This window comes from Cryptomeria japonica, chromosome 7 (genome assembly GCF_030272615.1).
Source record: "Cryptomeria japonica chromosome 7, Sugi_1.0, whole genome shotgun sequence".
Classification (NCBI taxonomy): domain Eukaryota; kingdom Viridiplantae; phylum Streptophyta; class Pinopsida; order Cupressales; family Cupressaceae; genus Cryptomeria; species Cryptomeria japonica.
Genome location: NC_081411.1, coordinates 172,948,448 through 173,020,536, shown reverse-complemented (window position 1 = coordinate 173,020,536; position 72,089 = coordinate 172,948,448).

The window sequence follows — 72,089 nt, the reverse complement described above, 5'->3', positions numbered from 1 at the left end:
TCAATTACACATTAGTAATTTCAAATAACCTCATATAATATAAAACACATGAATAAGAATACACATCAAACACTCTGCATACAATACACATTTAAACAAATCAATATATCTTGCATCCAAATAATCCACATAAGCAGTTATCATAATCCCCATAATTAATCCATACATAAAACATGCATCCTATTTCTATCATCATAGTAAAGTCCTGCAAATCCAATAATGACATATATCATCTCAAAGTAATCCTATTCTAGAATCATGCATAGAAATGAAGCATCAATATATATCAATGTTATCCAAATCATGAAATCATATAAGTTCCAAATCCATAATGCATAACATAAAGCATTCATAATAGTCTCAACATGAAAATCAAAGAAATGCTAGGATGAGTCCGGGTAGGGCCTCACACTACCCCTCTAAAAATGCCCATTTATTATTCTATGAACCATCCTAAGGTTAAATTATCAATTTTCTCTATTTCACAAGATTTATTCATTGAGGTGTTAAGTATTTCACGAAACAACGATAGAATAAACATTATCTCTATTTCATAGGGTCATATCTCTATTATACTAAGCATCCAAAGAAACAATGAAAAAAGAATAAGGAGAATTGAATTTATCTATTTCGCAAGGCTAATGCCATGATATACTAAACACTCAGCAAAACAGTGAAAAGGGGGCATAAGAAACATCAAGTATTTTGCGAAATAGTAAAAAGGGAAGTAAGGTGTATGCAAATTTTGCTATTTTGCAAGCCTCATGGCACATCATATTAAGATATATGCAAAGCAATGGTTTAAGGTGAACGATGTATTAAAACATCACCATTTTGTGGGTTCCACAACCTCTCATATTTGGCAAGTAGCAAAATGGCGATAAAAAGGGGCAAGCTCATGCCATGTTATCGCTATTTTTCCAGCAAAGAACATTGATGATTTTAGAAGGTTGTGATTTAGTGATAGCTTAATAAAACATTGCTATATCGTGGGGAGGACATGAAAAAAAAAAGTATATTGTGTGGTAGCGATAATGATACAAAGTGATTTTGTCATATCGCAAGGAGCCGAAATAAGGGGAGAGGAAGTATAACGATATAGCGATAGGTGTTGTCACTGTTTGGTAGAAATAAAATAGGGATGTCACACTTGTGTTGCGAAATGGTGAAAACAATAAGCTGAAGCAAGTTGGAGATGACATCATCATTATTTTGAAAAAAGGTGGTGAAGTGCTAAATTGCACAAAGGAATTAAATGTAGAAAAGACCCCAAAGGTCACCATTAAGAATAAGTTTTAGCTCATAATTTTCATTCCAAGCTTGAGAATTGTGTTGGTTGAGCCTTGCAGTGAGGAGGAATGAGCCAAGACATGAGCGATAACTATAAGTAAGTGTTAGCAATTGACACTCAATTGGTTGGTTTCACTATGTTGTCATTGATGGCAACATGGTATCTTGTTCTAGCTTCATATTTTGGTTCAATTGTGTATCGACAGACACTCCACCGGTACTAGCACTGGCAGGATAGGAGGATTTCTCAGGTTACCGACAATACAGGTCAACATGGTTTAGGTATTGGAGGCTAACATCTCTTGGATCCGACATCGGTAATTGTTTTTGATATTCATGTATTTATGTTATCTAACCAACATGTATATTCATATTGTAAATATCTTTGTAAGCCAACATAAGGCATGATAAGTTGTATAGGGTATATAGGTCAGTTGGATTTGATCATTTTGATATGGGAATGGGAATGGGAATGGATATGTGAATGTGATATCATGTGAATATATATTAGGAAGGAGATGTGAAATATATCAGAGAGATTATGTATGTGAGGATATTTTGTAAAGGGTTATTCCGGTAAAGGGTTTAGAGTTTAAGATCGGAACAGACAGAGCTTAACTGGAACTGTTGTAGATGTAGATGTATGAAAAGAAGGTCTAGTCTTCAGAGCTCCAAAAGGTCCAAATTATTCAAGCTAAAGAGTAGATAGTTTCCCAACCAAAGTATCTATGTTAATAAATGTATTAGTCATTGTTGTAACAACCACCATAATTCATCCAACAAAATTGAGTATATTTTTTTTTTTCTTTATTATGTTTTATTCAATTGCATACTCTGGGCATCCATCCAAATAGGATTGGGCATTCATCCATTCGGGATGAGCTCCTAACCATACGGGTTGGCAATTGTCCATACGGGACGTAAATTTCATCTATCCAATACGGGATAGGCATCTACCCATACGGGGTAGGCATCCATCCAAACGGGATAGGAGGTGCTCTGGCCAGAGACTTAGACTCATCGGGACCATTCGGGTCCTGAGCCACTCACTAAGTACTACATTCTTCTAACAAGAATGCACCGAGGTCGCCGTCCTTAGGAGTAATAAGAAAATAAGACAAGCTTGAATTCCGCCTCGGAATTTGGCTTAAAGCCTCGGGAAGTCAAGCGAATCCATACGGGATTCCTTCCGAGTATGCATTGAATTGAGTTTGATTATCTTATCTTTCGATTAGGATTCTTACTCAACCAAGCCTAGACCCCACCCACGAACGCCTGAGTATGAGGGACAACTCCGTCCCAAGACTGCCTACATACCCGCTTCGGCACGGGATCAAGGCGTAAAGTATGTAGTTCTGTTTTCTAATCTATGGTTTGATGTAAACTGATTTTGTGGGTACGCAACCCTTTCTAGGGTCAGTGTCCCAGACAGTTTCTCTGCGGTTGCTACCCACGAAGGTAGCATTTAAGCGAAGGCTCAAGATGGCCTATTGCTTGTGGCCTAACAAAATAACTTGAACCTAATTCTTATCACGAGCGTCACCCAATTTCAATCACCAATATCCCTTCGAGGTGAATAAATAAATAAATAAATAAAGTAATTTTCATGAGAGCTCTTAACTTGACCATCCCTAAGAGGGGTTTACTAAGGTTTATCTCAACAGATGTGAAATTCATTTAAAAGTTATCTTATTAAATTATCGATCCAAGAGGGATTACCCGCCCCTTGGATTTTTAACTTCCAAATGTCCCTTATTACTCCCCGACGATTTATAGGGACGATGCCACAGACGTCGTTAATGCAGCTTTATTAGGCGTTAAGTGCAGTAGTTCAACACGACGGCATTACCCGTAAGCGTGACCCAGAGGCACCATATATACCGAACGCTGCTAGTTTTGGTTTTCCAACTTCCTTTATTTAGTTTTCTAACTACGAATAACAAAATGAAAGCGTAAATAATTGAAGTAACTACTTGAAGTGTAATTTGCATAACAATGAAACTGGCATAATAATAATTTCATGAAGATATAAATATTCTAAAAAAAATTCGCATGCTATGGGTCCAAAATAACGATTACATTTAAGCATTTGTTTTAAAGATCAATCAAGTGTCTCAACGATTCTTAATGGGTTGAGTAACTTAAAAATAGTCTACAATTTTTTTTTTAAAAAAAAAAAAAAAGCTTGCTAAGGCAATTTAAATTATGAGCTTGCTACATATTAGCCCAATTTTTCTAAGTCGAAATACAATGTCTTAAGGTTAACCAAAATAATAAAAAAAAAACATCATCTCCTAAATGCCATTACTATCTACTAAAAAAAATTTAACTAAATATCTTAGTAAATGACTTAAGTATTAATTCCTAAATGTCATTATCAACTAAAATTTAATAACTTAGCAATTAACATAAAGTATTAATCTATTTATGAAACAAAACCCCAAGAGAAAAATTTCGATTAAAATTTAGAGGAAAGAAGAAACAACGCATGTTATTTTTAATATGGCATAGGGTGCGGGGTGGGGACCACGGGTCCCATCACCCCTGCGGCCCTGCATGCGCAGGTCCGCAGAGATGAGGGGACCCGCGGGTTCCCCCCCGTACATACTGCGACGGTTACATTGTAACCGCTGCATGCTGGCCGACGTAAAACGCCGTGCGTTACGGAGCCCGAGGGGAGATATGGAGTTCGAATTGTTTTTTCTTTGCTATTCTTTTTTTTTTTGGTTATTTATTTATATGCATATATATATATATATATATGTATATATATATATATATATATATATATATATATATGTATATAGATATATATATATATGTTACAGTATTATCATTATCATTTTATACAGGAGTATTATATCTGTAAAAAAAAAAAATATTTGAAGATTACTCAGAGCAGGGTAATAATAAGTAATTAACAATGTTTGTAGATTAATTTCAGGGATAGAATGAAGCAGTAACCAGAGGGATTTCCATTTCTTTGTTTTCTACAGGGAGATGCATTCACAGATAAAGAGAGTTTATTTCTTTTCCTCATTTCTTTTGTTTCCTACACAGGGAAAACTTATTCACAGAGAAAGGAATTCATTCCTTTACACAGGAAGAAAAAATTTCATTCACAGAGAGAGTTATCCATTTTTATTTTTATTTTTCACAGGGAAAATTCATTCACAGAGGAAGGAGATTTATTTATACACACAGGGAGATCTAATTTTTATCAAAATAAACTGAAGATAATAATCTAATTTCCATTTACTCTAAAACTAATTTCTTATCAGAATTAAAACAATGAATCTTATTTTCAAGAAAGAATGGATTTCATTCTACAAATCTGAGACAAAATAATGAATTTTATTCTCTAAAATCTGAAACTAATGTATCTTATTTTCAAAAGAAATGAATTTCATTCTACAAAATCTAAGACAAAACAATGAATTTTATTCTCTAAAATCTGAAACTAAAAATTTAACAATGAATCTTATTTTACAATAAATCTCATTCTTTACAAAATCTAAAAACTAAATTCATATCAAGAAATTTAACAATGAATCTTATTAAAACCAGGATTCTCATTTTCTACAAAATCTAAACTAATTCTTTAACAAAATACAATTAAAATTTCATACTCATAATTAATCCAATCAAATCTAATCTTCCATAAAAATGAGATGCATGAACTAAGTTGGAGGAACCTGGATGCTTGAAGATGGTGTGGAGTCTTCCTTGATCCTCCAATTTGAAGAAAAATCCTCCAACAAAATCCTAGCTGCCAATGAAGTGGACTACCAAAGAGAATTCAACTTGCAGAAATTTCTTATCAAGATTAGCTAGCTTCTCCTTTGAAACTTGTTCCCATTTTATAAAAGAAATCACCATTTCCCACTACCTATTTTTTTAATTTAAAAAAGAGATTCTTCTCCCAATTTGGCCTCCATGCAAATTAATTAGGCTTAGTGGGAGGAGTTACATGCAAGGAGGTGGAGAAGCCTCTAGAAGCTTCTTATTCCTCCTACAACATGTGCCTTAATTTGGGTGAGGGAAATTAAATATCAATTTTAAAATATATATGCATTTTCCATGTGTGTGTGGTTTATTAATTTATTCCCTTACAATATTCATTCAATAATTCATCCAAAGAGTATAAATAAAGTTTTGTATTTAAATCAAAAAAAAGTGATAAAGGAGGGTTGTGACAATTGTTCTCAACTCATTAATATCAGTAGCCTTCATTTTGTAAGCTGGTGGTAGGGCTCTCAAAACTTTAGAAATAATTTCATCTTCACTAAGAGTTCCACCAAAACATTGAATTCCCATAACAATCTCATTTACCCTTTCCATGAATGCAGTAATCCTTTCATCTTCTTCCATCTTCATGTTTTCATATCTCACCCAGTAACCATCAAGTTTTGGAATCTTCACTGTAGGGTCACCTTCATTAAGAGTCTCCAACTTATCTCATATAGCCTTTCCAGATGATTTTTAGTTAATCCAATTATTTGCTGATCAGAAAGTGCACACAAGAGGGCTTCTCTTTCTCTACAATCATTCTCAAGCTCCTTATCTAGGTTTTCTGGAGGAGGATTGCCAGATGTCGGATTATGAGGTGTGACACCATTCTCCTTTCCAAGACATCTCAGATGAGTATCCATCTGAATCTTCCATACTGTGTAATTTGTTCCATCAAACCTAGGAATGTCTCTCTGAAAGATAGCTCTTGATGAACTGGATGAACTTGAACTGTTAGATGCCATAGGATATTCCTCAAGCGGTTAAGCTTCTGCAGAGAAGACCAAAGCTCAGATACCAATTGTTAAACAATTCAAATAACTGAAAGATAACTAAGAGGGAGGTGAATCAGTTGTCACAAATTACCAAAACCATTAGCAATTAAAACTTTAATACCAGAACCCAAAATATTAATACTGGAATAGCAGTTAAACCAATTAAGCATAAACAATAATCACAGAATGAATACCATCCACATGACACCAATATTTATATGTGGAAAACTCGATAAAGGGAAAAACCACTGTGGGAAGCCTACCCACAATCAAATAATACTTCTACAATAAGTACATGTGAATTACAATTGAGGGGCCTGCACTTGTAGGAAGGCCAACAACCTAGAGCGCACTGCTCATCACAAAAGGAATCTCACTGATTGCATAGAAATTGAGACTACAATTGGGAGAAGTGTAAGATAGCATCTCCTATGCCTGAGTACAGTTTTGATTAAGCTCAATACCAGAGGACTAAATCCTCTTACATAAACCCAATTCGATCTCCAATGATCGACCAAATCCTCTTCCTGAATGATATTACATTATTCGCACATTATATTCCTTTCCTATTCCTATGATATACAATAACCATGATGATCTAAAATGAGATCTTACATCTATATATACAAACCCTCAACCATAAACAATTAGGTCAGCCACCAGATAATAAACCAATTACATAATTACAAACCACGTCGGCCTTAGACCAAACAAATTATAACCAGCACATAAGATATCCTAGAAATGCATTGAGAGGCCCACTCCACACATTACATCACCCGGTCTATAACCTAGATCAACTGAGACCCAATATAGGTCCACATGCTACAACAATGATCTCCATCTGCCAAGTCTCAAACATGATCAACAACAACATCTTGAAACTCCACCAAAAGCTGCACCAACACCACTTATGCAATTCATCAAAGATATTCATCAAAAGATCTATCAATGAAACCCTCGTCAAAACTAGAAACCAAGCTCCTAAGCAAATAGGATAGCATCTGATCACTAGACAAAAACTAACTGACTGAATATGATTATGAGTATCATGAATAAGCCAATTCCATGACCAAATCATACCGAAGCCTACCAGATCATGTAGGATCCAAACCAACCAAAAACTGCTCAACCTACTGGGACCAGAAGGGTGCCGGTAAAGGATCCAAACAGCTAGTGTTGGCATCAACGAAAAAACATCAATGCAAAACATAATCAATTCCTCCAAATGGCCAACATAAGTCTATGGTATCTACAATCCCTTTATACTCTATGTCTTGTTTAAGAATTCCAGAAACAATTATAAGGAAATCAAGAAAGGGATGAGGAAATTCTTCTGGAATGACAATGAGGAGAAAGACAAGATACCAATGTTGTCATGGGATAAAATTTGTAAATAGAGAGACATAGATGGGGTAGGGATAAGAAAGTGGAACTTAGTGAATGAGGTAATGGGGGCAAATCTTATTTGGATTACGTACAAGAATCCAAATAAAAAATGGGTTCGTATACTAGTGAAGAAATATCTAGATGGATAGGGAAGAGAAAGAATTATGACAATAAGAAACCCACCTAAAGGGCAATTTGGAATTTATTGATTGACTATAGGAGGTAATCACGAATCATTTGACATGGAAGATTGGAATGGAGGAAAGCCAAATTTTGGGAGGACTCATGGGAGTCCAGAACTTGAATTCAAATGAAACATGGAAAGACATCTGAAGTGTTACCGATAATAGGTGGGGTGAATATGTGGCGTATTTCATTACCCAAGTAGAATGTTTTGGGGTTATTATTTGGAAATGGAAGGACCATGGGGAATTGAGTCTGCCAAGAGATACAAAGCTCAAAATTAAAGAGATGCTATAGACCTGAGTGGTCAAATTCTCAGATGAGGAAGATCAAATTTTCTAGTGTGGAGCAAAAAGTGGTAATTATGTAGTAAAGATTGGGTACAAAATTTTGGATCGAGATCAAATGGATAATGAATGGCTGCAACATCTTCTTTGGAGTAAATATTGTCGTAAAAAACTTGGATCCTTTGCATGGCTTTCCATAAGGAATAGAATTCTCATAGGGGATTGGTTAAGTATATTGGGGTTTTTCAGTCCTTTCAAATGTGTAATGTGCAAAAAGAAAGCAGAGAGGTCAACACACATACTCCTACATTTTCTGGTGGTGTAGCACTACTAGATGAGACTGTTGTAGAAGCTCAAATGGATCACTCCTCTTTCGAGAAGTTTACTAAGCTGGTTCCAAGCCTGGGGGTGTTGGAGTGATAAGTCACTATACTTAAGAATTTGGAAAGTTTCCCCTTCAGCTTTAATATGGGAGGTGTGGAAAGAGAGGAATTAGAGGATCTTCCAAGACAAGGAGGAGCAAGAAGAATGACTATGGAGCATAATTGAAAGATCTATTTCAGAGCTAGTAAGATCTGCGACCTCAATAAAAAATTTGATTAAATAGTCCTATAGTTGGCATGAAAGTAAAATTCAAGCCCAATGACCCCTAATCAAGTTCAAGCTTGTTAATGGGCTCCCTAAGGTTGATCCTAAAGAAAATCAGAGAATTAACATTAAATGGAAATCCCCAAACAAGGGTTGGATTAAGGTGAACTTTGATGGAGTAACTAGGGTAACCCAAGTAAATCAGGTGCGAGATGTGTGGCAAGAAATCATGATGGCATTATCCTGGAAAAGTGTGGATAGGGACTATGAATAACAAGTAATAACTTAGCAGAAGCTAATGCCGCCCTAATGGCAGTTCAGATGGAAAAAAGTCTTGGGGTGAGGAATTTGCAATTGGAAGGTGATTAAAAAATGATCACACAGATAAATTTCGAAAGGGGAGGCTACCCACTAGAAAATTGACAAGATTATTCAAATAATTACCAAGATCTTAAGAGAATTTCCAAAATTTAAAATATCCCATACGTTGAGAGAAGGAAATCAAGATGTTGATACCCAAGCTAATGAAGTAGTGGACTATCGTCAAGGAGAGTTTAGGTAGGATGAGATAGGGATGATGGCAACAAATCAATGCTAAGCCAAGGGGAAACCATAGGGAAAACACCAAATCATTAAGGATAGCAAGGCAAGGTATGAAAGAATGATTTGTGCTTAGCAAGGGAGCCTAAAGAAAGTACATAGAATTAGAGGATGAGTGAGGTCAAAGTATGTGGAATGATGAGATTTGTACCAACAACAAAGATGAATGGTGGCCAATAGCAGTGGATGATTCTACCAGATTTGAGAAGCGATCAAGATAGCTCACAAACCTAAAAAAATTCTATTTAGGAGAGAATTCGTAAGTTTTAGTATGTTGCCAATATTTATGAGGCTTTGTCAAGCTAGACTAGGAATTTAAGATGCAAGGCAAATGAAGATGAATTATAAACTAGAAGACACAACCTAGAATGTCCATTTCTTAGTGTGTCAGTGAAGCCAAAGGTAGAGTGAGTGAGCAGAGTTGGAGAAATGGAAGCAAACTTTTCGTTGTATACTAGAAAACAACAGGTGGTGTTTTGGGGGCACATCACCGATTACAGACTGGCCAACATTTTCACCTTTGAGGAGAGAACATTCATCAAAAGAGTGAAGATTATGCTCAAGGATTACTTGAGGGGAGAATTTAGGTATCACACCAATGCGGACATTGTTTCAATGTTCATGGCATGGTGCCTAGAATTGGAGACTAGAAACTCGATGATGGAGATAATACATAGAAGTGTGAGGAAGGAATGGCTAGAAGGAATGGATGGTTTGTTATCTATGGTGCATGACAAGGAAGGGTGTGTATGCCCTAGAGGGGAATGTTTACATGTGAGTAAATTTTCTCCCCCTCTCAGGCCATTCCTCTTATGGAGTGTGAACTACGACAAGGAGGTAAGGAGAGCATCAATCCAAACTGAGATGTAGGGAGTGAAACAATACATTGCCTTGGTGATGGCTTGGGAGAATCATCTAGAGAAAGACAAGTGGGGGACCTATGAAAATTACCAAACGTTGAAGGTCACAAAAGCTCCTCCAAGGTGAAAACATAGGCGACTTGTAGGTGTATGTCAAAAATGTGGTATCAACCTGCAAGAGGAGAAAACAATTCAAACACACACATGAAACATTGCATTAGAGGTTAGAAATCCAAACAAAGCAAGTTAAAAAGAATCTAAACTCTTTAATATCATTCCATGCTCCTCTATCTCCAAGGATCTTCAAGATTCAAGGTGGCTCTTAGCTTGGAAGAGTACTTGATTCTTTAAGATGACAACCTAAAGAACGAGATTAAAATGATTCTAAGATCTAAATGGAATGCAACCAAGATCCTAGTGATGATAGGATGCAAGATATTGATATGAAGCTTGAACTAGTATGAAAATGATACTAAGATGAAGCTAACATGATATATCTAAGATTGGAATGCTATCAAAATGATCTAACATGCTATTCTATCAAAGAGAGATAATATGCTTAATATTATGAGACTATAAGTTTGATGCACAAAGACTTGATTTTTTTGAAGAAGGAATGGGCTCTATTTATAGGGAAAACAGGGCAATGAATGGTCAAGATTGGATAATCTTAACAAGGGCCAAGATTGAAAGTTGGGAATCCATGTTTGCATTTGGCACCAATGAAATGGTGACAAATGTCAACATAAGATTGGTTGAGAAAAGGGGTTGGAGACATTAAATACCTGAGAAGACCTCATGGTTATCTAGAGGGTAAGGGTCAAGCTTAAGTTAAGATTACCCATTGAATTAAGAGTTAATCCAAGGATAAACTCTTGTGCAAATGATTAAGAGATATTCATGGTCAAAGCATTAAAGGCTTGATGAGACCCTTGGGTTGAATGAAGGTTAAGTTAGGCAAAAAGTCTCTAACTGTGTAAGAGGGTTGAATTAACCATTAATGGTTTGGGAGACTTTGGAAAATTAAGTGGTTGAAGACTTGAAGCCTTTAATGGTTATCAAAGACTTTAAGGGTTTGAGAAGTGACTTCCCTTTGTTTAGGGATGTGACAAAGTTTAGAAGATGGGTTAGGTTAATTTAGAAGTGATTAGAAGGGTCTAGAAGAAATTAGGAATAGGATTTATGATGCAAGTGGGAGATGTAGGAAAATGCAAGTGGGTGAGGGAAAATAGAATTAATTAAAATAAATTGCTTTATTTTAATTTGGTTGCAACTTGCATTTGTAGGATTTTGCAAGTGGGGGCATTTATAAATAAATTTAGATTTATTTAAATGCAAATGAGATTTTAATTAAATGTAGATTTAATTAAAATGGGAAAGGGGATAAATTGATATCTTTAATTAAATGTAAATTTAATTAAAATGGCTAGAGGGAGGGTATTTAGTTAAATGGCTTAGATAGGAAAAGGGTATATTAATTAAATCTTAATTTAATTAATAGGAAGAATTAAGAATAATTAAATGAGTAAAATTCACTTAATTCATTGTGCAACTTTTAGGTGTCTACAGTAGGAAAGAAGAGGCTAAGGACAGTTCTGGTTCTATTGCAGGGGAGTTGTCTGGTGGAAGTGTTCATCCCAACATCATGAACCAGAGCGCAGTAATGATGGTGGTGAAGAATGAAAAAGGAAAGACAGTGGTGGAGGAAGGATAGGAGGTGGAAAAACCTACTACAAACTTTTTGAGCTTTTTTTCATGTCAAGATGTAAAAGATGTAATTGGGGAAGGGGAACGTATATCTTTTTTACTTTTGTATGTAAGGGGTTAATATGAAATGGCCTGGTTTAAGCATAGATGAGGGCATAATACATACAATGTAAATATTTTTAGATATAATATAATACAAGAATTATCGATCAAAAAAAAATTATATCCTATGTTATCCCCCTCCACACATTGATTTGAAGTGTAATTTTTTTTAAATTATAATTTAAGCTATTAAATAAAATGAAAACTCCTAATTCATTTTAACACATAAAGACCAAACTCCATCTAGCTCACACTTACTACTCATTTCATCATTCAAGGACTATATATGATTATTTACAACCACATCAATTTTGCATACTTTATAATAAATAATTATATTCCATGATTGCTTGTTATCTTTGCTATTTATTTGTAAGCTAGTGAATCAACACAATTAGAGTATTAGAAATGTCATTTTGATATTTGTAAGTTTGGCCACTTTGATTAGAGTATCCTTGCCTAGTTTTGGAGGATGAACAACTCCTTAAGCCTACCACTGAGAAACATAAGTCCACTGGCCTTAAACCTAGGGGTTCCAAAATCAAGAAGATATATAAACCTTCTAAAGCCAAAAATGTTACTACCGACCTTGATGATTTGGATATGGAGTCTATTGTTGAAGAGGCTCACAAACATGACATTGCTAAATAGGACATTGCTCAAGGGGGTTGAATATCAACCAGACTTAAGGAAAAGGATATAAAAATAAAATAAAAACCTAAGAATGAAGAGAGACAGAGACCCCTTCTGAAGAAGAATTTATTCTAGAGAATGATGAAAATAGTGAGGAGTCAGAGTATAGTGATTATGAAATAGATAAGGAGGAATTTAGGGAATACATTGTTATTCAGGAGGATGAAGATAAAACTAAGGAAGACTTTGTGATGCATGATATGGGAACTCCCAAGGAACAAAGAAAAAGATGTGAATAATCGAGCTCTAGATAATATTCCTACTGCTAATGATGATATGTTGGCTAAACTCAAAGTTCAAGTTGTTGACATGCAGGTTAAATTGAAGGACCTTGAAACCAAAGCGAAGGGCTTCAGTGCTAACAAATAGTACTTGGCGCATGCGGTGAAGTCCCTTACTTTAATCACTAACATGATAATGTAGAAGGCTATGATGGAGGTGGTCCCGAGCTAGAGTAAAATGAAGAAGCAACTGAAGAAGATTGCAGGCTCTAGTGCTCAGAAACAAGAGGATCCTAAAGGTTGTGTCCTCGATGCTAAAGATTGGAAGAAGAACCTCTAGACCTTGAAAAAGAATTGGGGTCTCATTAAAGACCAAAAGAAATAGTTTATTGGCTCTATTTATATTCATTTTTTTAGGAGGGTATAGATATAGGTTTAGATATTTGTTATTATTTTAGTAAGACTTTTTATTCTAATCTTTAATGGCTTGTGTGTCTGTTCCATGCTTGGTTGGTTAGCTAATATTTCTAGTAGTCTTAGTTTGGCCACTGATACTCTAAAGGACATTTCGATATTACGTTTTTTATTATGTAAGTTTGATGGTTTGTTTGTTGCAGGCTCCTAGTTGTTCTTTGCTAGTGGCTACTCTCTGATGGTTTTGTTGTGTTTCTGATTGTATGGGATCAAGGCCCTTCCTTACTTAATCAAAAACACACTTAGAGTTTGACCAAGGGAGAAAACATATTTCTTATGAATCTCCTCAAATGTGTTTGCAAACATAGCTACTCTATCTTTAGATATCGAAAGACAAAATGAAACAATTGTTAGATCACCAAACCTAGTAGCTAGATCTCACACGTTGAGATTGCTTTTATATTGCATTACTAACTCAAATTGAAATTTCATTATATTTTTGTCCCATATTAAAGCAAAGTCTAATTTGTTACTTACCAAAAAAGTTAACACTAAAATTGATATTAATTTTATTTTTTAATTCACTAAACAATAATTTGTATTTCAACACCAATTAACTACATCTAAAATTAAATAACACTAATTCACCACTGTTGTTTAAGAAAAAAATATTTATCTATTTATAATTTACTATCTCATCTCCATAGATCCTAAATCATATTTATCTATCTTTATCAATTAATTAATCTTCACTTTAGATGTTTGAAAAGAATGCTTTATTTTTCTTTTAACCTCATAAAAATTAATATTTTTTTTCTTCAAAATTTTGAAAGTGTGCAGAAACAACCCATGATTTTGGTGATAAAGTTTCCAACTAATGATATGCTTCAAATCTGAATATTCCTATGAAAAATAGAATAATAAATAAATAAACAAATCTCTTTCATAATCAATAGTCCCACAACCACCTTCCTCTTATTGATCTTAAATTCAGCAAAAGGAATTAAGAAGCATGAAAACTTATTTAATTTCTTTCTTTTTTCATAACGTAATTAACAAATGCCTTTAGTTATATTCCATATTCCAAAACCATTTTAAGCTATTTTGTAAAAGATCTAATGACTTAATCCAATCCATAAATTTTGGGGAAAAACATAAAGATCGTTTTAATCATTATGCTTTTATTGTACTCAAGACATATGGACCACATGGTTTTAATAAGGAAAAATTTAGAATGCTTATTCTCAAATTTTAGTGTAATCAAATGCTCTAAATTATATGCTAGCAAGTGCAAGAATGTGAATAGAAAGACCACTTTAATTAAATTTGTCATAAAAGGAGTTATCGATATGTTAACAAATTGAAAAATGTGAATATACATTTTATGTGTTGTTTATTTGAACGAGCTTGATTTTTAATGTTCTTATAGATTTGTTATTTGAACTTTTTTTTTTATCAATTATATTCTATTTTGATCTAGTCTCATTTTTTAAATAATTTGTTGTTTTATAATATTGTATTTATTTGTTCCTCTTCAGCAAATACCTCTCTCTAATGAAGATGCTTCTAATGATGTCGTTCTGTCTAACAATGATGGTGCTCCTCCTAATGCTGGTCCGATTGATTGGCTCCTAAGACCTTTTTTATTCCACTATGCATTTGTGCTTATGTAGCATTTGTCATGTTATATGATGGCTCTTTATGACATCTTTTTATAATTGAGTACTTGGGCATTTTTGCTCGTTGGTTTTGAAACAATATATACTTGGCTCTATTGATTTTTCTTTCAGGATTGAGGTTTTTGGACTCTTTTGTAATATTTTTGCTTATATTAATATAATATATTAGGTGGCTTTGCCACTTTTATCGAAAAAAAAAAAAAAAAATATTGTATTTATCTTATTTTTTAATAAATAATGACATGAATATAACAAGATAGTATTATGATATAGCAATATCTGATGTAGGAACATTTAAGGTGTAAGAGCAATATTGCATCACCTAAAAAAAATATTCTTTTTCAATAAGGACTAAAAACGGTAGGGTTATTATTTGTAGTAAGTTGGCATTTATGCATAAATGGACACAAAAACATACATAGACCTTTAGAATGGTGAAATGTAGCCAATGGTGAAGAAATCACTTCAATATCATTTTTCATTTATGAGATATTAATATTTTCATTTTTTAAAATCTTTTTTAAAAAAATTTAGAGTCAAATTTGAGGCACTTAGAGGCTCCAAATGGCCCCCAAAAAGTTGTCAAAAATCAAAATTTCCTTACTAACCACACTTTGTGGCAATATCTTTTCAAGACCTTTCCAATGATATATTATTGTTGAAAATCCAATAGTTAGATAAAAAATTATGACACCAAGAAGTTGTACTACCAAAATCCACAAAAATGCGAAATATCTTCTTGAGCAAGAAAATGGAAAGTTGGATTTATGGTGCCCATATGAGAGTTGCACTTTCTAAAATATTCTAGAGTAGTTAAACAATTTGGATTAAGAAGGTAATTGGGGGGGTTTCAAGGGAAATTAAATCTTAGTAGTGCAGATTGTAGCTCTGCCTGTAGATTATTGTAATGAGAAAGCTAATGTTTTTGTATCGTGTCATTTTTTGAATGTTGTAATTTCATTTCATTGAATAATAGTAAACAAGTGTTTCTTGCATTTTTCTATCTATTTATCTACTTTTGTCATGTGTTTGGGTTGGTAAGGGGAGTACCCTTCATCAAGTAGTATTAGAGCAGAAGATCTTGAGTGTGTGAATAGATCACTGAACATAAGGTAGTTTACACAAGATTGTAGTTGTGGATCTATGAGAAAGTGGGAGAAAATGCTTGGAAGAAATGTTAGTGAAAGAAATGTCGTGCCAGAAGAGGATTTTAGAGTCTTGAAAGACAAGTACTTGCATTGCAAGAAGAGTGTCACGGGAGAGTAGATCTAAGAAGACACGATGTAAGTGATGATGAGTTAGAAGAAGAATGACAACAATTTGAAGGAGAGAAAGAAGTAAGAAATCCTAAAGAGGATAGGTTTCCGAGGGCCATTTCCTAGATAGAAAAAGGGCCAAAGATTGAGGTATCTACATTTTCTAGTAATCTAAATCCAGAGGAATTTATTGATTGGATAAATGATCTAGATGAGTATTTTGAGAATGAAGTAGAAGATATTGAGAGGGTCAAATTTGCTAAGACCAAACTAAAGGGTCATGTAAGTATTTGGTGAAAAGAAGTGCAATTGAAGAGAAACAAAAGAAGAAAAGAGAAAATAACAAGATGGGACTATATGGTAGATAAGTTGAAGAGACGATTCATTCCTATGGACTATGATCTTGATCTACTAAAAACGATGCAAGGGTTGAGGAAATCTTGAAAATCAATCGATGAGTATATAGAGGCTTTTTATTGATTTCTGATTAGAACAATCTATTCTAAGGACAACAAGGAGAAGGTTACCCGTTACATAGATGGGTTGAAGCTTAGTATCTTAGTATCCAAGAGGAGAAGTTTGATGAGAATGTCTACTATTGAAGATTATTACTTGTTTTCCTTGAAGGTGGAAAAGAAGTTGAACAAAATATTTGAGAGAAAGAAAAGAGGAAGGGGTCATCTAAGTTCAATGTGAGTTTAGAAGAAATGCTCTCTAGGGGAGCGTTGGTCCTTGTTGATTAAGTAACCATCTCTCCTATGAGAGGTGTACTTGATCCCATTTAATCAATAGCATAAGATATTGTGATGACACTCTATACTCCCTCTCTATGAGCTCATGATTGTGGCCATTTCGATTGTACCCATCAAGAATACATATAGTTATTAATCATGTGATATTGGTTCGGTGAATCTTTTATGTTATGTATACTTCATTTTTAGTATATGTGTGTAAACCTTACTCCTATGTGTTTTGTGTGAGTTTTCTTGTGGTCTATGTGATTATCTCCTAGCATGGTATAGAGGACCAGAGGGTACCACATGGTTGTGTGGTGTGGAACAACCATTAGGGACTAGAGGATTTGAGAAAGAGATATGAGATTGTGGAAAAATCTAGAAAAGACTTCCCAATTGTTTACATTGTTCCATTTGTTGGCATTGTGTTGTCATTGATGTCAACTAGTATAGGAGGACAACCGGTATGGGAATATAGTTGATGTGCAGTCATTCATGTCAACTAGTCTAGCAAGTTACCAATATAGTCTATCACCGATAATAAGAGGATGTCAACTGGTAAGTGATGTGTTGATAGTGAGTGGTTGCCAACCGGAAAGCTTATGACTAGTGTACAATCAGGGTACGAAAGTTGTTGGGTTGTTTATTGTGATGAAGAGGCGGAATGTTATCAAGAATCACATCAACACTGGAGGAAAAGTATGTACAGGTCATTGGTATGTTGTGTGGATGTCAATCAACAGGACTCCCACGAGATAAGGATGCAATCACCATATAAAGAGATGACTGACAATAAATGTGCCCCAACCGGATCACATGTGCCTATTTGAAGATATGCTGCTCAAACAAGGAAGCCACATTGGTGCATGGTAGTATGCAGATGACAAGGATCCACTCCCACCAATAAGTGGATCCTATATCCTATTATGCATGGAATGCATCATAGTCCTCCAAGATAAGAGAGAAGAATAGAAGGAAGGTGATTGAAGGCTCACACCAGATCTACTAGTGAGTCAAAAGGATGCCTCATGTGCATGAAATAAGAGATGTGCACTGGATCAGAAAGAGTTGGCATGTTGTGCCACCGAGATAGAAAAGGAAGAGTAAAGAAGTGATGGGTTTTTCACCTTGACAAACCGGTTGAGAGATGGTTTGGGCTGATGATGAAGAAGGCAAGGCTGAGCATCTGTAGATAGAGAGTGTAATTGGCATGAAGATGCCTAAGATGGAAATAGTTGAAGGTTGATGACATGGTGTCATGAAGGGTGCCTACCAGTATGTAGATGAACCGGTAAGAGAGAAAAGAGGCTAAGTGATGGACTCCCATCTTATGAGGATGTGAATAAGGTAGGTTAGCAAGAATGCTAACCGGTTGAGTGTTACACCAAAAGCGAAGCCAAGTGCAAGGTGATGGCAGACCGGTTAGGGTATAACCGACACGGTTTGTGAACCAATAGATGAATCTGGTATTGTGTGTTGGTAGGTGACTGACATAGATGACCTAGAAAAGGTGGATGCTGACATACTGGCCATGTGGAGGTGAAGTGGAAATCATGCATAGGTCGGTGTGATGTGTTGGTGAGGTAGTTGGCGACAGGTCGACATTTATGTCGACTGCGTGATTCATGAGATGCGTAGCAGGGGTTTGCAGCTCAAGTTCAGATAGACAACAAAGATCTAGAACAAACTATTTTGAGTAGATCGAGGTAGGTAAAGGAAAACTCAAAACCATTCTTGGTGATCGACCAAGAGATCTGTCGATAGGTTAACTGCAGGTTGCTAAAAATAGAAGGCATGATCAGGAAGGCACAACAATGGCAGGATTGATTGATGAGTTGTAGTTCATCAATCAAGGTGATTAGATCGGATGAGATCTGAATGGATTTGGTTTGCCTCGAGGTTGATGAGGAAACCCTAACCGCCTGAAATTTGAATTAGCTTTTGGCGGGAAAACCTGTTTATAAATATGCAAGCCGAAATCAATGAAGGTTGCCGCTAGATGAGAGGGTATTGCTGCTGAAGAAGTGAAATCATTCAAGTGCTCACCAAGAAGAAGTAGAAGAGATTGAGTGTGAGGAAGAACAAGGTTGAAGTGTTCAACCGGAAACAAAGAGAGAACCAGCAGTCAGCCATTGAGTCTGACAGAGGAGTAAATCGATAGTGACCAAACCGATAGAGAAGAGTTGCAGAAGATAGCAGAGAAGGCAAGCAAAGAACCAACACAGATTAGTAACGGTGGATAGCAACAGTGTAGCAAAGAGGAGAGAACTAGCAAAGAGAAGAACCAACAAAGAGAAGAACCGAAAAAGAAGTAGAGGAGGCTGAACCGGTAAGGTTGCAGCAAAAGATAAGGTTGTAGCAGTGTGAGGGTGATCAAAGAACTGACAGTGAACTGGATAGAAGATCCAGTAGTGGGATTTGCAGAAGAGTTAAAAAATTCATTCGTAACAAGACTATTACTCTTGTAATTGAATATACTCATAGTAGACCACTAAGTTGGAGCTCGATGCAGGGGTTGTAGCTCCTTGGGTTGGTGCCCTAAACATTGTAATCAGAGATTCATTGTGAGGCTAGATTGGAGGAGTAGTCTCCAACAACATTTCTCACAGAGGTTTTTCCCATCTTGGGTTTTTCTCATACATGCTAGTGTTATGACATGTCCCCTTTATGTGTGAGTGCACTTGTGATAGTCTCCCATCTAACCAGTAAGTCTGCTTTCTATTAGGTCTGATAACTGATATACACACATAAGATAGATAAAGGGAAAAGTTTGCAAACTACTGATTCACCCCCCTCTTAGTGGTACATTGTGTCTAACACCATTATATTAAAAAGTATGTATATTGAAGGACATTTGAGTCCTCTTCTCAAGTTATAACATGTTATTGGAAATTCCTAAATGGAGTGATATTAAACTTGTCACATAAGTGGTATTGATCTTAAACATTCTTTTATTTGATTCAGCATCAGAGTAAAAAACACACACCATATTGTATGATCTATTAACGTATTAAAATGTTGGATACAATGGATTTAGGTCACACTTCAATGTGAGTTTAAAATAAGTTCAAAGTTAGAATATATGCAAATGGAAGATTCACAAGACTAGTCTCCTCTCATGTCCCTAGGTATGTTTAGTTGTGAGGACCCATTTCATGGAGAGATCATTTTTAGGGTCTTTGTGTGGTTTTGATATAAATGATATTCATCCTTATGTTATTTATCCTATGTTAGTGCCCTTAGAACTCACCAAACCTTGGAAGTTAACTCCCCCTTTGTAGGATATGTGATGTGAGATCATATTTTTAGGATCACTCTAGTTTCAGGTAATCATTTTTGTTGATTCACAATCTATTTTGTTTCATATTTTTTCCTTGTGGTTCTTGAGCATTATCCTAGGTCTAGAGGTCTAAATAAAAACCTTGATTAGATCATTGGCTAAGACACTACTGCAAGATAAAGGACTACAACATATTCCTAGGACCCTGACACCAAAATAGGACTCTAGTGCTAAACTTGGATACATGCATAGTTGTAGGACATTGGTGGACTCATGCTAGTTTTCCAACTAGGTTCTACTTCCCTCCAAGTGCATTGTAGCACTTTAGCATGTTTTACTCCCTTCATTCATTGGGTAGTGATAACTTATGGGCTTTTGTAAAAAAATGTGAAAAAAACTTATTCCCCATAGTCAATATGTGTGATACATTAGGAAGTTACACCAACTTTTGTATTAGGAAACATTTCCTTGCATGAAATCAATCCTTTGTAGTTTCTTTTGTTAAGGATCTTGTACCTCCTAGGGAAACATGGTCTTGTAGGGGTTTGATCCTAGTGTTAGAGGGCCTCTTCTGTGTTATATCCCTCTTAGGTTATTGGTTAGTGTTGTAAATCTTTCTCTTGTACCACATTTTTAAAGCAATTATGATGTCATGTTTAATGTGTCATTGTGCAATGTGATACCATTATACCATATGTACTATATCATTATTTTAAAAAAGTGTGTTTTTCAAGCTAATTCTCTATGGGGGGCATTACATTTCCTATTTGATTATTGCTTTTGTCACTTAATATTATTAGTCCATTTACGGTTAGTTTGTATGTATCTTATTTTTTATTAAGGGAATAATAGGTTTTGAGGGTGTTGGAATTAAGGATCCAAGGAACACTGAGAGGGGGGAGGGGGTGGGGGGGTGAATTAGTATTCTGCAATTTCAACCCAATTATCCAGATCTATAAACCACTTAATGGAGATTAAGAAAAGTAAAATATAGAAACACAAAGCAGGGAACAACAACACCATAACACCAAGATTTTTACGTGGAAAACCGATTAAGTAAAAAACTATGGTGGGATTCAAACCTACAATATTAGTATACTCTATTAGAAGTATAAAAATATTACATGGGGGAATGCACGTGCATTAAAGCACACTGCCTTGAGCTCATTGCTCAGATTACAAATAAGGGCTACAACTCCAGAAGGATCACTGCCTTACAAATGTTTGTAAAATATTACAATGAAGTTTAAACTATGAAGTAGCATCAGAAAATGCCTGGATATAGTTACGGTTAAGGACAAAACATATTCTTACTCAATTTTGTAACATTGCTCTGTTCTGATATTCTGCTTCAATCCAGAGCACAATTCTAAGACCTATGCACGTGAAATTGAGCACAATCTCTCATACACACTTCACACACTTCAATCACATACATAAATACCCATTACAATCGATCTTATTATCCACGTCACAAATTAAGAAACATTTCATGTTGGCTTCAATAACACGTCACAAAAGATGAAACGTGTAAATGAGTTGGCTCAAATCCATCTTTAAAGCATATGTAGAGAAAAACAAAATGTCCACACACTTCCCACATGATAGATCTTTAACCTCAAATATACAAACAATTGCTAGAATCAATCCGCAAGATCCACAAAAATGAATCACTACACGCTATGATTCTTATACACTGTTCATAATGAAAACATGATTACCAGATCTTCTAACTTGCATGAAACTTATTACCAGAGGCCACAATACAATAATTAGGTATATTACATGACCACAAGCCTTCTCCAAAATTTGCATAGCAAAATACACAACGAAAATAATTCACTAACCAAAATTACTCACTATCGGATATCCTGCTCTGCTAACCAGACCTCACCGAACTCTAGCAATCTTCACTCAACATACTAGAATAATGAGGAAACAAAGTGTGAATACCAAGATTGATATGAGTTGCCATCATTTACAACATCTAAACATACCTATAGTGTCTCTCGCCAACAATCTCCCCCTTTGACATTGATGGCAACACTTAGTGAAAAATGACTAAGTGTCAGACCAAGACCAAAATATACATACTGCAACCAAAATATTCTCTGTCGGATTCCAAAAAGCAAAAAATCCCCCTAAGATCAACATTTTTCACTTATCTACTCTTCCCCTTTGACGTCAATGGCAAAGGTAGAGTGCCTGAAAACCAAAAATACTATGTACACACAATCCTTTTATACTCACAAAAATTTGAAGATGTCAGCATACGAATTATGTGAGGAATTTAGGTGACTATCCCAACTTTTCTTGAGACTCCATAGAAATTATGAGCCCACTGAGTAAGTATTCAAGTGCCTCTACTGATCTGAGATCACATGGCTCAGAGGAGTTCATGGTAGCTTGAGAATCTTCCAATCCACTAAGCATAATATCCATCTTAGGAGTAATAAGGCTCCTAAGTTCACAAACTTTATCAACTTTCTTCTCCTTTTCATTATTCAGACTCCTAATTTGTTCAAGAAAAGATACTACTTGTGCTCTGTGACCGCTCAGGGAGACTAATAGGGGATCAAATGACTGAGATAATTGATCAAGTTGATCCTTGTGTTCTTTAATATTTCTCTCAATATCATGAGTAAACTTGAATAGCTTCAAACATGACCTATAAATATTTCCTCCCTCAAACAATGCTTCCTAAATGCTTTTTATGCCATCATCCAAAGTGATTCTATCACCAGTGACCATGTTTTTCAGAGTCTAAAACCTTCTGGCATGGAATTTATTGCGGACTTTCTCTTCAATAGATTTTTCAAATGATTTGAAGTGATTGTCCACATAATTGATTAAGCTTTTTATATTACTGGATGGAGTGTCTGATAAGTCCTTCTGAAATGAAGGCATGAGTTTCTCTAATACACCAAATGCCAAAATGACCAATTCACTATTCTCTGTGCAAGATTTTTCTCCATCTTCACTAGATTTGGCTTGGGAAACACAACTAATTTGAGCATCTGAATAGGGGACAAAGAAGCTAGGTTGATGGGGCCTTGAGAAAATTTTGGATCCTCTACATAGATGTTCTTTCATTTTACCGGATCCTCAATGTCTCTTGCCTCAGTAGCAACCTTAACTTTTGACTCCTTATTTACATTGCCGACATCAACATTAGTCTTATCTCCCTTATCTTCAGCTTCTTCTGGAACAATTTTATCTTGACCTTCTGGAATAGAAGGTTCATCAGATTTTGACTCACCTTCTAGGGATGGCATACCTAGGACTTCTGAAACAAACTTTTCAATATTTTCTTGTGATTTATCTAGAACCATCTCATGCTAATTATTTGACAAAATTGCTCTTAAAATTTGTTCAATTTCTCTTCTAACCTCTTCACTTCTGCCAATCATTATCTTATTCACTCTCTTCTTGCTTCTTAATTTTTCCTTGTTTTCTTCAAGAATCCTCAATTTCTCCTTTCTTCTACTCTTTCACTTCAAATGCAAAGTGGGAAATGAAAAGTTTATTCGCTATTTATCCACTCCTTACCTAACTTTTAGGTACAATAAATGCACTTAACCCTAATTCTCCTGGTTACTCTGCATACCAACAGATCTTCAGGAAATCTTATGCAGATCATCAAACTCTTTCAAAAAATCATCAAAAAAGCATTTGCAACCTACCAGAACTAGGTACAGATCTCCAACAGGGGGTTTGAAAACTTTTTCATCAAAATCTCCCCCTAAGGCCTGGTGCCTTACCTTAGTTATCGGATGTAGTTCTAGCATCGAAATCAGGTGCGAACCCACTTCCTGCATCATCACTACTCTTCTTTTCCCAAGTCTTCTTCATTTTATCTCCGATATCTTCAAATTTTTCTTTACACTTCTCATATGGCTTCACATTCTTGTTCTTGTCTTCCGAGCCTCTCCTATTCACATTTTAACTTCTACAATACTTTGCAATGTGATCAGATTTGTTGCAAGCATAGAAAATAATATTTCTTTTCATAGGTCTAAAATTCATTTGATTTCTTCTTGTTTTGCATTGATTAACATTTCCAAACATACCACATGCATAGCATCTGACATTTCTTCTATTTTGAAAATTATTCATCATAGTTCTACATACATTTGCCTTGTGACCGTATTTATTACATTTGAAACATTGACCAAATAAAATTAATTTTTTTTCCACCCAAAGCGCTTCCTGCACAACCCCCAAAATATCCTCCTATCTAGAATGCGAGAATCTGCCAAAATAATTTCATTAATGACATTTTCATAACTACCGACATGCATGTTGACAAATAATAGCCCAAAAGAAATGTGTTTCTTTTTAAATTATAAAAATTACATTAATAAGAGAGTGGGGGTAAAATTTATTTATTTACTTTATTTTTTTAATAATATAAGAATTATTAAATGAGAGTCAACAAAACAATTACATTATATAAATATTTTTTAAAACCTTAATTTTTTGAATACAATTACCAAGTTAATTAATTTAATTTAAAACATGCACTATAAACATTAAATAATAATCAAAGATATAAAGGGTTATTTAATATAGAATTAATTCTTTGAGGAACTAATTTATTTAATTTACTCTTGGGCTATTTTCATTTTATTAACTTAAGTGAATAATCAAAAGTATTAAAATGCCATTTAATTGCAAGATTACTTTTACACTAACTGACACAGAGAGAACAACTATGGTCTACAACACAACACAAGGGTAAAATTGACAACACAAGGCTAACCACAACCTCTAGTTTACTTGACAAAAGGGGGTGATGTCTAGGGTCTGACTGATATCTCTAGTTCCATTGTAAATAAGAGCTATGTACACCAACAATATCATGATGATTTTTTTTTCCAATCTAGAGGGTTGCTCAAGTATTATTCTAGAAGGCTCCTAGATTTTGGAAAAGAATGACCTTTGTCTTAAAAAGTGGTCTTTGGGTCTCAACCCAATGAATGATATAATCTTCAAGTTTCGTATTTGGGTTTTCCTATCGGGGTTGTCATTGGAGTATGTAGATGAAATATTTGTAAGGTCATTGCTAATTCTTTTGAACAATGTTGTGCTACCAACTCTATCACCAAATTCATGAAGCATTTGTTGTTTGCTAGATTTTGTATTTTTGTGGAGAACAAGATGCTTTCTACTCAGATTAACTTTTTTTTCCCAATATGTCATTATGTGTAGCAAATTGAATTTGAAAGATCTCCTATTATTTGCAATACTTGTGTTAAAGTGGGCTATGTTACTACTAATTGTTTAACCAACAATAAACGCCATTTCATTTGGATGAAAAATGAACAAATACCTACTACTATTGAGGAATCTTTTACTTCATTCAAGGAGGCACAAAAGTCGATTAATAGGGGGAAATCTCCTTTTTATTGTGACACCTCTCCTAAAGCCATGGTGTTGCATGAGGGATCTATTGGTGTTTCTATGAATTATCCTTGTCACAAGAAAATGAGTTTAGGGGAAACTTGGACCATGGTACTAAGGCAAATAAAAAATCCTTAGAACAATTTTTCAAACCACCCTAACTTCAAGTTTGGACTTTGTAAGGTTTTGTAATACTTTCTCGTGTTTAGTCTCAATATTGCTCCTTTTGGTTATTCTTTGGTGTCTTGTTGTATTTCCTACTACATCCTTCTAATTGTATAAGACTCTATGCCCTTTCAAAACCTTGCTTTCCATAATCAAAAACAATATCATGATGGAAAATTTATATAATAATTATAAAAAACTATACGTATTATCTTTAACATATTGATGAATATATTTTACATTAGAGATATTAGTTTTCCACAATCCATCATACTTGTTGTTGTTGTTTCTGGTTTAGAATGTGTGTGTTTTTTACATCAACACTTCAGATCAAGCTCTGATCCATCATCAAGTTGAAAGATAGTTCATGGAGAAGGAAAATAAAATGACCAGCGTTTCTTCTAGATTTGTCTTGTCACGCTACTCTCAACTTTGGCCTCTATGAGGTTTGTACTATGGGCAGGTCCTATTTTCCCCTTTGGATCTTTGGGGGGTCCCTTCTGATAGCCCCAAATTCTCTTTTCATTGTATCTGAGCAAGGACATAGGATTTTCTTCCTGATTCTTTCCCTATTGAGCTCTTGAATCAGTTATCTTATTAATATATATTTATCAGTGTCTTGCCACTTTTGCCAAAAAACAAACAAAAATGACCAACATTCATATAAAAAACATACAATCTAAACCAGAAATAACAAGAAGATATGTTTTACATATTATTATGTCCTACTCTATGCCTTATTCCTTATAACCTTTTACAACTACATATTTCATTATAATCCACACTTTTCTCTTCTGCATTAATCAAATCAATTGAACACTAATCAAATTACAACTCCCTCATCATTATCACCATGATAAGTGCTATCAGTAATAGAGAATGGGATGTTCTACCTTTTGATCAACTAAGTAGCAACTCACAACCATAACACTATATCTAGTATTATGCATCAATACAAGTTGGGGCGGCCCACATTTAATCAATTTAATGTTATTAAACTTTATTTTCATTATGATGATATTATCATGATAAAGTGGGGCATGCTTCATTAAGATATTGTCATTCAATGCCTAAAAGGACTCAATATATTTATTTAAGTTATAATAATAAGCATGTCATCACAAAATGCTTATAATAATATGGATGTGCATGTGCTCAAATAATGTATATTCTCTTAATAATGTGATTCGTAAGTAAATATATTTTCTACTTAAAAAATCTAAAAAAATTCTCAACTTCAATTTTTTAAGGCTTGTTTTTATATAATTTTTAATGATTTAAGACTTATATTTAAAGAGTTTTATATAATAAACATTCAAAATATTATAAAATATAAAAGGTCCTTAGTCAATTTTGTTAAAAGGATATTCAAGTTCGAGCTCACTTTATCATAATCATTATAGCCATTGTAATTTGTTTTTTACTATGAAGAAAAGTGTTATTTCTCTTTATTTTAATCATTTTAATGTTTTGTGACTTAATCATATGCATCTATCATTTATCTCCATGTTTGTCGTTTTTTATAATCAAAATAATAATTATAGTTTATCTTGAATTCTCTTGGAGCCTAAGTTATACTAGAGAATCAATATGAGTAAGATATTTTTGACTTATTTTAAGCCACTTTTGATTAGTTTTGGGTATTTAATTGAGATCATGAAAGATTCAAGAGATAGATTAATGTTAGTTTAGTTATGATAATATGGATCAAGACATAATAATGTCATAAAACCAATTTCAATATAAAAAAAATTAATAGAAATTTTATTAAATATGAATTTTAAAAATAAATAAATTATATAAATAATTGTAATGAAAAAAATTGTATATATGTGTTCTTTTTTCTTAATTGCATTCGTTTTAAGTAGAATATTTTAATATATTTATATATAAATAGTATAACTTTATGTAAAATTAGATTTTGTATTTTACCTATTTATCTATTACAAATATTACTGTACATCTATTCTATATTCCACATAGTTACATATTTCAATATATTAATGATATCCATATATTGTAAAAAAAATTATGCACATATTTACATATAATCATTAAGAACTTTGATTTGGTCCCTTTGTATGTCTTGAGTCATTTTTATTGTAGTGGACTTGGTTGCTCGATGCACCTATAAGATCTATGAGCATTTGGATAACATTTGTATTGTTGAATATAGAAAAACCGATTTTTTTTCTCTTCTTAATTTTGTCTACATCTTAGTAATCTATATAATTGGAAGCCTTTAGAGTTTTTTCAACCCTAACTCCTCTAAGAGATCACATCACCTCATCACTTGATATAAAACTCTTGAATATTTATCCAATACATCCAGAAAGCTCAATTTCTTGGAGCTGGCTTCATTAGTTTAGGATACAAAAATTAAATTTTTATTAATTTAATTTTAATTTTATGGTTAACTTATCCTCATTTGACTATTTTTATCAAATTCCAAGGAAAACACAAGTGGTGATTATTTTGTTTTTTATGAGAACAATAGTTATGATATGAGTAAGTTGTCTAGTTGTTTTATAAAATGAATAGATGTGTTTACATAGTGTCTATATAACAAAGTTGAAGGCATGCATTTTTTCATAAATTTATCCATTTCTTTTATAAGCTTCCTTAATTACAAATAAAATATATTTCTTATCTTTAGCAAGTATTTTTGTTTTGGAGTGCTTCTTCGGCAATTGTTAGATACAATACACCAGTCCTTCACAAATGTACTATCCCCCTAATAAAATTTGAATCATTCTTTCAAATTCAAATTTTTAATTTTTCTCTTTGATCAACTCTCACCAACTATTAACCTCCAAGAACCAAATAAACACAAATTTCTACAACTTATTGTTATGTCCTTCTATTTTAAAGCATTCAATGCACTCATATCATTAAGAACCTATTCTTCCTCTCTCATCCTAATCTGATAAAAATTTGGATAAATGTTGCATTCAAGTGAATATAGATCTACATGATCATATGAGGAGAAAATGAATAACTAACAAGTGTGTCTTCAATGATTCGCTCAATTTTTTTTTTGGTTTGATCTAGGATGTCCTCTTGTGACACTAATGAAAATATTCTTAAGGAATTGTTAAATATTATCAACATGTAGATTTACAAAATAATTAAAAATAGTGGCAATGGGGTTGTGCTTAAATGGTGAGGCCACAAGGTTCTCAAGATGTAGATCCATGTTCAAATCCCCAAAGTGACATCTTAAGTTATAATTTCAAGTGGTGGCTCTTGTATTTCCATTGTGTCTTCTTAGTTGAATAAAGTTGAAGGGGAAGATTTACACTTTGTGACTATCATTGGTGTATAGCTAGTCTAAATAATATCTCCCAATTGATGAAAAAAATATAAAAAATTGTAGGCATGACTCTAGTGAGGCAGAAGATTGAAATAAAGGATGGCGTGCGTGCGGGGGAGCTCGAGCGGCCGAGCTAGGGTTTTGTGTGTAGCGGGTGAGGGTTGTGCAGGGTGTTGGGGGAGTGTAGTGGCTGTGGGGGTAGTGCTAGGCTCAGTTGTGGGTGTGGGGGGAGCTGTGAGGGTTTGGGGGGCTGGGCTTTAGGTACACAAGGGTGGGGTTGTGGCTACGCAAGGGTAGGGTTGAGGCTGCACAAGGGTGGGGCTCTGGATTATTGCAGCCAGTGGTTTTCCCATGGGCCTGGGGGTGTCGGTTGGCCCTTTCTTTTGGTGGTGTTGGAGTGGGGTGGTGCCTTGGGTGTCAATCCTCCTTGTGTGGCCCTTTTGGGGTGTGGGTTCTTGGCCCTCATGTTTTATTTTTTTGGTGCTCTGATGTCGATTTTTGGTGGTAACGACTCATAGGTTGCATCAGCCATGGATTTCTGTGTTACGGTGGGCTCAAAACCCCCACTTCAGAGTATGAAGACTTTTAACAATAATCTTTTCTCATCTGATTTTAGGCTTGGGAGTGCTGGCAGCTCTTGCATTATGAAGATTAATGGTTGTCTAGAGAGATGCAGCAAGAGGCTGAAGTTTGTTATTCCTCCTGAGATGATAGTCGAAGACATTGAATATTTTTCAAAACACTCCCTATAGTGCAAGTTTTTGGGAATGAGGGTGTCCTTGCAGTTTTTGGAAAATTGGGCGCAGAGGACTTGGGCACCAAAAGGGGAAATGGAGATTATGTTGTTGGAAAATAACTATTTCATGGTTACTTTCAATTGCGTGGAGGACTGCAATAGGTTCTTTGAAGGCAGCCTGCATTTTTACAACCAAGTGGGTTTGCCATCAAACCTTGTTATGTGGGGTTTAATCCTTCTAAGGAGCTCCCAAATAGGGTTCCAGTGTGGGTTCGCCTACCACATTTTCCTGTGGAATGTTGTCGGGAGGATGTGCTACGGATGCTTGCTGCTTTGCTTGGGAGGCTAGTGGGATCTTCAATGCAAACCTTGGGGAGAAAGGTAATGACCTTTGTGCATATCTGTGTTGAAATTGATCTTTGTAAACCATTGCCAGATGCTATAGATATGTGTGTAGGCTCTTCTTCTTGGGTTCAACGGTTAGATTATGAGACTTTACCATTTCGATGTTGTCTATGTCATGAGTATGGTCATTTACAGTATAAGTGCCCTAGATATAAATTGATGATGCACCAATCTCAGCAGTCAGACCTGAGCCTAGATAGGGTTGAGAAAGGGAAAGATGCCATGTCGGTAGAGGTTGAGGGTGCTGATGTTTTTGTCTCAATTAAGACAAAGAATAGGAACCGAGGACAAAAGAGGCCCTTACAGGAGAGACAGGGGGAGGATTCCTTCAATAGATTTGAGGTCTTGGATGATCTTAGCCACCAGGAAGTAAATCCGGGGTTAACCCCTCTGGATCAAGGTGCATTGGGGGGGCTCCAAAAAGTGTAATTGATGACTCTACCCAGGCCCTGCTAGTGGTTGGAAGCCAACAGATGGAAATGGATCAGCCAGTAGGGGTCCAGTTGGGACTCACTCCTAATTTGGAGGGGAATTTGGTTGAGGGGGAGGGTTCTCTGATAGCTTTGAAATTGGAACCGGCTAGGGTGAAAAGTAATAAGTCCTCCGCTCTCCTGGGTCTGCATCAAAAAGATATTAAGAAAAGTGCTTCAGAGAAGAGCTCAAAGGTTGGCAGAAAGAAGGATCTGGATAAGATCAAATTGATGGGGGAGAAATTGGTTGAGTCAGGGTCAATAAAGACTTTGGATTCTCACTTTTCCAATCCCCCAAATTTCATGGAATGTGAGGGGCTTGAACAGTGGCCCTAGATAAAATGTTGTTTGGGATTTGATTAGGAATCATTCACCTAATGTCCTATTCTTGCAAAAAACTAAACTTTCAGTGGAAAGTACGATGGGTCTAGTGCCAAAGCTGTTGGGGAGAAGTGAGTGTCAGTGTGTTGGGGCAGCTGGTTCCTCTGGAGGGGTGGCATGTCTTTGGAGGCCTTTAAGATTTTGCCTTGTCTGGTGGGTTGCCTCCAGCTCTTCTTTATCTGGGCTTATTTCTAGTCTTGAGTCTAGGGAGTTCATCTTGTTTTCTAACATCTAGATTTTCAGGGTAAACAAAACTTATGGTCTCATATTTCTTGTATGCAAAGGCTAGCCCCTTTTCATCCCTAGATTATGGTAGGAGACTTCAATTCCATCCTTGAGTTGAGTGAAAAGAAGGAGGGTGTCATGCAATTGGAACCTTCTTCTATCCTTTTTCAGGATAATATATCCTTGTTGTAGCTTGTTGACATTAAGCCTAGCAATGGTTTTTTCACTTGGAACAATAGGAGGATGAGAGAGTATTGGATTGCAGAGAGTTGGATCATTTTCTGGTCTCTAGTTTTTGGATTGGTGGGGTGTAGTCCACAAGTACTAAGATTCTCAACTGGAGAGGGTCAGATCACTGGCCCATCAAGCTAGTTTCTTCTTCGGCTCGGGTTGCTCGCTCTCCTTCTTTCAAATTCCAACTTATGTGGTTTCGGGATCCTACTTTGTAGGTTCTTGTAGCAGAGTGGTGGAGGAATGGGAAGCCTCCCTTTGGCACTTACATGTACTCTTTTGCCAAGCAGTTACAATTTGTTAAGTTTTAGCTTAAATAGTGGAACTGCCAAGGTTTCGGGAATATTTTTCATGCTAAGAAAGCTGCTCAACTTGTGTTGAATGGGATCACTAGTGAAATCAAAGAGCATAGCCTATCTGAGGAATTGCTTAGGGAGGAGGATAGGGCTGTCAAGGTGGTTGAGGAATGGGAGCTTAGGGAAGAAATATACTAGAAGCAGAGAGCTAGTATTGATTGGTTGAAGGAGTGGGACAAGAACACTTCTTTCTTCTTCAACTTAGTGAAAGGAAGAAGACATGGAAATTCCATTCCTATTCTGGTTAACGATTGAGGTGAGCAGTGCTTATCCTTGTAGGAGATCTCTAGGGAGTCATTACAGTTTTTTCAGGCTCTCTTCAGGGAGGACCCTCGAGGGATTCGGTGGTGGAGAATCAGGTTCTTGCTTGCATTCCTTCTCTGGTCACAGGGGATATGAATGAGAAGATTTTGTGTCCTATTCTGTTGGATGAGCTTGAGAGGATTGTCTTTCACATGAGGAAAGGAAAAGATCCTGGACTGGATGGGTTCCTAGTAGAATTCTTTCAAGAGTTATGGGAGATTTTCAAATTGGATTTGTTGGATGTAGTCTAGGAGTCCTAGAGGAATAAGTAGATGCTTCAGGCATTGAATATGACTTTCATTTCTCTAATCGCCAAGTGTGATGGGGCCAACCAACTAGGCTAGTTCTGCCCTATCTCTCTCTGTAATGTGATTTATAAGATCATCTCTAAGCTGATAGCGGATAGATTGAAGAAGTGCTTGGGGAATGTTATCTCTGAGGAGCAAAGTGGATTTGTGGAAGGTCACAAAAATTTGGATGGTGTGGTTATTGCTATAGAGACCATTCATTCTATGGCTTCATCCAAGGAAAAAACTATGTTTATCAAGCTGGATATGGCTAAGGCATACGATAGAGTTCGGTGGTCCTTCCTTCAGAAGATCCTCAGGGCCTTTGGTTTTGCTGATGAGTGGGTCCAATGGGTTATGAGTTGTACGTCTACTTCTTTCTCAGTGCTTATCAATGGAGACCATACGGAGCTATTTGGTGCTTCTAGGGGTCTTTGCTAGGGGGACCCTCTCTCACATTATTTATTCATTCTTCCGGCTGAGAGTTTGGGGAGGTTGATTAAGCATTATGTGGGTCTGGGTATTATTCAGGGTTGGAGATGGGGTAATGACCTGCACCCACAGTCTCATTTGCAATTTGTGGATGACATGACCCTTATGGGGATGGCTCAAGTCAGAGAAGCTACTAATCTGCATAAGGTCTTAGATGTTTATCTTGTAGCCTTGGGCTAGTTGATCAATGAGGATAAATCTTCTATCCTCTTTTTCAACACTCCTAAAAATATTCAAAGGAGGATTTCTCTTATATTGAGATTCCAAGTTGGCTCCCTACCCTTGATTTATTTGGGTATTCCTATTTCTCCTAGAAACCCTCCTAGTGAGTCTTGGCAAAGTATTTTGGATAAATTTCACATGAAGGTTGAGCACTGGACTCATAGATGGCTATCCTTTGTTGGGAGGGTTCAACAAATTCAGTCAGTGGTTCAGGCTCTTCCGATCTATTGATGTATGCTTCATGTGGCCCCTAAGTGGTTCTTGAAGGGTTTGGAAACTCTGGCTAGGAAATTCTTATGGGCAGGCAATCTTTCCTCTTCCAAATGGAGTCTGGTCAATTGGGACTTGGTGTGTAGCCTGAAGCAGTCAATGGGGGGCTTGGTTTAAGGTAGTCTATTATTTTTGGGGAAGCGTTGGCTGCTAAATTATACTGGAGGTGGTGTGTGGAGCGGGATCGAGGTTGGTCTAGGATTTTGGCCAACAAATATATGCAGAGGATCTCGATGGAGGAAATCCTTAGATATCCACTTGAGGGAAAGGGCTCATCGATCTAGTATACTCTCAAGAGGGGGACTTCCCTCATTAAGGCTGGGCTTTTTTGGATTTGCAGAAGGGGGGAAGAGGTCCTTTTCTGGAATGATTCTTGGGATGGATATCCTCCCATCCTTGATCTTCCTCACCTTGGGAATCTGTGGCAAAGGTTTTTGGAGGCGGGATGGTCAAGGGTGAGTGACTTTAAGGCTGTTTATAGGTGTGGTCGACTGGATTTGGAGTGGTGGAAGGCTCTCCTAATGAGTGCTCGGCTGCTAGGATGGAGGAAGAGTGTGTTGAGTTGCATGGCCTTTTGGCAAGTAGACACTATAGCTTCCTCAAGGGAAGGGATGGGCTTGCTTGGTATCCAAATCCTAAGGGAGTTTTTATTGTGGCTAGTGGATACCAAGAATTTTAAACTGAAGACTAGAGGGAGGAGAGGTGAACTAGTGGAAACAAGTGTTGAATAATGTTTCTTGGCTGAAGTGTAACTTCTTTGCTTGGACTTTGGCTTTGAATAGATGTCTAACTTGGGATAATATCCGCAAGTGGGGATTCTTGGGGCCTTCTATTTCTATTTTGTGTGGTAATGGGGAGGAAGATCCCTCGTACCTATTCTTCAGATGTCCCTTCTTTATGCTTATTTGGCATTATTGGTGGGGGGTGTGGAAGCATCCTTGTTTCCACACGGACTCTTTGGTTGAGTTCAAGAGCAGTTTGGGCAGACCTCCTATCTTGTCCTCCTTCCTCCAAACTGTCTGGTATATTGGGCCCATCTTCATTCTATGGCAGATCTGGCTCAAGGGGAACAGGAGGATCTTTCGTGAGGTCAGATTGTTTGTTCAACAAGTTGAGCAACTGATTGTTTGGCAAAGTGGGCCTCAGAACATGGTAGTGATTGAAAAGTTGAAGGTTGTGAGCATCTCTCCGAGGATCACTCTCAGGACTTGCAGAATATTTTTACTGAGGACATGGATGGTTATGTAGCTGGATGAAGTGGGGCTGGTTTTATGTTTCTTTTCTAGGGCCTCGGGGCTCTGGCTCTCTTTGTAATTTTTGTGATTGAGTTTCAATAAAGTTTTTACCCCTTTTATTTCCAATCTAGTGAGACATAAATGATTCATAGAATAATAGACCAAGTTTAAATGTTAAAAATATTTATGTAATTGTAAATTCATCCTTGGTCCATGGACTTAACATGCATAGGGAAGACAAAATAATCTAATCCCAAACAAATTTATATACTATCATGATTCAATTTTCATTTTGAAGCATTCAAATGCTAGTGGCATTCTATAAATTACATTTACCCTTTAGTTATATTTATTTTATATTTACTTCCCTTATTTAATTTTTAAAAATATTAAAATATATGTCTATAGAATAGTCATTCATTAATCTAGCTTTACTTGTGCTAATTTATTTCCCTTTATATCTCTAATTTAGCCAATCCATTCTAGACAACCTGATTTATTTCTAGAGTTTATTTTCATTAACATCAGTATTTTTAAAAATGGTATAACTCTAATTTAGCTTCTATTTCTTGTCTTTTCTAGACTTTTTATTTTTATCTAGTTCTATATTTTCTTGGGGATTGGGTATATATTATGATTCATATTATATCCCCATGTCAAATAATTCTATCATTATGTAACCTTGAAGAGGCTTTCTTTGTCTAATATATATTCACTTATCCACTCATTATAACACTAAGAAAGAACGTATCATGTGATTTACCTATGCATGACATTAATGTACCTAATGGATGCTATATTTCTAACATGTAATAATCCTATCTTGATAGATTCATGTGATTTGAATGAATTATCTTTTATATGATAATGACTATCTTTCCACATGTCATGCTAAATATATGGATACTTTTCTTTCATATCATTTTTTCTTATATGATGATAACTTATGTCTTGATGACTATTCATTATCTTCTCATTTAAACTTCATTAATCATTAATTTTCTTGTTCTTGATTACATGATCTCACATTATAATCCTTAGCAATGAACTTTTACATCATTATTTTGATGGTTATACTAATGCATTCTTATGTATGTGAAGTCATTATTAGTTGGTAATTATACATACAAATATGATGATATTCTATTAGTTAGCAATTTTAGATCATACCCATCTAGTAGCTAATAATGATTTGATTCACTTGCTTGAACTACTCTTCCTATATGAATTGGGGCAATAATTTCATTACATACTTTTCTATAGACCTAATACACATGATGATAACATGCACTTATATATACCCTCTCATTATTCACCTTTCTATTCAAATACATATGTATTAATATGGATTATGTGTCTCCCAAGCCTTATATCCATGCCACCATGAATACAAACGATTATAATCATGAGGCACAATACCAAATATTAAGAAAAAGATAAGATTTTAATTTCTCATTAACTATACAACCAACTAATAAATTTATTTTAATTCCTATGCCTAAATTCAGATCTACAATAGAGAATATTATTTAAAAAATTCAAAGTACTGAATGCAAAAAAAATTGAATGTAAACTATTGAAAAGATTAACTAAGCAATTAACAAACACATATTTCAACCACACTCAAGATTGGGACGTTGAGAATAAAGAAAACTAGATAAACAAAATAAAACTAATTAAAGTGCAAACTCTATCTTCCTCCTTCGATTTAATTGTCCCCTAATTTGATGTGTGCTTGATATATGGTAGATACTTGATTGAGCTCCATGATAGTCAATGCAAAATGAATTAAGCTACAAATGAGGTTCAAAGATAGTTGCTAAATGGATGTTAAATGAGTGAGCATTTTTGCATTATGAGGGTATGAAAATGAAAGTGAATGGATTGTGAAGGAAAATGAGGGGTTTAAATAGGCTTGAATGAGGGATGGAGAGGCATGAGAATGAGACACATGTCCCTGAGAAGGGCAAGCATCATGGATGAGAATGGCATGTGTCCCTAAAGACATATGTCCATTTGGGAGTAAGAAACCCAAATTGAAAGGTTCTATTCCAAAAGAGATTACAAAACAATGATATTCCCATGTTTGAGGAAATTTGGGATATTTTCCCAAATTTTAAAATTTTGCCCCAAATTCAAGGACGTCTCCCAAATTTTAGGAAATTTGAGATATTTTGGGAATATGCACACATATAGTGAGCGCTAGGGATAACGTTGACTAAAATCCATGGTTAGCTAAGAAGGTTAGGCTAGAAGAAGGGTTAGATGCGGGTTAAAGTTAGGAGACATGTGAGGAAAACATAATTAATTAATTAATTTAATTGATTCTATGAGAAGAATTTGAGAGGAAAAAGTCAACATGATTTAAATAATCAAATTGCAAAATTTGATATATTTAATGAAAAAGGGTCAAAATTAATTAATTAATTATTTTTTAATTACAAATTAATTAGTTAAGAGCATAATATAGCATAATTAATCAAATTAATTAGCTAGGAGTAAAAATTACCAATTAATTAAATAATATATAATTATTTAATTAAAGATGCTCGGATAATTAAATTCAATTAATTAAATTAATCAAATTTAGATGTCTACAAGTACTACACCTTAAGAATATTTATATAATTATGTTCCTAAATCAACATTTAATAGATACATAATACAAAAATGATGGAGTAATTAGGATATTTCTAATTACTTTATTCACTTAAGCTAAAATTAGATGCTTTTATTCCTTGAATCTATGTCATCCTCCCACACCTTTTGGGAGTGTCTTTTGATCAACTGAGTGATCTTATTCAAAATTGGGCAAGCTTCGTCATCAAATTTGTCCATTTTTTTTAATTTCTGCATTTTGAATCCAAAACGACATTCTTGGGTACCAAAACGCTAATCTTAAGACCCAAAACACTAAAGGATGTTCTAAGAGTACTAATCTGGCTCATGAGAGCGATGGATTACTCCAAGGGTGCAAGATTTGATAGTTTTTGGTGCAGTCACCATTTAGGAGGGACCTCAAAGAGACCACTCTGGACCGGTCAGCAAGAGTAAACACAACAAAAACACAAGGATATTATGGAGGTAGTTCAGAACTGAATGAATTAAATCATAAAAACATATTACAAGAAACCAGTAACATCTGAGGTACAAGATTAGGGTCACTGGCCTGCTACAAATATGCTCAATTATAGAACAAGTCACAACCGGGACCTCAAACTTTTGATCTAGCTTATATGCTCTATATTTCCTCTAATATACATTTTAATGCTCAATTACAATGATTTATACGATCTAAGGGGATCCGGTTGACCTAAAAAGAATCAAATGCTGAAGAACAAGACCAAACGTGTAAAACCAACAAGGTCGGCCTCTGCCAAAGAGATTCCTCCAGAAAGTCCAAAGGATGAAGTGTGGATCAAAGGGAAGGTCAGCCACACACCAAGGAACATCAGAATCAATGCTCAGGGCTCCACAAGCTATGGAAGGGATCCAGTAGATTCCCCAAAGCAAATAGGTCCAACCGGTTCCAATGCCAAAAAATTGTCTCAGAAATCGGAATCGATAACTTGCTGAAAAATGATCCAAATGCTGTGTGGTTTAGTAACAAGGAAGATGATCAAGTCGTCAATAAAAATCCAACTCCTCAAGATCCGGTGAGCCAATGCCAAAAAATGCATAATGAAATGTTGAAACTACAAAATAGAAAGCAAAACAAAAAGGAAATATTTTTGGTTGATGCAAGATTGCCAAGAACCAAGGATGCTCCTGCATCAGACATCCGAGGTTGTTGAAGAAGTGAATCTCTCACTTTGCTAGGGTCAAAGGAAAAGTCTACATCTTCCTAAGAAATTCAAGATGAGTCTTCAACTAGTCTGCCCTTCCACTTCACCAGATACTCCTTATACTGGCTGCTCTAAGTACTACACCCAATCCTACTGTCCAAAATATCTTCAATTTGATCTCGTTTCTCTCGGGGCAACTCTATCTCCAAGTCTACAATACTATCCTCACTGAATTATGGTTCATGATACCAATGTATATTTGCAATGCTGAATATAGGTGAAATACTCAAACTATATGGTAACTCCACTTCATATACATTTTTGGAATTGAACTTTCTCTAAATCTTGCAAGGTCCAAACTTCCTCATCTGCAGTTTGTTATACGTTCCAACAGGGAATCTTTCTTTTCTTAGATACATCATCACTTCATCGCCAACTTCAAATTCCTTATGTTTTCTTTTCTCATCTTCTTTCTCCTTATACTTGTTGTTCATGTCCTCCAAATGTTGCTTAACTTGAATATGCAAGGTTGTCATGTGGTCTGTAAAGTCTTCTTATTCTGCACTTCTCTTATTTTTATTGCCAATATCTCTCAATTTTGATATACCTCTTGGGTGTGCTTCAGTAACAATCTCAAAAGGTGTCCTTCCGGTACTCTTGTTTACTGAATTATTTTAGGCAAACTCTACTTGTGCAAGAATCAAATCCCAAATTCTTGTTTTGTCTCCAACTAAGCATCTTAAAAAATTTCCCAATCTCTGGTTAACTACCTCTCTCTATCCATCAGTCTGTGGGTGAAAAGTAGAATTGAACTTCAAATTTGTCTTCATCTTCTTCCAAATCATTTTCCAAAAATAACCAACAAAATTAATATATCTATCTAAAACTATGCTCTTAGGTAATCAATGCAATCTTACCACTTCCTTGAAAAATAGGTTAGCTATATGCACTGCATCTGATGTTTTCTTGCAAGGTATGAAATGAGTCATCTTTGAGAATCTAACCACTACCACAAATATAGAATCATTTCCTCTCCATGTTTTAGGAAATGTAAGTACGAAATCAATACTTATATCCTCCCAAGGTCTTTCTGGTATTGTCAAAGGCTTATACAATCCCACATTCTGACTACCATTTGCAACTTGACAAGCTCTACAACTCTGCACAAATTTCCTAACATCCTTATGAATTTGGGGCCAAAAGTAATGCTCACTCACCAATGCTATTGTTTTATCAACACCAAATTGTCTGACTAATCCTCCGCTGTGTTTCTCCTTTATCAAATTCTCCCTCATATAACTCTTTGGTATACACAGAACTCCTCTGAATAACATCCTATCCTGAATGAAGTAATCCAACCACTTGCTTCTATCTACCATAACTGATTCTCTACATGCTCTCCAAGGTTCTACAAAATTTGGGTCATCATCATATAAGATCTTAACCTCCTCAAATCCTAATACTATCACTCTCATCTCTGTCAGAAAATTCCTCCTTCTACTCAATGCATCAATAACTTTGTTTGACTTCCCACTCCTATGCTTCAACACAAAGGTGTAACTCTACAAAAATTATACCCATCTCATATGTCTTTGATTTAACTTACTCGGCCTGTAGAAATACTACAAGGCTTGATGAACAGTATACAACACAAACTCCTTAGGCAACAGGTAATGTCTCCACTTCTTCAAGGCTTGAACTATGGTATAAATTATTTATCATACACTAAATATCTCCTTCGGGCATCATTCAACTTCTCACTGAAATAAGCTACCACTCTCCCTTCCTGACTCAAGACTACTCCAATTGTTGTTCCACTTGCATCATAATCTACTTGAAATACTTTGTTGAAATCCGGTAAAGCTAACATAGGCTATGTTGGCATTATAATAGACAAGAGAAGATTGTTGGCATTTCAATAAGGATATTGAGAAGGTTGTTGATGATTATGGATATAACTGATTAAGGATGTTTACTATCTTAACAATATTATTTTGTCATTGATGTCAAGAAATTGATTTTCTGATTTAGTATGATGTTGCCATATCTTAAGAAGTATGTTTTGAAGAGAATTAAGATGTCGATAAAAGACACCGAAAGAATATGATAATAAGGGGAGGAATAAGTTATTCAATGGGCAACTATTATTGAGTTAGACAATGATGAGATCATGATGTTTAGATTGTTTTGATATACTACATATGCTATTGTTTGTAAGGTTAAATACTATACTATGTTACCAAGCAAGGAACCTAGTCAGTAAACCCTAAGGCTATCGCTATCAGTTAATGAAGGCGGAATATCTACCGAGTGAAGTTTAGTATTTACCTAGTTGCAACTAAGTAATAACAAAATGCATTGGATGAATACATGCATTATTTAATGATGGAAGCTGATGAGATGGATATGATTAAATCATTGATACAACGTATATGAAGTTTGTTAAGGATCTATGGCAATGGAAGATCAGCAGGAAGATCTATAGCTTAGATTGAACCACAATACCCTAGCACAAGTTCCAAGAAATATATGCAAGCTCCAAGGTGAGGTAAAACATTTTCAAATCGAAGGATACATTGAACCTAGTCAAGATTGAAGATCTGATGGCTATGATTGATCATGGGAAATGTGATCAAGAAGATTAAGCGTTTAGAAAAAAAATTATAAATAAGGAACTATTAATAAATAATGTATGCGGGCAAGTGTAAGCACAAGGATGCTACATAGTGATTACCAAGCACAGAAGCTTGAAGACCTATTTGAATAACAAAGTAAGGAGCCCAATAGAGGGACAAGATAAGTTCTATGACTAGATTGTTTTGAGCAAATAAGAACCTGCTTTAGCATTTTAGATGTGAAGTTGCAGATAGATTTTATTACTGTTATTTATTTGTAAGTGACAGAAAATATCTTAACCGAGTGGACTTAACAGTCTTATTTGAAAATCCTCTAGCAAGGTGACATTCTGATTAAGTGTTTGAAACCCTTTAACAAGGTCACTTCTAACAAGATGAAGATCCTAACAGAAATCCCACAGTGGTTTTTCCCTATTTGGGTTTCCACGTTAAATCTGGTGTTATATGTTTTGTGGTGTTATCTATTAATGAGTTTACATGTTTTATAGTTTTGGTTACATATATATGTTAAAGCTACCGAGGTTGAATCTATTGAATATATTGAAGATTAAGTCTGTATGATTCACCCCCCCCCCCTCTCATCTTATTAACAATTGGTATCAGAGCTTTGGACTCTGGAAGAAAACTTTAAAGGTACTTGAGGTAAAGATCCAAAGATGTATAAGAGGGATGCACCAAAGCTAAACAAGTCAAGTTTCTCTACATGGCAGAAAAGTATGAAGCTACACCTATCAAGAATTGGAGAATATGTTGTATATTATCTAGAGAATGATTTCATTACACCTAGCACCTATCCATTGACAATGGAAGAGATAAAGGCAAAGCAAGAACATATTCAAGCAATGATTGAAATAACATCTGCATTGACCGACTCAAAGTTTAATGATCTAGAGGGCTGCAATGATGCCAAGGCAATGCGGGACAAGCTCATATCTGTGTATGGTGGTGATGAACATGTTCAAAGAGCAAAAGTGGACAGTCTAAGAGGACAACTTGAATCTATGAGAATAAATGAAGGTGAGAACATAACCCAGTATAGTACAAGGTTAAAGGAGATTGTCAATCAAATCAAAGGAGTAGGAGGAACCATTGAAGACAAGGATGTCACAAGTAAGTTATTAAGAACCCTTCTACCTGCTTATGCAATTCGAGTCTCTGCAATCAATGAATTGAGGTCTGTATCCAATATGCTAGTTTCTTTAGATGCTACTATTGGTAAGATACATGCATTTGAGTTAAGTAACTTTGATAATAGTGGGTCTTCGGTAACTAAAGTTGAGTCTGCATTTAGTTCTCTTCATATTGATGAATCTGATGATTACAATGATAGAAAGTATAAGTATTCTGAAGGGAATCACAGTGGAGCAGGTGAAAGATTTCACAAAAGCATGGAGGAGGTACACAAACTTTATGAAGAGATCAGAAAGCAAGAAGAGTTTGAAGCACTATTAGCCAAAAGGCTACCGAGAGAGAAAAGGTAAGTACAAAGGAAAGTTGCCTTTGAAATGTTTTAACTTTGATAGAATAGGACATATGGCTTCTAATTATCCTGACAAAGAATCCAGTGAAAAAAGAGATTACCGAGATGACAGACAGAAAGATAATCATTACAGAGGACATCGAGACTTCAGAAGAAGAGGTAAAAAGACATGTCTAATAGCTAATGAGGAATCTAATGATGATAAATCAGATGAAACCGATACAGAGGAAGTTGTTTATGTGGCTATCAAAGATGGATCAGATGAAGAAAGGTATGAAGAAAAATCTTTAATTTCTCACATAAATACTAATGATTATTGGATCATAGATAGTGGATGCTCACATCACATGACAGGTGATAAACACAAGTTTGTTATATTAGAAGATTATGATGGAGGTTATGTAAGATTTGGTAATGATGCACCATGTCCAGTAAGAGGTAAAGGATATATAACACTTCTTGACAATGATAAATGTAATGATGTTTATTGGGTTGAAGGTTTAAAATACAATATGTTGAGTGTAGCATAGCTAAACAATACAGGATACCGAATCGAGTTTCAGAAAGGAATTGTCAAAGTTCATGACAAGCATGGAAAGTTAGCAGCTACCGGGACACAAACAAAAGGTAATACATTTCATCTTGACTCAACTTGGAACAAGTGTCTTTATGCAAAGATAGATGATACCTGGTTATGGCATAAAAGGTTTTGTCATGTAAATTTTGATAATCTGATCAAAATAAGCAAGAAGCACCAAGTAAGAGGTCTACCGAGTCTTGAGAAACCTGAGAATGCTATGTGTCGAGGATGCCAGATGGGTAAGATGACAAGATCAAGATTTACAAGTAAGTCCTACACTTCTAAGGGAATTTTAGATCTTGTGCATACTGATCTTTGTGGTCCTATGAAAGTTCAGAGTTATTATGGTGATAAGTATTTCATATTATTTGTGGATGATTACTCAAGAATGATGTTAGTAATGTTTTAAAAAGAAAAATTAGAAGCTTTTCAAATGTTTAAAGGGTACAAGGCAAGAGTTGAAAATGAAACAGGAAGACAACTGAAATGTCTTAGATCTGATAGAGGATGAGAGTTCACCTCTGATGAGTTCAACTTATTCTGCAATGATCACGGTATAAAAAGACAAGTCTGTGCACTGAGAACTCCATAATGAAATGAAATTGCTGAGAGAAGAAACAGATCTATTATGGATTGTGCCAGAACCCTGATGATTGAAAAGAAAGTGCCACAAACATTTTGGAGAGAAGCAATAAGCACAACAGTTTACACCCTGAACTGAGTACAATTGAAGAAAGGAACTTTGAAGACACCATATGAAATCTGGTATGACAAGAAACCTAATGTAAGTTACTTTAAAATCTTTGGAAGTAGATGCTATGTTCACAAAGATGACAAAAATGGCAAGTTTGATTAGAAAAGTGAAGAAGGAAAATTTCCTGGTTATTCTTCTAGAAGCAAAGCATTTAAATGTCTGATCAAATCATCTAACAAAATAGTAGAAAGTGCAAATGTGAAAATTGATGAATTTGCAGAAAGAAATGATGAAGGAAACTCCAAAGAACCGGAAGATTATGAAGGATTTGTATATGTTCAACCGAGAAGTCCTACCGAGAAAACTGCTGAAGAAAATGAAGAGAATATCCAGTTACCGAGTGATGAAGAAGATCATACAGAACCTACCGAGCCTATATTAGCCAAATATGTCAGAAGGAATCATGCATCAAGTTAGATTATAGGAGATAAGAATGATCCAGTGATGACAAGGAACAAACTAAGATAGAACACATGTCTGATATCTGAATTTGAACCAAGGATAGTGAAAGAGGCATTTAACAGTGAAGATTGGATAAATGTTATGATAGAAGAGATTGAACAAATCAAGAAGAATGACACATAGACAGTGGCCCCAAGACCAAAGGACAAAAATGTAATCGGTACAAAGTGGATTTTCAGAAACAAACTGAATGAAAAAGGTGAGGTCATTCAAAATAACGCAAGACTAGTTTGCAAAGGTTATGCTCAAGAAGAAGGAATTGATTATGGTGAGACTTTTGCACATGTGGCAAGACTTGAAGGAGTAAGAACATTGTTGGCATATGCTGCTTACAAGAATTTCAAAGTATATCAAATGGATGTGAAATCTGCATTTCTGAATGGTATATTAGAAGAAGAAGTTTTTATTGAACAACCAAAAGGATTTGTTGAAGGAGAGAATAAAGATCAGGTATGTAAATTGAACAAAGCTTTATATGGTCTAAAGCAAGCACCTAGAGCATGGTATGAAATATTGCACTCTTATTTAATCAAGACTGGTTTTATAAGGACAAGTGAAAACAACAATATGTACATGAAGAAAGATGAGGATAATGGAATATTGATCTCAGCCATATTTGTTGATGACATTATATTTTGTGGAAATGACTCTTTATGCAAGAACTTTGGAAATGAAACGTGCAAAGAATTTGAGATGTCATTAATCGGTGACATAAAGTATTTTATAGGTCTATAGATACTGCAAATGAAAGATGAGATTTTAATTACTCAATCCAAGTACATAAAGGAAATCTTGAAGAAATTTGGAATGGAGGATTCAAAACTAGTAAGTACTCCTATGACTACCAACTGTAAACTATCAAAGAATGATGAATCTGCTTCTGTTGATGAGACACTTTATCAATCTATGATTGGAAAGTTGCAATATGTTGTTCACAGCAGGCCAGATATAGCACATGCAGTAGGTATAGTTGCAAGATTTTCTACAGATCCCAAGGAAACACATATGACAACAATCAAGAAAATTTTCAGATACTTGAAAGGCACTTACGATTATGGCTTAGTATATGAAAAGAGGAATAATTTTGATTTAAAAGTTTATACTGATGCTGATTGGGCAGGCAACATTGATGACAAGAAAAGCACAAGTGGAGGAGCTTTCTTTTTAGGAGAAAGACTAGTAAGTTGGCTTAGCAAGAAACAAGGATGTATTTCATAGTCAATAGCAGAAGCTGAATATGTTGCTGTAGCATTGAATTGTACCAACATAGCATGGATCAAACAACTGTTGGAAGGCATAAATGAGAAAGTTATCGAGCTAGTAACTATATTCTATGATAATACTAGTGCCATTAACATTTTAAAGAATCTTGTAATGCACTATAAGACAAAGCACATCTCTATCAAATATCATTATCTTAGAGAAGAAGTTCAAGAGAAGAAAGTGGCGTTGGAATATGTTAGCTCAAAGGAACAAATAGCAGATATTTTCACCAAGCCACTGCCAAGGGACACTTTTGAGTATCTCAAAAGTAAGTTAGGGGTCCTACCCCTATCTTCTACTCACTGACCGAGTTCGGTGAAAGCATCAATTCCATGACTCTAAAGAATACCTTTTAGGAGTTGATGCTAATTTAGACACTTTAGGAAGTTTTCTAAAGGTGTGCAAGAAACAATAACAGGGAATAGGAATTGAAGACAAAATGCTCTGATCGAGACTGAGTTGATACCGAACAGCAAAGGAATTACTTCATACAAGAAGAAATTATGTATTAGTTTTCTTTTGGCATTGTTGTCAAAGGGGGAGAAGACTAATGTATGAGGGAGAAGACTAATGAAAGGGGGAGAGCATTTAAGCAATCACAACAATCTGAATTCGAATATTTTAGGTCAAATCAATTGGTTTTGCCATCAATGCCAAAGGGGGAGATTGTTGGCATTATAACAGACAAGAGAATATTGTTGGCATTTCAATAAGGATATTGAGAAGGTTGTTGATGATTATGGATATAACTGATTAAGGATGTTTACTGTCTTAACAATATTATTTTGTCATTTATGTCAAGAAATTGATTTTCAAATTTAGTATGATGTTGCCATATCTTAAGAAGTATGTTTTGAAGAGAATTAAGATGTTGGTAAAAGACACAGAAAGAATGTGATGAATAAGGGGAGGAATAAGTTGTTCAATGTGCAACTATTACCGAGTTAGCCAATGATGAGATCATGATGTTTAGATTGTTTTGATATCCTACATATGCTATTGTTTGTAAGGTTAAATACTATACTATGTTGCCGAGCAAGGAACCTAGTCGGTAAACCCTAAGGTTATCGCTATCGGTTAATGAAGGCAGAATGTCTACTGAGTGAAGTTTAGTATTTACCGAGTTGCAACCGAGTAATAACAGAATGCATTGGATGAATACATGTGTTATTTAATGATGGAAGTTGATAAGTTGGGTATGATTAAATGATTGATACAACACATATGAAGTTTGTAAAGGATCTATGGCAATGGAAGATCGACAGGAAGATCTACAGCTCAGATTGAACCGCAATACCCTAGCACAAGTTCCAAGAAATATATGCAAGTTCCAAGGCGAGGTAAAAAATTTTCTAATCGAAGGATACATTGAACCTGGTCAAGATTGAAGATCTGATGGCTATGATTGATCATGGGAAATGTGATCAAGAAGATTAAGCGGTTAGCAAATTGTTTATAAAGAAGGAACTGTTGATAAACAATGTATGCGGGCAAGTGTAAGCACAAGGATACTACATAGTGATTACCGAGAACAGAAGCTTCAAGACCTATTTGAATAACAGAGTAAGGAGCCCAGCAGAGGGACAAGATAAGTCCTATGACTAGATTGTATTGAGCAAATAAGAATCTGCTTTAGCATTTTAGATGTGAAGTTGCAGATAGATTTTATTACTGTTATTTATTTGTAAGTGACAGAAAATCTCTTAACTGAGTGGACTTAACAGTCTTATTTGAAAATCCTCTAGCAAGGTGACATTCTAATTGAGTGTTTGAAACCCTTTAACAAGGTCACTTCTAACAAGGTGAAGATCTTAATAGATCTAAGGGAAATCCCTTAACCAGGTCACATCTAGAAATGTGTTTATAATCTTTAATAGGATTTTCTTTTAACCAAGCATACTCTAGAAGAGTATATTTCTTAGTGGGTCCGAAATCCCACAGTGGTTTTTCCCTATTTGGGTTTCCACGTTAAATCTAGTGTTATATGTTTTGTGGTGTTATCTATTTGTGAGTTTACATGTTTCACAGTTTTGATTACATATATCTGTTAAAGTTGCCGAGGTTGAATCTGTTGAATATATTGAAGATTAAGTTTGTATGATTCACCCCCACCCCCCCCCCCCTCTCATCTTATTAATAGACTACTCAGTCACTTTCTACTTCAACAGTTCAAAACTTTTGTTTTCTCTAGTGGTCCACTTGAACTCCTTCCTATCTCCCCTCATTGTCCCAGTCATTGGACTACAAACAGAACTGAAATTTCTGATAAACTTCGGGTAGAAACTAGCCAATCCATGAAACAATCTCACCTCTCTAATGCTTTCTGATGTAGGCCCTTTAACAGTTGCTTTTACTTTCTCAGGGTCCATTTCAAACCATCCTCTGAATCACAAATCTCAAATAAACTAACTCTTCCTTCATGAAAGTACACTTCTTAAGGTTTATCAATAACTTTTATTCTCTCAACCTCTACAAAACTTGTCTTAAATACAACAAATGCTCCTCTTTTATCTTATTGAAAATTAGAATGTCATTCAAATATACAATAACAAACCTATCCAAGAATTTCTTCAATACCTCATTCATCAACCTCATAAAAGTATTTGGTGCATTAGTTAACCCAAAAGGCATCACCAACCATTCATATAGTCCTTCATTTGTCTTGAATGTTGTCTTCCACTCATCTCCTTCTCTGATCCTGATCTAATGATATCCACTCTTCAAGTCTATCTTTGTGAAGTATTTGGCTCTACTCAAACAGTCCATAATGTCATCTATCCTAGGCAAAGGAAACCGGAATTTAACTATGATCTTGTTTATTGCTCTAGAATCAATACACATTCTCTATTATCCATTCTTCTTATGTGCTAATATTGTTGGTACTACACAAGGACTCAAACTTTCTCTGATCAAACCTTTCTTCAACAATTCCCGTACTTGTATATTCAACTCTTCATTCTCTTTTGGTCTCATCCTATGTGCATCTTTGTTAGGCAAACTAGCTCTAGGAATCAGGTCCATGCATTGACTAATACTTCTCACAGGTGGTAATCCATCAGGAACATTATCTGAAAAGATGTCTCCATAATCTACTAGTAACCACTTTATTTCTTCTGGTTGTTCTTCCTCATTCTCTTGATTCTGAGTCTTCTTAGGAACTAAGGCAAACCACACATTCTCATGTATCATCCCATCCAGAAATTTCCTTCCATCCACCAAATAGATTCTAGTATTCATACAAACTTCTCTCTTCAAAGGCTCCTCCAAGGGTAACAAGGTTTGCTTCATCCCATTGGCTACAATAGTGTATATATTCTTTCTCCCATCATGTATTGCCTGTCTATCAAACTGCCAAGGTCTACCCAACAAAAGGTGTCAAATATCCATAGGCATAATATCACACAAGACTTAGTCATGATAATTCCCAATTTTTAATTTCACCAAACATTGCTCACTTACTAACAACTTATGATCATCATAAATCCATGCTATCTGATAAGGCTTAGGGTGTTTCAATCTTTCCAAATTCAACTTAGTCACCATGTCTTCTGAAACAAGGTTATTTGAACTACCACTATCAATAACAACTTTACAACACTTACTGGATACCTTACATCTGGTCTTGAACAAATTTCTCCTCTGCAAGGGCTCCTCATCTCCTTTGGCATGACACAAATCTCTCCCCATCATCAACAGTTCTCCATCTTCCGATTTGTTAGATGATCTGGTGGGGATTTCTTGCACCACTACTATTCTCTTGGTGCTCTCTGCCTTCTTACACTCAAAAGAATGAAGTCCTTCTCCTCCATACTTAAAGAAAGTTCCTCTAAACACTCTCGTGTCTTGTATTCTGTCATCTTTTCCAAATTCTCATTCTGGTAACCATCAGGTTCTCTTTGGTAGAAATTTATATCATCCTTCCGATATAAACCACCATCTTTTCTTACTTCCTTGTCCTTGTTATGATCTATACAAGTTCCTCTTCCTTTGAAATATCCTCTTCCTCCTTGAAATATTCCTTCGGAAAACCTTCCACCTATACCTCTTTGTCTCTACTCATGTCTTTTGTTCAACTACTCCTCTACTTTCAGGGCATACTGGTAAGCTTCTTCAACACTCTGCAATTTGATCAAAATGAGTTCATCTTGTATAGACATCCACAATCCATTCAAATATCTTGCAACTTGTTCAACCTCATCATCAACATGTATGGATATGATATTCAACTTCCAGAATGCTTTGGTATAATCCTTTACACTAGACTCCTTCTACTTCAATTTCAACAACTTCCAAAATAGATTCACTTGATAATTAGCTCGCATAAATTTTGATTTCAACTTAGCCACCATCTGATCCCATGTTTTGATCTTCTCTTCACTTCTTCTCTATCTATCAACCTGCAAATGCTCCCACCAAAGAGATGCATGACCTTTCAACCGTGTGTAGGAATATTTCACTTTCCTTTCCTCTACGATGTTCTCAAAATCAAAATACTTCTCCATCTCCGAGATCCAATCCATTAATTCATCTGAATCCAACTTTCCATCATATTTTGATGGGGTAAAATGTGGTTTAGTATTTGCCCTACTCAAAACCGTTAAGAACCTTTCTTCATCCAGATCAATCACTGGTGGGTTTACTTGTTCTGTTGGGGCTTCTTCTCTTTCATCTTCACTCACATCTTCAATATGTTGACCTCTTCTCTGGGCTGTCTCAATGACTTCCAATCAACCTGCAATTCCTCTCAACATTTCAATCACAATCAGGTCTGCATTCCCACGTTCTCCACCAGTCCTATTTCTTCATCATGTCATCTTCACGCCAGTCCTCTATAGCTATAGGTCAGATCCACAATCCACCACCCCATAATAAAATTCTCAGGACCACGCAATCTCCTGAATGAAGTTCACTCTGATACCACTTGGTGCAGTCACGAGTTAGGAGGAACCTCAAAGAGATCAGTTTGGATCGGTCAAAAAAGTGTAAACACAATGAAAACATAAGGATATGATAGAGGTAGTGTAGAACTAAATGAATTAAATCATGAAAACTAATTACAAGCAACTAGTAACATCCAGGGTACAAGATTAGGCTCTCTGGCCTGCTACAAACATGCTCAATTAGAGAACAGATCACAACTAGGACCTCAAAACTTTTGATCTAGCTTCTATGATCTATATCTCCTCTGATCTACATTTTAATGCTCAATTACAATTATTTATACGATCTAAGGGGATCCGGTCGGCCCAAAAAGGATCAAATGTTAGAGAACAAGACCAAACATGTAAAACCAACAAGGTCGGCCTCCACCAAAGAGATTACTCTGGAAAGTCCCAAGGATGAAGTGCAGATCAAAGGGAAGGTTACCCACATGCCAAGGAACATTCAAATCAACGCTTAGGGCTCTGCAAGCTACGAAAGGGATCCGGTAGATTCACCAAAGCAAATAGGTCCAATCGGTTTCGGTGCTAGAAAATTGTCTCAGAAACCAGAATCAACAACTTGCTGGAAAATGATCCAAATGCTCTGCGGTTTAGGAACAAGGAAGATGATCATATCCTCAAGCAAAATCCAACTCCTCAAGATCCGGTGAGCCAATGCCAAAAAATGCGGAATGGAATGCTAAGACTGTAAAAAAAAAAGGAAATATTTTTGGTTGATGCAAGATTGCCAAGAACCGGGGATGCTCCTGCGTCAATTTTGCTCGGTATGAGTGGTTTTCCGGATTTTGTTCTTTTTCCAGAGGTATTTCGTGATTGCATTGATTTTCTCAGATTTGTATATGATTTCATCTTGACCTTTACATGATGATTTTGTGCTCTGGTAAGAGGTTTTATGCCATATTGTTGAGGTCATTGTTCTTATGTTGATATGCTCAAATGAGAGGAAGAAATCCTCACTGCTGAGGAATTTTTATGAGAGCTCTAGTGGGATGTTATTGCCTCACTATTAAGGATTGGAATTTCTTTTGGATTATTCTTTTATTTCATGTTTATGCTTTGGTTCATTATTGTATTGTTTGGGTGGAGGCTCTTGGTTGGTCTTTAAGCGCATGTTTAATCTTATACTTTATATTGTACTAGTGATGTTGTGACTATGTTTATATCATTTGTGAGCCTTCATGATGATGTTGTGATATCCTAAGATTATGGTCCATGGTTGGGAAAGTGGGATCTTGCATGTGTAAGACCTAGTTCGTGAGCAATAGATCTCTAGGAGGAGGTCTAGACCTATGGAGCCACATGAAGAATTAATGATTAATTGCAAGTGATAACCATAATAATTAATTAGTGGGTTTGGGTAAATAAGATTCACTTAATCAAGATAATGAAATTTGAGTTTGTGCCCCAATGAATCCTAGGGATGAGGTTTTGGGATCTAGAATTGGGAAGATAGTTGATGAGGTGTATCGATTTGCCTTGTTTGTCTCCAAGGTGGAGATGGGTTCCAAATGAGAATAGCATGTGATGACACTCTTCCCTACATGTGTCCATTATCCTTATTCCTTGAATTGTTGTTCATGCCTCTAGGATTTTTTTATTTTTTTTAATCATCCTTGTGATTTGATTTGATTCATTGTTCTTGGTTGTTATCTGGTGGATGTTATATTGATTCCCTTGGTTGTTAGGTGTCAGCCTAGGTCCTGAGTATGAGTTGGAACCCCATGTCATCTCCTAGCACGGGGGGTGGTTCCTATTTGGTTCCACATTGTCGGGTGGCTTGATGCCTTCTTCCATTGGTATGTTCTTCATTTGATGCTAGCGTGTGTGACTATAGATTCTATGGTTCTCTATTATGTGGATGGTCTATGGAGCTGATTTCTATGTATTATCATTGTATCATGATGACTTGTAAATGTGAAAGAAGGAAATATACCTATGTGACTTGTATTATTATGCATTAGGATATGATGCATTAGAAGAGACAATGTACTTGTACCATCTACTCTTATGTAATAGGATTTGATGATGTAGAGAATATGATTTGTAATGGATTAAGATGATGTATTAAGATAGGTTTCATGTTGTAGAAATGTTCATTATGTTAAGATTGGGATCCTATGTTGTATTAGAAGATTGAATGATTAGATTATGTTATTCTCGTAGTATCATATGAATTCTTGGATTTGTTTAGTAGCATGATATCCTATTTGAAATTAGATAAGTGCTTGTTGTTATAATGTTGCATATGTATAATGGTTATCTTGATGAAATAATCTAGTTCCATTTGTAGAGGGAAGATGTAGATAGTTCATGTTATATTGTTATGGGAATTAAGAAATTTTTATTTGGTTATTTAAAGTGAACTTAGATAGTTGATAGGATATGATGATATGCATTGATAGCTCATAATATCATGATAGGAAAAGTATTGAGAAGATATTAAATGAATTGATTGTTAATGATTTCATGGTATGGATGTGTTATTGTGATGTTAGTAGTAAGTAGTGACGTTAAGATACCCTAGGGAAAGAATGAATGGATATATGTTTATGGTTAAGATGTTAATTCTTCTTGCATTAAATGTTGTACTTAGTTATGGTTGTGTTCATGATGTATTATTCATTCTTGTAATGTTAATCTATGATTTGGAATTATTTTAGTTTACTATGTCGCATTAATAGATGATTTAAAAAATTATTATTATCTCTATTTGTTAGTTAGTTTAGTTATTTTCTCTATGGTATTTTGGTGGGCATTAAATCTGGTATGAAATCCCATGTTCATACACTGGGTACTCTAATTTCATAAGAGCCCATTGTGTGTGTTAGCACTTAGCATGGGGTAGCCCAACGGTTTATCCTTTCTTGTTATTTTCTTAAATATGTTTCCTAGATTTAGCTTATAGTTTCTTTTGCATCTTGGCTAGAAAATATGCCTACTAGAGGTAGAGGATATGGCCATGGTGGTCGTATGGGTACTCAACTAAATCCTCATCTCGAGGTTTCTAAAGAGTCACACCATGAGGAGAAGCAACATGATCAATAGGGTGCTAATATGATTCTGTAGTTGGTCAATGCACTTTATTATCTCCTTGATTGATTAGGACCAAGATAGGAGGAGAATCGGTAGGAGAAGTCTCACCATTTTGGTCATCAAGAGAGAGAGTGATCACATTTGCCTCGTAGGAGAGAAGATGTAGTTGAGGATCAGGAGGCAGTTGCAACTACTCATATGAGAGATATTTTGAGATTTTATCCCCCTACTTTCAATGGTTCTAGTAGCAGGATAGAGGCAGAGACTTGGCTTCTTGATTTGGGTAGGTATTTTTCTATGCATTTGTATAGCAGTAACACTGAGGATAAGTGTGTGATCATACATTTTTGTGACTTTTCTTTGACAAGGTGGCATACGGAGGAGAAAAAGTTGTGTTTGGATATTGGGATAATTTCTTGGGAGTTCTTCCTTGAGAGATTTTGTGCCCAATTCTTATCAGATCATTAGAGGTAGAGAAAGGCAAATGAGTTTCATGATTTGAGGCAGCAAAACATGATAGTTGAGCAGTATGAGCATAAGTTCTTTGAGCTTAATCAATACACTAGGATAGTAGATGATGATCCTATGTTGATTCAACCTTTTGTTAGAGGACTTAGTGACCACATCAGTGGAGGATTTCGACTTCTCGAACCTAAGACTTTGGAGATAGTAGTGGAGAAGGCATCAATAGCTAAGGAGAACCTAAATTTTGCTTTGGGAGGTGCACCTAGTGTGCAAAAGATTAGTGATCTAACTATAGAAGCAGGTCTGAGAGGTGTTCAGTCATAGGGCTCAAGATATTCTAAGAGTCATCCTTCAACTTTTAGGAGTAGACAACGATCTTGGAAGACATTTGCATGGAGTCGGGGTTTTTCTCGTAGTGCTAGATCTCAATATGATAGATATCATGGAAGGAAGCATGATAGGTGATCAATTCCCTCTCAACCAGCACAAAGTTTCCAATAGTCAAGTAGAGGTAGCGTTCAATAGTCCAGTGTACCTCTAGTTACTCAAGGATTTGGTAGAGCGAGTTTCTCTACTTAGGGACAACAGGGTCACTACTCTGCTCAATGCCTTCAAAGATCTGCATAGCTGTCAGGACAAATATCCGTAGTTTTCAATCCCATAGTGTGTGATGTAGCGAGATCACATCGTGTATTTGTAGTGGTTGATATCCGTTAAGCTGAGCACCGGGCTACAGTTGTTGAGAACATAGGTGAGATAGGTGGTATCTCTTACTTAGTGCTATTTGATTCATGTGCTTCTGATTCTTTCATTTCTCCTTCAATAGTAGAGCAATGTGGGCTTGTTATGGCAAAACAAGGTGATATGTGGTAGGTTGAGTTGGCTACGGGGTCCAAGGTGGCAATTGATTCCATTGTGCATGGTTGTGAGTTGGATTTGGGAGTCTCTTCCACCTTAGTGGATCTTCATATTCTCTCCTTAGGTTCTTATGGTGTTGTGCTAGGCATGGATTGGCTTGAGTCTCATCAGGCTAGTATTGACTGCCATGGCAAGAGGGTGCAGTGTTTACATGATAGTGGGAAAAGTGTGGAGATAGTGGGTGTGCAGCAACCTATCTCTCTTCGCATGATTTCCACTATGAATTTGAAGTGATGTGCGTGACATGATTTTCAGTTGTTTGCAGTAAGGGTGAATGACTTAGATGAGGGAGAGAATTGTGATGATCTCTTTCATCATCATCCCATCCTCCAAGAGTTTTCAGATGTTTTCCCTAGTGAGATTCTAGGCATGTCTCTGAAGTGCAAAATTGGTTTTTGGATAGATTTGATTCCAAGAGTAGATCCTATATCTAAGACTCCTTATTAGATGACTACTCAGGAGTTCAGTGAGTTGAGATTATAGTTAGAGGAGTTATTGGCTAAGGGATTCATTCTCCCTAGTGTCTCTCCATGGGATGCATTGGTATTATTTGTGAAGAAGAAAGATGGATCTCTTAGGTTGTGTATTGATTACATACAACTTAATAAGGTGATTTTGAAGAACCGATATCCTTTGTCGAGGATTGAGGACTTGTTTAATCAAATTAAGGATGCAAAGATGTCCATGATAGATCTTAAGTCTGGGTATCACTAGTTGAGGATTCATAAGGTAGACATTCATCGTACAACATTCCACACTAGATATGGACATTATGAGTTCATAGCGGTATCTTTTGCTCTCACTAAAACTCCATCAACTTTTATGAGCTTGATGAATAGAGTTTTTAGGATGTATCTCGACAGGTTTGTGCTTGTATTTGTTGATAGTGGACCAGCGTCCCTTGTAGGGATTCACGACATGGTTTAACAGCCTCCTGTGGATTCTATAAGTCTAGTGGTTGTATCGGGCATTGAAAGGTCGATCTTTTGGTGCAACGACAACCACACTTGTAACAAGTGGTATCAGAGCTTGGTCACAGGTTCAAATCACGCAAGCCACAACGAAGTGATGCTGGGAAGGGGATTGTTGGCAGTGGGCCAACATCCCTCATGGGGCTTTGCGACATGGTTTAACAGCCTCCTGTGGATTCTATAAGTCTAGTGGTTGTATCGGGCATTGCAAGGTCGATCTTTTGGTGCAACGACAACCACATGTGTAACAGTATTCTTGGATGATATATTGGTTTTCTTGAGATCAGTGGAGGAGCATGAGGAGCACATGAGGTAGGCATTGCAGTGCCTTCAAGATAATTAGTTGTACGCCAATATGGAAAAGTGTGAGTTCTTTCAGACAGAGGTGAGATATCTTGGTCATGTCATTCCATGAGAGGGTATCATAGTGGATCCCTCTAAGATTGAGGTTATAGTGGATTGGCTAGCACCCACTAATGTGGTTGAGGTTTGTAGCTTCATGGGACTTGTAGGTTATTATCATAGATTTCTCAAGGATTTATCACCCCATCACTTCTCTTTAGAGGAAAGGGAGAAGTTTGTATGGTCAAATTAGTGTGAGATGACTTTTTCAGATTCTTAAGGAGCATCTGACTAGTGCACCTATTCTAGCAGTTCCAAATCCTTTGCATGATTTTTTGATGTGTACAGATGCATCATTGGAGGGTCTTGGAGCAATTTTGATGCAAGATGGTAGAGTGATAGCATACAAATTGCGTAAGCTCAAAGATCATGAGTTAAATTATCCTACTCACGATTTAGAGCTAGTGGCAGTGGTGCATGTTTTGGTTCATTGTAGACATTTCCTTCTTGGGCATCAGTTTGAGTTGCACACTGATCACAATAGTTTGCAATACATTTTCATGCAGCCGAACTTGAATTCTAGGCAATGGAATTGGATGGAGTTCTTGTGTGAGTATGATTTTTAGGTGAGATACATTTAGGGTAAGGATAATGTGGTACCAGATGCCTTGAGTCACAGGAGGCATGAGGTTTCGGTGATGAATCTTAGTGTATACTTGAGAATCAAGATCCTTAGTGCCCTTCCTTCAAATTGTTGGTATCAAGAGGTCAAAGCAAAGATTGCATCGAAGAGAGATTTGAATGGCAGATATGCAAGTTACATCCTTATAAATTTACTTATAACATCCTTCTTGAGTATTTATGATTTTATGTTACAAATTAAGTTGTATCTATACTACATTAAAATTTTGACACAAAATGCTTTTTCTTATACTTATTAATCCTTGAGCATATAATAGTAGTATAGCAAAAGAAATATATAATAATTTTATTACATAAAATGAACCCTTAGCACATGACTGTAGTAATTTACATGGAGGTTACTTTTTTATTATACTTCATGTCTTATAATGTTAGTAATTGGATATTATGTGGATCCCAAAAATTATGGTATACCATCTTTGTACATGGACCCCTCTATCTTAGTAAAATAGAAGGCATATAAGGACACAAAGGAGCTATGTACATGTGTGAAAGTAATATTGAAATTCAAACATATTTTGAATCACCACTATATACTCCTAATGAAAAAATTATGGTCTTGGATATAGTATTGCAATAAAACATTAATCCAAAGGTACTAGACTAGGCAAGAATGAAAAAGTTAATAAATAATTTGTTAAACCAAAGAGACAATATGACATAATAGAATATGGAACCATCTAAGTAAAATCACTCAATAATTATAAAGCACTAATGAAAAGGAAAAAACCTCAAATAGAAATTGATAATAATCCTAATAGTGATACTTTTTTATTTATTACATATGATCTTATTATAAAAATTATTTTTGCATAATTGATTGATTCATCTTTTTAGATTTCCATCACACTATTTTAGGGTTCATTAACTACTCTAGGTAACATGTATGATATAATTAATAAATTTTACATATGCATGTGTATACATATGAACCCTATAAAATATAAAACTTATACAGTACAACATATACATATAAAGAAAAATCAATATGATATAACATCTAAATATTAAATTTTATGTAATATTAAATATTAAGATAAATAGAATCAAATTGTAAAATATCCCATGATATAAATGAAGGGGAGGAGGTTCTTGTAATGATACATCTCCTTTATCATATGGTAGAGATAGTATTCATGATAACATCCTAGCTTGAGATTTTTTTCTCCCTTAAAGAGCCAAACTCATCCCTCATGTAGCCACTAAAACTCCTCACATAATGATCTAATCACGTCATGCTACTCTCAAATAGTTATCTAAAATCATGCAATAAGAGTATCACTAGCTGACGTGGTCATGAATCTTGTCACTTCCCATTTAATTATTGAATTATTGTGTATTAATTGTTAATCAAGCAACACGATTGGCTTATGTTAAGTGAGCGAGTGACAATCTATCAAGTCGAAGAGTGTAATAACCCACTTTACTTAACCCAAAAATTTTGACTATTTTTTTTTCTTTAATTGTGCTTGATTCAATTGCATACTCAGGTACATCTATCCAAATGGGATAGGCATCCATCCAACTGGGATGGGCATCTAACCATATGGGTTAGGCATCTATTCATATGGGACAGGGGGTTTCATCTATCCAATTCGAGATAGGCATCTACCCAAACATGGTAGGCATCTATTCATATAGAATAGGGAGTGCTCTGGCCAAAGACTTTAGACTCATCGAACCATCTGGGTCCTGAGTCACTCTCTAAGGATTACACTCCTCTACTAAGATTGCACTGAGGTCCCCATCCTTAGGAGTAAATAAAATAAAATAATATATGCTTGAGTTCCGCCTAGGAATTTGGCCTAAAGCCTCGGGAAGTCAAACAAATCCATACGGGATTCCTTCTGAGTATGCATTGAAATATTTTTAATCTTCCAATTAGCATTTTGATACCCTTTTATTGAGATACCAAGGGACTTCAAAATCCAGCTACTCACCTTTAACCAAAATCCTAGACCTCATTGCCGAACGCGAGTACTAGGGACAACTCCGTCCCTAGATTGCCTACATACCCGTTTTGACACGGGGTCAAGGTATAAAGTATGTAGTTCTGGTTTCTAAGTATGGTTTAATGTAAATTGTTTTGGTGGGTACACAATCCTTTCTAGGGTCAATGTCCCAGACAATTTCTCTGTAGTTGCTACCCATGATGGTATCTCTATAGCAAAAAGGTTCAAGGTGGCCTTCTGCTTATGGCCTAAAATAACTAAGTCCTATTTCCTATTGTATGCCTCACCCTTGACCCATTATCATCCATCTAAAATCATCAAGAAAAGAAAATTGCAAAACATCACACACAATCAATACCTTAATGGGGTTTTCTATGGTTTAACTGAGTAGATGTGAATTCGTTTTAAATTTTATCTTTTTAGATTATTGATCCAAAGGGGATTACCTACCCCTTGGATTTTAACTTCCACATGACCCTTATTTCTCCCCACCAATTTATAGGGATGCTGGCACAAACACCGTTGTTGCAACTTTACTAGACGTTAACTGCAGTAGTTCAACATGATGGCATTTCTCGTAAGCATGACCCAGAGGCACCATAGATACTGAAAGCTGCTAAGGATTTTTGTCTCCAACTCTTCTTGTTTAGTTGTCTATCTAATAATTGCAACTATAAATTTATGCAAGCTTTAATATCATCATACCTAAACAACTATGAAAACATAAATATTCCATGCAAGAATTTAATGCTTGGAAATTAAACTGAGATTCTAATTCTATAAAACGAAAGGAACACTTGCTTGAGAATGAGAGTAAACAAGAAATTATAATTTTTTTGAAAGGAAGAGATTATTAAACCTAATTACTTGAAATATAACTTTGCATAAAGAAACAAGTATTCATCTCCTTGAAAAGAAGGAAATTTTAATCTAACCTTAATTCACATCGTACATTAATAAATCTTTCACATTTACTTGGTTGAATAATTCATTTAATTCTCAATACTTAAAATAAATGAAGGGTACCAAATGGTATATTTTGATAACCAATTTTAATAAGGGAAACAAGTGTTTGAAAGTATTGAATGTCTTGAACTATTACTTATTGAAAATGAACACTACTATGGGATAAGTTTTCTAGTTTGGCTTGAGCAAAGGTATTATCCATTTAAGAAGGAATATGCTTTCCAATGCACTTATCAATACCATCGTTGAAGGAGAAGGTCTAAACTTGCAATTAAATTTCCATTATAAGCTCCATTAAAGAGGTCATTGATTGGAATATTGTTCTAACGTTCTTCTCATTAGAAAAGGGTAATTACAATTTCAATACCTTAAATTTATTGCTTATTAAAATATACCCTTTTATATTTATTGGTCAATGAGGATAATTAAATTTATTTTTGAAGTAGCTTAGCTTATAATAAGATAATGTTGAATAAGAAATAATCAATAATAGCATAAGAATGAATATTATTGACCTTAAAATTCCTATTAATAACCCCAAGGGTACCAATTAAATTTTAATAACTTAAAAAATATAAATTATTTTTCAAAATATTAATATAGGATTTTATCCCCTTTGTTTATCTCATAAACACTCTTTTCTTAAAAAAAAAAATTAAAATAGTAGAAATTTTTTATTAAATAAATATAAAAAATGTTAATTTATTAAATAAATTAAAAGAATATTGATAATTAAAAAAATGTTAATTTTATTATTAATAATTGAATGTCTTTAAACAAAAAAATGTGTGGGAGGGGAGGGGGACTGTGGGTCTCTGCACATGTAGGTCCACGGGGGTGGGGTGCGGGCCCTCCCACTCCCCTACAGCCACTGCATAGACAGTGACCGCAGGGTCGTGGGAGGCTTTTAACGCCCCACTTCCTGCTAAGTATTTAAATTTGAAAATTTTATTTTTTTATTTTATTTCATTTTTAAGAAACTCAGTATGTGTGTGTGTGTGTGTGTATGTATATGTATGTGTATATATATATACATACATACATATATCTATGTGTGTGTGTATGTATGTATATATATTATTTTATTTACTATTTTTATTTAAAATTTTAAATAAATTTGTTACATATATATTTATATGCTTATATATATTTTGTTTTTCTTTGTTTGTTTGTTTTTTGTTTTTTTTCCTAATATTTTATTATATATAAATAAAAATGGAAATTTATAAGGAGAAAAAGGATTTTCTTTCAAACTGAATAAAAAATATTTTTTTGAAAATAGCAAATAACTGGTTTAAACAAGAGGAGCATTTCACAAAGGAATTTTAATAGATGAAGACATTTATGTATTTAATTAAAAGGGAAATTGCTAGCTAATTAATCCAAAGAAAGAAAGATGTACAACTTATTCTATTAAAATTTGAAAACATGTACGAACATTTCTTTAATCAAAATCTGAAACAAGTAGAATATTTGCATACATATTTTCTTAATCAAAATCTAGAATAGAGAAGAAGATTTATTTGAAGAGGTATATAATTTGTGATTCCTACTTATTAGTCCCACCCTTTTTTTTCCAGATTTAAACAAAATATCAAAAGTAACATGCATGCAAATATGAATCCCCGCCCTCATCATTTTTTGAAAACAAAACATGAAGTAAGAAAGGATGGAACCTGGGACTACTAGATGAGTGAATTCGTTCTTGTTGAATCTCTCTTGTTGCCCATCTATCTTCCTTCAATCCTTGTTTTGCAACTTAGTATAGATATCCTTCAAAATCCCTAAAAAAATCCTATCTCCTACAATACAGTATGTCTACCAAATTCCTCTTACAACTAACAAGATTTTTAAGAATTCAAAAAACCTACTTAATCACCAAAAATGAAATGAACTCCCTTTTTTATATTATATATAAGGGAATAATGGTTACAAAAAGACATAGTACTGGAGTTCAGCGAGAGGGTAGTCTTCCTATACTGCCATAACACCTATACACTATACAATGAAGTAGCAGTTGTACAACTATACATAAGTACACTGATATACATGTTGTTTACATCCACCATCAACTATGTGCAAAAAGATATAGCCTCAAAAATATACATCTATGCATCAAAAAGGGGATAACGATATCAAAATATGAAGCCAGGGACTAGAGATCCATCCAAGTTGTCCAACACAAGGGTCCCTCCATCCACACTATTTTCTTCTCTTCTCTTATCAGCATCAACTGGGTAACTTGTTCTCAAACTACCACTCTATTCCTCAGAATTTTGTCCATGAGAGCATCAAGTGCATACACAAAAGGGGCCCTCTCCCTACTGGTCCTCCCCCATGCATACCCATGGCACAACTCATAAGTGAAGACCATGGTGTGCCTGTTCTATAGGAATCTTTGTAACTTCCTCTTTTCCAACCTCATAACTATGGTAACCTGAATCATAATGGAATGATATGTGAGTCTACGAAAAGACTTAGTAAGAACCTTGGCCTTGCCTTGGAATTTGTCTTCATTTCTAATTTTCCAAATATACCAAAGAATGTCACAGGAGAGAATAAACTAGAAGAGATTAGTTTCCTTTTTAATTCAATGAATGAAACCAGAAACAACATCCAAAATATTAACAGTAACAAGAATGGAAATGCTAAATATGAGCCAAATTTCTCTAGCTATAATGCATTCAAAAAAGATATGTGCGATAGATTTTGTTCCTTTGGACACACTACAAAGGTCATTATTATGCTACTCAAACCTGAAAGGCAACCTAATAATAATAAAAAGCCACTTGAAATAGTTCTTCTTTGGAGCCATGGATCTGCTCCACATCCTCATGAGCACTTTATGCCATTGGGAAATAGAAAAATCAGAGTACCAAAAAGAGTTGAGATGCATCAAAATAGAGTCATTATATGTCATAACATTATAAATAGACTTAGCCTTAATGTTAGCAAGAAGAGTACCACCTGCCCAAGTAAAAGTAAGAAATCTATCCTCACTAACCAAGCATCATTGAGGGAGCTACAAATCATGGCATGCATTATGACCCATATTATAGGTCCTCCTATTGGAGGCATGAAGCTCAAATTTGTTTGAGAGCTCATCCCATGAAATAAGACAATCATTAGTAATAATATCTTTAAAGCAACATATACCTTTGTTAGCCCACATCTTGGTAGAGCAACCTTGTGTAAGAGCAAGGGGCTTCAAATTGTGATAAAGATTCCACCAAATAGATCTTTTACCGTAGATGAGATCATTACTGATGGCCCTACTGTTAGCAATTCTGGACCTAACCACCTCCCACGCTCTCCAGATGGATTTGAAGATAGGGGAGCCTGAGATAGAGATTGGAAAACCACCACCCACCAAGTCACAAAAGGTGAGGTCTTTCCATGATTTGGATCCTTTAGGGACCACCATATTAATGTTATTTTTGATTAGCACTTTCCATGGCTCATTTCCTACTAGGGCATGGAAGATCCATTTTGTAGCCAAGGAAATGCCTTGCATTCTGAGATCCTTCAACCCCAACCCTCTTGCATTCTTCTCCATACAACACCATTCCCATCTCATAGAGTGCATCTTCCTGCTACCTTTCCCATCTGACCTAAGGAAGTTCCTAATGGCTTTCTGAATCTCATTAACTTGGTAATTGCTAAACATTCATGCTGAACCATAGTAGATATTGTATGAGGACAATATATTTTGGCAGACCTACAACCTCCTAGCTAAGGACAAATATTGTTTGTTCCACTTGTGTAGTTTTCCCTCAATCTTACTTCTAACCCAATTCCACATCTCTTTCATGCAAGGTGAGACTGAGAATGGGATTCCTAGGTACCTCACTAGCTTGTTAGGACCACCTCATTGATAGACAAACTGGTTCAACCAATCAGGAGGTTCATCTTTCCAACCCCACAAGGTTGATTTGCATTGTGATATTTTGGCCCTTGAAACTTCAAAAAAATTGATCTTGGGAACCAAGCATTCCATATTTTGCTTGGAGAGTTCAAGGAACAATGCAGTATCATCAGCAAACTAAATGTTTATCAGGTTAGAGTAATCTGAAAGGGAAATTCCTCTGATCTTAGGAGATAGGTAATTATCCCTCAACAAGTAGAAGAGGGCATCCGAGGCAATAACAAATAGAGTAGGATCTAGAGAGAAACCTTGTCTTATGGATATAACTAATTTGAATTCTTGTGTTAAGGAACCATTAAATTCAATCTGTGCTAAGGCATCCTTGAGGAGGACCTAAACAACCTGACAAAATTACTCGGAAACCCAAAAGCCTCCAACATCATCAAGATAAATTCCCATTCCACTCTGTCATAAGCTTTTTCAAAGTCAATAAGAAACATAGAAACATCCTGATTGGAGATCTTTTCCCACTCCATAGCTTCCCAACTAGTGATGAGATTATCAAGGATATGCCTACCCTTGATGAAACCTGTCTTGGTGAGGAAAATGAATTTAAGAAGCACATTTTCAAGCCTAAGGGTAATAACTTTATCTAAAACCTTATAAGAGATATTTAGGAGTGTAATGGGTCACCAATTATTAATCATAGACTTATTCCCATCATTGGAGAGGAGCTTAATAACACCTTTTCTGATGTCGGTGCCAAGAGACCCTTGGCTGATATCTTCTTCATAGACTTCCAGTAGATCATCACATATCCAATTGATATTTGCCTTATAAAAATCAATTGGAAGCCCATCGGGCCCCGGGGATTTGTCATCTTTAAGGGTTCTGATAGCCCTATCTATTTCCTCCACCAAAATAGGTTTCTTAAGAAATAGACTTTCATATTTAGTAATCCTTTTGAGGATAAGACTCCTACAGATCTCTCTAGCATTCTAGAAAGAGGGCGAGTATTCATATGAGAACAATTTATGATAGAAGAGTAATAATTCTATTTTAATATCATCTAGTTGGGTAACCTCTTTACCATCATTCCACAATCTATCCACCTTCTCTCTATATTGTTTCTGCCTAAGGAGATTGAAGAAAAATTTAGAACCTTTATCACCAAGTTCTAACCATTGAGCCCTGGCTCGAATCATAACTCCCTAAATCTTGGCCTGTTGTAGTCTTCTTAGGCTATCTCTTGCCTGGGCTACAAGGTAAGATAGTTCAAGGCTGCTAGGGTTATTTTGAATCATCTCCTCTATATTATTTAGGTCTTATGTGAGAAGTTTTTCCTTATGTCTATAATATTTTTCTTTTTTTCCGAATGGTCTTGAGCAAGCACTGCCAACCACTAACATTCTTACTCCATCTGAAAATGTGGGACTGAGAGCCTTGGTTCCATTTATTGATTTGCTTGACAATTAAGATGACTGATAAAATATCTTGGTCTTCCAACAACCTAGTGTTGAGGAGAAATTTATCATTATTACCAATCTAGGCTGGGGTGCTATCTCTCAAACTAATGTGTGCAACAACAGGGTGATGATCAAAGAAAGACTAGCCATACCATAACTGCATCACCTTGACTATTTGGTGTCAAGGAGAAGAAATTATTGTCTGCATATAACCTGTCATGTCTGCAATAAATACTATTGCATCCTTTCTGATAGTTACACCATGTGTACCAGATGTCATCATGGATATGTTTCAATCCTTCCAAGGGATTAAAGAGATTTCTAATATTATTCAACCTATTTTAGTGTAACCTCTCCCCACCTTTCCAATCCATTCCAACTCCACCTATCTTGTCTATCTAGTTTTCTATCATGTTGAAGTATCTCCCCAAAATCCAGGGAATGTCGGGAAGGGTACACAACCATTTCCACAACTCTTCTCTATCCTGGTAATCATTAGGGGCATACATGGAGTAGACCCCAAAGATGAAATTATCAGACTTAGACAAGACTCACACTGCTCTGTTGCAAGGGGAGTGACCATAGTTAAGAATGGAGTCTTTCCATTTATCACTGATAAGGAGCACAATCCCTCCTTTCCCTTTGTCATGTTTGGTATGGATTTTAATGGCATCTCTCCAAATAAAGCCCACGTTTACTTCAAGTGTAAATTTGACATCTTTAACCTCTTTGAGAATAACTAGATCAACATCGCTATGCTAGTTAAGGAATATCCTTATGATATTCTTCCTATTAGGGGATTTAATTCCCTAAATGTTCCATAAAATGAACTTCATCATCAACGAGAGAGTTATTTAGGTTGTTTGGTAGCTATAAATCTGCTAAAACACTTGGGGAATTCATTTTTCCCATCAACCTTTTTAGGAAGGGGAGAAACCTTGTTCTTGGATCCTCTAGGTCATCCCCTTCTTTCTTATGGGTCGAGGTTTAGGCCCTTCACTTTCCATCTCCTCCAAATCACCTCTGTCACCTTCATAATAGAACTAAGAGTCCTCATCTTGGTTGGTCTCCCCAGTTGCAACTGAGAGGTTGGAGGCCAACTCAACCTCTGTCTTGAACTCTCGGTCCTCACCACTAAAATGCTCATCGAGAAAACCAAGACCAAAGAGGGTAGGGACATTGTTAGGGTTGGCTTTACCAACCGTGGGGTCAACAATAATGATCTCAAAAAATATATAATCTACATTGTCAATAGTGTTAATATCAGTGGAGGATGCTACTGTAGCATCAATGGGGGGAGTGTGGAGGGCGATTCCCTCCTCCCTACGGGGATCTAATTTCTCACCAATTGCACTAGACTCTGCCAATATCGGAAGATTTCTAGAGAGGATGTCAAATTTATTTGAAAGCTTGAGAGAACTTGGGTCACCAGAGGGGGGGTATAATTCCCACCCCTACTCACCTCAATGATGCTACGGTCCACACCTTTAAATTCTCACACCATAGATTTAACAAGAGAAGTTTTATTAACATTACCTCTAAACTTCGCCTCAGGTGGAGCATCAAGTAGATCATCATCCATGAGGGTTGTAATAGGCTCTGTCACATCAAGAATGATAACAAAGTTGCCTTCTCTGTTATTCATGGCATACCTAATTTTCTCAAGTGCCAATTGTTGGGCATTCTTTGTTTTGATCATCTTGGTTTTAGGCACCACAAATTTCAAATCATCATTATGAGCTTCAGTCATCTGAGAAATCGCTTCGGACACCGCAGAGTGATGTAGAGGGTCTACACTAAAGGGATCATAGTTCACGCTACCATCCATCACGGGAGGCTCTTTGTGAGTTTAAGAAATCACCTTGTTGACTGACTCCCTCAAAGAGTCCAATTTAGCAATCAGAGGGGTCGTGTCATCTGAAATGGGGGCAAAGGGAAGGGGTTCCTTATTCGGGCTAGCAGAAACCATCTTATCCTCTTTAGGGTTACTTATGTTAGAATCGAGGATCACTGAGAGGGGGGGGGGGTGAATCAGTGATCTATCGGAAGTCAAATCCACACACTTATTCTTTATCCACCAGTTAATAATGCATAACAGAAAAGAACATAAACATGTAACAAAGAATCCACAAATCCACAACACCAATTTTTTTACGTGGAAACCTAGAAAGGGAGAAACCATAGTGGGGCTGGAACCCATAATATTCATATACTATGGCCAGGATTACATAAATATTACATAGATGGGGAATGCACTTGCATTCAAGATCACTGACTAGAGCTCGCTACTCAATTACAATTGCTCGGAAGGCTACAACCTTTAGGGAAGTCTCACTGACTTACAATTTGATTACAGTGAGGAAATACAATGAAACCAACTCTCAAGAAGCATCTGACAACGCAAGAATGAGCTTCGGTTAAGGAATGAATCTCTAACTCTCTTTTCTCTACTGAATACTCTATTCATGTCTCAATCAGCTACCAAATTGTCTGAAATAAAAGTGAAACTACACCCAATCTCACCAAAATGGATCACCACAACTATATTACCTCCAAAACCAATCGCCAATTCGATCTAATATATCTGGTCTTAACACAAAAATAATCTCCTTCAAGTCAGCTTCAAGAAGTGTAACGTGTAGCTCTGAGTCGGCTTCAATCTTGAACAAAACATAGCACTAGATCAAAAGAGTGTATTCAAACGCTTCCTAAGGATCTTCTCATTTACTATGAAAATAAAATCAACAACCAAAATTACCACAATCATCAAAAATCATTCTGGATTAAAACATCATCGAGATACCCTGTTTTACCGGTTAACTACCTGTCAGTTAACTCCAGCTTCCGGATAATATGAATCACGATCATTGGATCGAGTCTCCAAGAAGAGTTGCCATCAATGACAACCCTAGACCATAAATCAACAATTGAAGATCACCGGATGAGTATCATTTGTCAACAATCTCCCCCTTTGGCATTGATGGCAACACTTGTGAAAAATATCTAAGTGTTAAAACCTCTGAAACCTGTACACCAAATGAAAGAATGAAAGAATTCTAAGGCTCCTCATTAGATCAACAATCCAAATATATGCATTACACCGAACTGTACATTCCATACATACAATCAACTTGTACATTTTTCACCTCATCACTCCCCCTTTGAAACCAATGCCAAAGATGGGGTGTGCACCAAAATTGCCTGTACATATATACACATTCACTGGATGATCAAATATATACATGTTTCAAGATATCTTCATATATCATCTTAAGGAACCCAAGATAAGTGTTCCATCATGCTCGCAACTTCTCCAAAATTGAAACAAAACCATTCAAAACATAAGCATGAAATTCTATAGCCTCAATCTCAGTAGGAGTCTCCTGAGACATGTTTTGAATGCAGACCATCTTATGATACACTAAGGTGTCCAACCAAGGACCAATTAGGTTTCAGAGTTCACCTGTCCACCTGATCATCCCCTCCTTCTCCTTCTCAACATCCCTAATATTCTTAGTGATATTCAAAATTTGTCCTTCAATACTACCAGTTAATTTAGCAGTAGGATCACATGCCTGAGAAATCTGAGTTAACTATCCTCTATAATTATCTATCTTCTTGTCTATCTCCGTAGTAAAATTGGTCAAAATTAGACAAGACTTATAAATTTAACTGCCTTCCTCCAAGGCCTCATCAATTAGTTTTAACTCCTTACCTAGCCTTGCCATTATTAATCATTTACAAAAAATATTTTAACTTTAGCATCTTTAAATTTTTCCATAGCTTGTCGGGTGAATGCCTTGGTCAATGAATCAAACTGCATGGATATATGATCTATTAAGTTCTAGAGCTTACCAGATGAACTAGTTTTTTCATCAAGTTGCAGTTTTGATACCACCTGTTCCAAAACTTTAACCAACTTTTCAACGAGTCTCTTTTCTTCAGTTCTGTTTGTGCTAACTCCTAATTGGTTTGTGCTTGGACAACAACAACAACAATCATCCTCTCTGCTGGAGACATTTGATTGAATAGTTTATCAAAACTAATATTGAACTACGAAAAAATCCATTGGCTTTAAATTTTAGTTGTGTCAATTGCCACAAGGATCAGAGTCTTCATTTCCTTACCCTTTCTTTTATCTAGTTCTTCCTATTTTTCCTCTACCTTTTTCTCAACTTCGACCTATTTGGATTTGCCTTATTTAGGTGCCTCCTGTGCACTGGTGTCACCACTTAGTGCACCAACCTCTGCCTTTGCTAATTTATCATTTTCTTTAGTAGGATCAACCTCAACAAAATACAAAATTTGTTGCTCTGCAACATCCTGAGTATCCTCTTCCTTATTTACATCATTAATTAGAGGATTTTCTGACAAAGTGGCTTCATCTTGTGAGACAGTTTCTACAAGTCGTTTCTCAATAAGAAACTTCTTATAGATTTCACTGGTTTCTCTCCTTATTTCTCCAACTCGGCCACACTAATACATTTGGGGTCAAATTCCGATGGAGGTTTCGGACGGACAAGGAGCATTGTGTGAAAATTTGATTTTTTTTTTTTTTAAATGCCCCTGTTTGTTGGATTTTCGATGACCTCGGGCATTTTTTTTGCAATCAAAGGAACTCTTTGTTTTTCAATGAAGGGCAACTATTTTTTTTTGCAATCAAGGGCAACTGGTTTTTTTTTGCAAATTAATCCATTTTGTGCATATCCTGGGATCTTAAAATTCCATGAAATGACATCTCTTTGAGGTATTTCGTCATACAGTTCACATGTCGTGTGTATGCTACCCCATTTTGTGATTTTTGTTATTGGAGCATTTGCAACTAATTTCTAACAAAAAACCCCCTTCGATTATGCTTTAATGGATGTCCATACCTTGTTCCAAAGCTCCTATTTTGGCACACGCAGGGAGGATGCTGGCAAATGTTGTACAAGATACATATATATATGTTCTTAATCAAACAAAGAGTTGATAAGCTAAAGCATGGTGTAGATAAGCATGGTGATAACAGTGCCACAAATGGAGAGTGTGAGGTTTATGAGAATTGATGGAGGGCAATCAGATAATTGCCTTCATGATGATGTGGGCCCTTCAATAGTTACCTCCTTTATTGCCCCCTCCTCCATCGAATCATCACCAACAGAAGCAGCAATATAATGCTCCATTCCATTTGATAATAAATCTAAACCCAAATCTTTGGCCATATTGTCAAGCCCATCTGAAACTACATCGAAATTGTCAGATTGGCCATTGTCGAGTCCATCAGATAAAACATTAATGTGCACTTTCATTCCACATTGACGGTCTTCTGCATTTCCACTAGTAAAATATTTGTCACCCATTTCAATGAGTGGTACTACATCAAGCCCTCCATCATATAGCTTGATTGGATTGCTCACATCACAATTCTCAAACTCTTCTCGGCTCTTCAGCTCCAATACGCTTTGTTGAGAGGAAGCATAAGAAAACCCTATCAAATGTCAAAATGTAGTTGTTTGCCATCATTTTTCTGGGCACAAAGGCCAAACTTTATCTAACTTAAAAATTTCATTAGAAGAAAGATCTATTCTTTAAGTTCTCCACAAACCCAATTTTGACTGCCATAAGTCGATTAAAAGAGCTACTCAAAAGAGATTGACAAGATCTAAAAGCAGGCACTCACCATGGCATAGGGCATGGTGAAAGATCCAATCTAATATCTACAGATGGGATTTAAATAGATATGAAAGAACCAATAGCATCCATACATATATAACCTATAAACCCTAATCAAAGGGCTTACTAAAATTTCTGAACAAATTTATAACAAGGGAAGGGCAATATTACAGAGATTATCTCCAACATGGAAGATCTTGCAGGAAGCCCATCCTTTGAAATCTGAGGCAGGATCCCATCCTCTGTCGTCCCCCACCACATGTTGTTCTGCTGAACACCCCATCATATTCATGAAAGTGAATCCCATCACCATGAAGATCAAGCAATAAGTAGATGCACTTGGAGCCATCATTGAGATAAACATGACTGTATTTCATGAGGATTTGAACTCAATAATATGTTAGATTCTCCCAAGGATGGATGGACTATACACTTGAAAGGTAGATGATTAAGGATGATGACAAGGTGAATTTTCCTTAGAATGATAGGGTTGATTTTCCTAAGAACAAGTAGATTGCATGTAAACTAGAGGATACAAATTTGGACAAAATAATGGAAGGAGACTAAAACTAGATAGATTCACCTAAATGGGAGTGTAGGCATCTAAGGATAGGAAAAATTCACCATTTGCGTAAGAAAGATGGATAAGATAAATGATTTATGTGAAATAGATTCACCTAAGAGAAAGTAGATTCACATAAGGATAGGTGGATTTTCCTAAAGATGAAGGGATAAGACTTAACAAAAAGAGGACTTAGGATGATGACAAGGAGGATTCACTTAAGGATATGGCATATTCACCTAAGGGATAGTGTATTCTCCCAAGAATATGGAAAAATTATTGATTGGTGGAATGACATACTAGATCAAGGAATCATACAAGGGTAGATTCACCTAAATATAGGGTAAATTCAGCTAAAAGGGTACCCATGAGATTGTGGCACTGAGTACCTATCTATGGATGGTGTATTTGGATACAAGTATGATGAAACCATGCTTGTGTATGATGAAACAAAGTCCAGATCTCTATTATAGGTCCAACATAATCTCTATTATTTGAGACACCATTTTATTAGCATATCCAATTAGGGTAATTTATGGGTTTAATTATGGATCATGTTGTCTATTTCCATGCACTATTGAACTTATATTGATGTATTGTGATTATTTTAATTTTGAAGTTATAAATAAATTATGTTTGTACCTTAGAAAGGGTAACTCCAATTGATGTTTGGGCAGTTTATTTGAAAACTTATGGTGATTATTGCCCTATGTTATGTAATGGAGTTA